The sequence below is a fragment of the Ornithorhynchus anatinus genome, chromosome 2 (genome assembly GCF_004115215.2).
Source record: "Ornithorhynchus anatinus isolate Pmale09 chromosome 2, mOrnAna1.pri.v4, whole genome shotgun sequence".
Lineage (NCBI taxonomy): Eukaryota > Metazoa > Chordata > Mammalia > Monotremata > Ornithorhynchidae > Ornithorhynchus > Ornithorhynchus anatinus.
The window spans coordinates 137,430,485-137,502,176 of NC_041729.1; the positions used below are offsets into that span (position 1 = coordinate 137,430,485).

A 71,692-nucleotide genomic window follows, 5' to 3' on the forward strand; every position below is an offset into this window, starting at 1 on the left:
ATTGGCTGGGGACTGGGAGCAGGGTCCTGATTCTGGGGAGAGCATTTAGATTATAGCTACAAGGATCTAGGCTCGGCTAGGGACACATCTGATCTATCCCTCCTTTCTTTTCACAGATTCTGCCCAGCTCCAGAATCCGGGGGTGACTGTCTTGTGCCCAAAGTCCAGGGAGCCTAGGTCTGTTCAGTCTCTCTATAATTCCTGCAACACGGGAGCGGGGCACAAGTATCCCCCAAGGAAATCCTCTCTCCAATACAGTAGGGAGGGGTAACTTTCAGGGCACATGGTCACTTGTGATGAAAGATCAAGGATGGCACCAAACACCTCTACCCTAACACGCTAATAATAATAACAATAGTAATAATGGTATTTGTTAAATGCTTACTATGTGCCAGGCACTGTACTAAGCGCTGGAGTAGATATGGGGAAATCAGGTTGGACACAGTCCCTGTCCCACGTGGGGCTCACAGTCTCAATCCCCATTTTACAGATAAGCTAACTGAGGCACAGAGAAGTAAAGTGACTTGGCCAAGGTCACACAGAAGCTGTGGTGGAGCCAGGATTAAAATTCATGACCTCCTGATTCTCAGGTCCATGCTCTATCCACTATACCATGCTGCTTCTCCATGCTCTCTTCTTCCCACTCTCCTCAACTCCCTCACTCGATCCAGCTCCCCCAACCACCCCTACCACAGTCACTTTACTCACTGTGATCTGGGAATGTGACTGTTTATTATTATATTGTACTCTTTCAAGCACTTAGTACAGTGAGCTGCACAAGTTAGGGCTCAATAAATACGATTGACTGACACCAATTGGAGCCTTTCACCACCATCCTTTGGTCTCCTAAGACCACTCATATAGCTCCCACACAACTCACCTCTTCCCTTGGTGACAGCCACTGCTGGGCTTCAAAAAGCCACTGCAGTTTCAGGGAGGGAGTGTGTACAAAGAGGTGGGTGCACAATGGGCTAGAGTTTGGGACCAAATTTCTTCTTGGGAGACAGGCCCAGGCCAAACACAGTGTTGATCTGGTCCTGCTTCATACTGTACTGAGCTCTCCAAGGTCTAACACCCTTGGGCTGCCTCTCACTGCCCCTAGATGAACTTCAGTGTGCAGGGAGCTCACAATGGCCTAGCTCAGGAGCAGAGGAAACTGCATGACATTTCCACCCCTGTTCTTGGTGTAAATGATCTGCTCCCACAATGCTTCTGTGCTTCTGAGGTTTCCCCAAGGGGAAGTGGAGGCGGCCTGCTCAGAATTCTGCCTTTTTTGCTGAATCCTGTGTTCACACTCATGGAGCTATGACATTTTCCCTGTCCTCCCCTCCCTGGGTTGCTGTATGGGGGCACAGTCAGTGTCTGTGGCTATTTGCCGGTGGGTATCTCTGCCCAGCACTCTGGGGTTTGTCCTGAGGTCCATATTGATGTGGCTTACAGGGCTCTGTGACAGTCATGAGTTTGGGTTTCTCACATGAGATTTTGCAAGCCAAGGAGCCTTAAAACAGATAGCCATGATCAGGGTGGGTCAGAGTGCTGGGCTAATATGCTCTGAGGCCAAGCAGACTCTGTGAGGAGAAGCCTTTTGCCCTGTGAACTCCAGGACTGACAGAACCATTCTCCTGACATCAGTGATTGCTCTGATCTCCAGCCCCTGGGCCTCTCCCCTCTTAAAGGAAGGTTGTCCAGGAACAATGATCACATGATTTCCAGACTGAACTGCTTTTTTGGTGGAGGAGTGGCCACAGGAGGACCAGTGGGCAATGAGGGGGTGATGGGAATGAGGCAGGGGGCAGGGAGGGGGATGCAGGGGACATAAAAAGGAGGTCACACTCTCTGGGGAGTTCCCTTTCTGAGTGACAGGTTCCACCTGAGGCAGTTAAAAAGAGACACGAGAGAAGTTGAGTCGATATACCAGTCCCCAGAAAGAATCTCTCTGGTGTACCAGAGTCTTCTCCCTAGAGCCTCTCTGAGTTGCCCTCCCCACTCACTGGGTGATCCCAGTTCTTGGTCTGCAGATGTGCCTGACCAGTCTGTGACTTGGAGGCCCCTTGGGCACAACCCAGCTTGGAGCCCTCCTCTGGGGCAGACTGGCCCTGAACTTCCACGAGGCTCTCAGATTGGAGAGATGGGCCTCTGGGCTTCAGTCTCTATTCAAGGAGTTTCCAGGCAGTAGTTGTGGTCTGAGGGAGGGAAGGTCCAAAACAGAACTCCTTATCTTCCTACCCAAACCCTCTCCTCCCACTGACTTTCCCATTATATAGATAACACCACCATGCTTCCTGTCTCACAAGCCCGTAAAGATCCCTCTCATTCAAACCACGTATTCATTCTATCACTAAATCCTGTCAGTTCAACCCTCATGAAATTGCTAAAATCTCCTTTCTCAGCATTCAAACTAATGCCACGTTAATCCAAGCACTTATCCTATTCCACCTTGATTACTGTATCAGAGTCCTTGCTGAATTCCCTTCCTCCTGTCTCTCCTCGCTCCAGTCCATACTTCACTCTGTTGCCAGATCATTCTTCTACAAAAATGTTCAGTCTGTGTTTTCCAGCTCCTCAAGAACCTCCAGTGGTTGCCCATCTGCCTCTACATCAAACTAACTCCTTACCATCAGCTTTAAAGTACTCAATCACGTTGCCCACTCCTACCTCACCTCGCTGCTTTTCTACTACAACCCAGCCTACACATTTTGCTCCTCTGATGTTCCTTTAATACTTGCTGTAACTCCATTTCATCTATCTTACTGTGGACCTCTCACCTATGTCCCACCTATGGCTTGAAACATCCTCCCTCTTCATATACAACAGACATATTCTCCCCACCTTCATAGCCTGCTGAAGACACATCTCCAAGAGGCCTTCCCTGAGTAAGCCCTCATTTCCTCTTTTCCCATTCCCTTTTGCGTCTCCTTGATTTGCTCCCTTTATCTACCCCCTCCCCTACTAAGCCCCTCAACACTTATGTAAGTACCAGTAATTTTTTTATTTATATTAATGGCTGTTTCCTCCTCTAGGCTGTAAGCTTGTTTCAGGCAAGGAATGTGTCTACCAAATATTTTGTATTGTACTCCCAAGCACTTAGTACAGTGTCCTGCACATAGTATGCACTTAATAAATATGATTGATTGATTAATTGTTCAAGGGAAGGAGTCAAGGAGGGAAGGAAGAATGAAATAAAAGAAGAGGGGAAGGAGAGAAAGAAAATGAGAGAAGTGAGAAGGAGAAAAAAGAGGTGGATGGGGTGTTTGAAGCTGGATGGAACCACCACAACCTCAGCATGAAGGTGGCGGTTGGATGGAATTTTTGCACCCATGGGAGGCCCTTGACTGTAAATGTCACTGTGACCCTGTAGATAAAACATAGTGGAAAGCCCCATTTGAAAATTAATCTCACCCACTATTACCACCTTGTGGGATTCTATAATCAAGCAACAGTTTACAATTTGAAACAAACAAAACCACTTCCTTCCTGCTCTTACTACTCCTCTTTCTCCTTTTACTTTTGGATACTTCCTTTGAGGGAATGGGAAATCAGAGAATGGGAATAAAAGGGGTCTTCAAGGTTGCAAATAGATAAAAATAGTACATTATTTTTTAAATTTCCTCTTTTATTTTTCTAAATCATTTTCAAATCCATTATGTCATTTTAGCCTCACAACATTCTGTGAGGTAGGGTGAGGAAGGTTTTTTTTATCTTTTCACAAATTATTTCAAGTAACTTGTCCAAAGTCACAAGCTGATCAGTGGCACAGCTGGGATTGGAACCCAGATCATCTAATTTCTAGGCCCAGGCTCTTTTCACTAGGCCACACCGGTATTTGAAACACAATAATCGCCATAGCCAAGGAAGAAGATGGAGTTGTGGTGTAGCTTTCTGGATGGCAGTAGGAAATGACAGGATGGAGATAAAGGGCCCTCTGAAGGCTTCCAGTCTGCAGAGAAGCTGCTCCCAGTTACTTAAAGGGAAAGTGACCTTGGTAGGGGGTGTCTGTAGAACTGGATGGAGTGAGGATAGAGTGGAAAAAGTGAGAGGGGAAGAAGAGAGGGTGATATTGTGGTGTGGGGGTGGAGGTGTTCAGTTTAGCCCTTTATTTCCCATCTCAAGTGACCATGTGGCTTGAAAACCACCCACCTCCCTGACACATTGGTGAGAAGACCCTTGTGGGGGGTGTTGTGCCAGCCTTCCCTGCTGCAGAAAGTATAAAGACATAGCACAACCCTGGGCTCCCTGGACTTTGGGCATGGGGCAATCATCCTCCACTCCCCAGAACCTACAGCCCTTGCTATGGGAAGAGAAGGATGAATGGCATGTGTCCTCAGCCACACCTAGATCCTTGGAGCTACGACCTGAACCTTCACCTGGACTCATTACTCTGCTCCCCATCCCCAGATGCTAGAGGCACAAGTGGCTCCACAGGGTGAAACTCATGACATTTTCCAGGTTGTGTCTCAGAATAGAATCTCAGGACAAGGGATCTGGTTCTGGCCTGAACCACAAGCCTTGATTCCCCAGTCCCTCCCCCGGCACAAAACGTCCCTGCATGTGTCGATGAAACTTCTCCCAAGCCCCCCGAACCCAAATAATAACTGCCAAGGAAATGAGTCAGCAACAGATCTTTGTTCCAGACAAAGGGGAGGGAAATGATTCAGAGTCAGTGGAAACAAAAGATGGCAGGTGGTGTTGTCCCAGACAGGAAGCTCCAACAGCCTAGAAGAAAAATAAGCCAGGTTAATCAAGCTTCTGAAGATCGAGGGTCCACCTCCTGCCTCCAGCTCTGGGCCCAGGACTATCAGGGACATGGCTCACTGATACTCTACATCTTCCCAGAATCTTCACCTCCACTGGCTCATTGAGCCAGCATACTCGTGTGCCGTGGGGGAGCCAGTTTGGACGGTTGGATGCTTTATGCTTCCCCTGTCTGTAGGGGTCTCAGATAAGAGGGGTCTACACTTACCTCAGCGGCAAGAGGCCTGGACTGTCAGAAGAAGGTTGAGTGCGACGCTTTTCACGAGCAGGACTCTGAGAGCCAGAATGACAATGGACAGCGTGTTGCCCCACTCACGGTCTCCTGTGGAAGGCAGAGTGGCAGCAGGCTTCGCCAAAGTGCTGGGCTCCTGCTCCATTGGTGATCTCTAGGGAGGTTAGGGACTTTCTGTCTGCTTACTGAGAGAGTTCAGACCCCTGTTCTGTTCTGAACCAAATTAAAGCCTCCAGATCCATACATCTGAGTTGGAGTCTAGTGCAGCCTCTCCAACCTCTGAGCACTTGACTAAGCCTTTCCATGTAGTCTAAACAGCCCCCAACCCCTCCCTGTCCACCCCCTTTATGATAGGGCAGCTTCAGGCCTCCTGCTCCCTGCAAGCTGTTTCTCAGGGAGAAGAAAGTAGAGTGGAAGATGATGGGTAGCAGCATGGCATAATGGATAGAGCATGGGCCTGGAAATCAGAAGATCATGGGTTCTAATCCTGGTTCTGCCACTTGCCTGCTGTGGCATTGAGCAAGTCACTTCACTTCTCTGGGCCTCAGTTTCCTCACCTGTAAAATGGGGATTGAGGCAGTGAGACCCACTTGGGATGGGGACTGTGTCTAACCCCATTTGTTTGTGTACACCCCAGCACTTAGTACAGTGTTTGGCACATAGTAAGTGCTTAACAAATATCTTTATTATTATTATTATGTGTTAAGAAGACTTTGGTCAAGAGCAATTACAAGGACAGTGATTTTTACAACCAAGTTCCATAATAATGATGGTATTTGTTAAGTGCTTTCTGTGTGCAAAGCACTGTTCTAAGCGCTGGGGAGGATACAAGGTGATCAGGTTGTCCCACGTGGGGTTCACAGCCTTAATCCCCATTTTACAGATGGGGTAACTGAGGCACAGAGAAGTGAAGTGACTGGCCCAAAGTCACACAGCTGACAAGTGGCAGAGCCGGGATTTGAACCCATGACCTCTGATTCCCAAGCCCAGGCTCTTTCCACTGAGCCGTACTTCTTCTCTGCATATCCAGACCTATGAGGAAGGAAGATTCCCATCCTAGACATAGGGGGGTTATGTTGACTGACCAACAGGCTGAGCAATAGAAAATCCCAGAAAACCTTTTCCTAAAGCAATACTCAATGACTGGCCCAGGTCAAAGGCGATTTGGAGGAATGGAATCCACAAATGATAACTTGCATTAGCTATCACATAGTTGCTCTGGTTAATCAGAGATAGGTCCCATCAGACAAAAGAAGTGGAAGTTAGCCATTGGAGAGAAAGTGGGAGTGGTGGTGCTGCCAACTGCAGCCATGGATGGTGCAGAAAGGGAAATTTACAGAAGGGAAGTGTAAACCATGAAATATCGGATGTGGCCAGTCAAGGCTTGGTCTAGGGCTGGGGAATTTAGCGGGATTTATTTCTATATTGTTAACATGACCAAGAACTCCTTCTACTCAAATGCAGTATGTACATTAATTTTAAAGCTGACTATATTCTATTCAATGTAGTTTTACAGACAATTCCCAGTTGCATGGAAAATACTGCAAAACCTTCCCACCAGAGAAATATTAAATATATGTCACTGAGGATTGAATAATAAAAAAATTGTTGTAATAAAAGTAGGAGAGACTTCAGTTGGACAGAGAAGAAAACTTTCAGGCTGTCAAGGTGATAAAATCTAGAAACAGGTGACCAGAGAGGAGAGGGAGTCTCTATCTGTGAAGGTCTTCAAAGAAAAGAACAGACACTGATTTTTGCCCTTCAGTTACAGCTCACCTGTGAAGCTCTGTTCTGAACAGGTGAGGACAGATTCTTTAGGATTTTCTGAACCGGGATGTGCTGAAACAAGAAAAGTATCATCAGCTTCCAAGTATTTTCAGCATGAGACCATCTTTTAGCTCAAAGCTGTTTCCTGCAGGGAATACTGCCTCTGGATCATCAGACCCCCTGACTTATATGGATCCCTGAGACATTGGCCCAGATCCACTCCCGGGGAAACTCTGAGAAAGGGGTACATGAACATTTTTTGACCTGCCAATTTATGATCCCCTCAAAAAGCCCCAGAAGGGAAGGCCGTTAGTAAAGACTGGGGCTACGGCTGGAGGGTGGGGAGGGAGCATCTAATTGCATTTCTTTTTTTTTTGTTTTTTTCTGAATCAAGACATGAAATCAGTTTAGTATGATGTACACATTGATTTTTAAGCTGGCTATAGTCTAATCAGGGTATCTGGGAGTTTTGAGGAAAAAATGACACAGCCAGGATTATGGAGGTATGATTGCAGAATATAAATAGGGAGAGGAGACTGGACAACTCTTTCTGCTCCTGCAACAGCAGCCCTCTAGAACTGAGATGTCCTGGCTGTTCTGCTGTTGACCCACTTTTTTGAAGATGGAGATTTATTCATTCATTCAGTTGTATTTATTGAGCAGTACTGTGTTTAAAGAAACTGTACTAAGGACTTGGGAGAATACAATGTATCAACAGACACATTCCCTACACACAATGAACTCACAATCTAGAGGGGGAGACTGACATTAATAACCATAAATATATAAATAAATAATTTACATATATATACATATGTACTGTGGAGATGGGAGGAAGGATGAATGAATGGAGCAAGTCAGGGCAACTCAGAAGGGAGTAGGAGAAGAGATGAAGAGGGCTTAGTCAGGGAAGGCTTCTTGGAGAAGAAGACTGGATCTAATTTGATCCAGTCTAATGGTGGGGGCAGTGATTTCATGGTGAGGGAAGCAGGTACCAATGGAGAAGACATCTGAATGCAAGCTCCCATTATGGTAATTACATGTCTTCAAGAAGGGAGGAGTTGAGAGAGACCAGAACAGAACAAAGAAAAAAGGCAAAGGAATAAAAAACTTCCTCATGAAATTACAGAAGACACTAAATCTGGTGGGTTTTGAATGCTTAGAAAGGCAGTGAAGGAGGTAAAATACACTTAGACTAATTGGATCAAGTGTTATAAATTGAAGTACTGAAAGGCGCACATAGGCACAAAAGATGAACATGACAAGTAGAGGCTGGGGTGGGGCTGGGGGGGCATAACTACTGCCAATCAATCAGTGGTATCTATTGGGGACTTACTGAATGCAGAGCACTATACTAAACACTTGGAAGAGTACAATGTAATAGAGTTTTTAGAACTGTTCCCTGCCCACAGGGAGTTTACAGTCTAGTAAATGAATTATGAATACATACATTTATGTATATATATATATACATATATATATGGATATGTTTTGGGTGGCTGAGGGTGAGATGAATATAAAGTGCTTAAAGGGTACAGATCAAAGCACATAGGCAATGCAGAAAAGAGAGGGAATAGGGGAATAGTGGCTTAGTGGGAGAATGTCTCTTGAAGGAGATGTGATTTTAATAAGGCTTTGAAGGAAGGCTTCAAAGGCTGTGATCAAGGAGTCATGGTGGAAGCTAAGGTGATGTATATACAACAACAATATAGAGGTCCCTTTAAAAAGGCAGCAGAGCATCTAGAGGAGTTGAGCCAAGATTTTTCCATTATGCTCTGCCTTGGTCAGACCCTTGTTAGCACATTGGATGTTGTTTTGTTCATTTTGTAAAGAATGTGAAGAAACTAGAAAAGTCAGAAGAAGAGTGACAGTTAATACTGAAAAGAGTGGAAAATAGGTGCTGTAGGGAAAGATGAGAGGAATTGGAGGTGCTTAGGTCAGAGAGGACTAAGGGGTGATGCCTATGGAAGGATTTTACCGGGTGGAAGTTGGCCGGTTGGTTATTCTTCATGTATTGAAAACGTTAAACCTTAAAAAAACTGTTTGAAAAGAAAGTGGGAGAGATTTTGGTTACAGTGGGTTACAGGTTGTCGAAGGAATAAAATCCAGAAGCAGATGACCAGGGAAGAGATGAAAATATTTGAGGAAAAACCCTCAGTTATAATTCACCTGTAGAACTTCTTTCTTGGTCAGCAGGGTCAGACTGCCTGGACTTTTCTGCACTGGGTTGTGCTGCAACAAGAAAATTATCATCAGATTCCTGATGATCTTGGATTTTCTGCTGGAAGTACTGTCTCTGGGCCCTCAGACCTCTTGACCTTCTGATCAATGAGGCACTGCTGATCCACTACCCAAGAGCCTCTGGGAGAGGAGATGGGGCACCCCAGGGGTATCGGAGACAATAGGAAGAAGAGAAGGAGGAGAGGGAGCTCTCAGGAATCAACATCTCCTCCAGCATTGCCTCGCTCAGGAGATCATGTGACAGACTGTCAGTAGGGGCTCAGCATCAGAACCAGACACTGTGGACCCCCTGAGCCTCCCTAGGTCCCACACCCCAGCCCTCCATCCCCGATCCCCACCTGGGGCTTTGTCCTGCTTTTCAGTCACATTCATCTGCACAGAGCTGTGCCGCACAAAGCAGGTCACCGTATCTTCCTCGCTGAACTGTCCGATCCCGACAGCACTGTAGGTTCCCTGAGCGGTGAGGGCCGTGGCCTGGATAGGCTCTGTGAGTGGCGGGTGGGGCGCAGACAGAGTCAGCTTCAGCTCCTTGGGGTAGAAATCCTTCACCAGGCAAGCGGCGAAACTCTGGTTCCTCAGGACCAAGACTGTGGGCTGGGATTCAGCTCGAACTCCTGAAACACGCCCAGCTTGTGGAGGCTTCCAGAGGAAGCAGATTCCATCCTACTCCCTGCCCATCCCCAGCCCGGTCCTGACCCTTGGCCCCACCCAACTCTCCCTCCCCAACTAAGAGAAGCAGCATGGCCTAGTGGATTGAGCACAGGCCTGGTAGTCAGAAGATCCTGGGTTCTAATCCCAGTCTAGCCCCTTGTCTGCTCTGTGACCTTGGGCAAGTCTATTCATCTCTCTGTGCCTAGTTCCCTCATCTGTAAAACAGGATTAAGATTGTGAGCTCTATGTGGGAGAGGTACTGTGTATAACCTGATTAGCTTGTATATACCCCAGAGTTTAGTGTCTGGCACATAGTAAATACCATAGTTATTATTGCTAATCCCAAGACCTAAACCTGGGGCCAGTTAGGGACTGAACCTTCTGCCATCCATAGGCCAGATTCAAGGCCAGATGGCTCTGAATGGTTTCCAGGATGAGAGAGGAATCTTCCCTCATGTCTCCCTGCTGCCTAAATCCCTCCACCCCCAGAAGCTCATCTCAGGAGCTGCTGGGTGAGGTTTCCCTCAGATGTGGCAAACCACAGGGTAACGGCGCAAATGGAACATCACCACAGCTTCTTATCTGCCCTATCTCATGCTTGCACAAGCCCCTATCTCATAATTCCACAAGCCCTACTGGACAAGCTCCCCTGTTTCTCCCATATCACCATTTATTTACCCCTATAAACTGTAACCTTGTTGTGGGCAAGGAATGTGTCTGTTTATTCTAATATTGTACTCTAAGTGCTTATTTAAGTGTTCTGCACACAGTAAGTGCTCAATTAATACAATTGAATGAGTGAATGAATTGATTTCTTTATCTCTTCATTTATGACTTCGCCTGACACTCCATGTAAGACCTTGGAACATGCTCAGTATTTTCAGGAAGGAAACCACAGAGTTAGGAGCTGTGGATTGTAAGTTCCTCAAGGGTGTGGGTAAGGGCTGTGTATACTACTTCAGGTGCATATTCTCAGACCGTGCATATTCTCAAACCCCTAAAGGACAGCATTTTGCACACAGTAGGAGCTTGATTCAAGGATTGTTAGAATGGGATATCAAACCACAGTTCTAGCAAAACCAAATGCATCCTCTGGTAGGATAACAGCCCAGACTCACAGGCCCAGGACCTGACCAAAATCAGCATGAAGCAGTGTGGCATAGTGGAAAGAACACGGGCTTGGGAGTCAGATATCGTGGGTTCTAATCCCAGGCTCTGCCACTTAGCAGCTGTGTAACTTTGGGCAAGTCATTTCACTTCTCTGGGCTTTACTTCTCAGATCCTCATCTGTAAAATGGGGATTAAGACTGTGAGCCTCATGTGGGACAACCTGATGAACTTGTATCTACTCCAGCGCTTTGAACAGTGCTTGGTGCATGGTAAGTGCTTAACAAATACCATCAGTATTATTATTATTACAATGCCACAGCTCTAACTTGGGCCTTTAGGGTAGACCAGAAGCAGTTAATAGATGAGACCTGAAGTTCCTTGTGGGCAGGGAATTTGTTTACCAACTCTTTTGTACTATACTCTACCCAGCACTTAGCACAGTGCCATATACACAATAAGCACTCAATAAATTCCACTGATTGATTGAGGGATTGACCGTGTCTGTTTTAAGTCTAGGTGCCCTCGAAATGAAATGAAGACCAAATAACTGGCTGGATAGTGCCTGTCCTCTCACTGATATGCTACCAAATGGCTTTTCTATCACCAAAAGACTTTTCTACCTTGAAGAAACAATATTCATGTGTCACTTACTTGGTTCCACTGTAACTTCTGTTCCACTGCCGAAAGCTAGCTTTGCAACATTGTCTTTCCCCTGTCCCAGTGATATGTGACTTAACAAAAACCCTACCCCAGCCTGTGCTCTGAGGCTGCCTGAGACAGGCACCTGAGGTGAAAGACAGGATACTGGAGGAGATTTTCCTGCAGGGCTCAATCAGCCAATCAATGGTATTTATTGAGTATTTACTTTGTGTATAGTACTACACGAAGTACTTGGGTTGCTAGACCTATTCCCCGGCTACCTGCCCAGAGGAACTTACAGTCTAGAGTGGGAAACAGGCATTATTAGAAATAAATAAATGAGTAAATTGTGGCTATGTACAGAAGTGTTATGGAGCTGAAGGTGGGTGTGAATATCAAGTGTCTCCCCCTTTTAGACTGTGAGCCCCTAGTTGCACAGGGATTGTCTTTATCTGTTGCCGAATTGTACGTTACCAGTGCTTAGTACAGTGCTCTGCACACAGTAAGTGCTCAATAAATACGATTGAATGAATGAATGAATGAATGAATGAATGAAGTGCTTAAAGGGTATAGATACAAGTGCATAGATTATGAAGAAGGGAGCGGGAATCAGGGTAAAGAGGACTTAATGTGGGAAGGCCTCCTGGAGATGTGATCGTAATAATATTTTGAAGTTGGGGAGAGTGGTGGTCTGGTGTATTTGGAAGAGGAGGGAGTTTCCAGGCCAGAAGGAGGGTGTGGGAAAGTGGTCAGTGGCAAGATAGATGAGCTCATGGCACAGTGAACAAGCTGGCACTAGAGGAATGAAGCGTGAGGGCTGGGTTTTAGTAGGACATCAGTGAAGTAGGATAGGAAGTTCTTTAGAGAGGATGGTAAGGAATTTCTGTTTAATGTGGAGGTGGATGGGCAACCACCGCAGGTTCTTGAGGAATAGGAATAGGTCTGAATGATTTTGAGAAAAATTAAATGGAAGGAGGTTCTAGGGCAGAGGGAGGAAAAGAGCATGGAACCAGTAGCAAGACAGATGAGATTGATGTACAATAAATAGGTAGGCATTAGAAATATACCGACTGAGTTGTAAATAACAGTTGGTCCCCAATAATATTTAACAATAGCTTCTATTTACAATTTATTATCCTTCTGTTACTTTCCAAATCTATGAGATATGATGCCTGAACTTTCTCTAGTACCTTAAAAGGAAAGACGATTGCCAAGACAAAGCAAACACCCAGACCTTATCTTTTGCATATACATAGCACACAGAAAGACAAACATTCATCTGCTTCTAGCCCCATTAGGCAAGCAGAGACAGCATTCAGGGCTTTCATTTGTTTTAACCCTCAACATTGTGGAAATTTTATATTTAAAAACCATTTGAAGATCAATGTAACCAGCAAAGATGAACAAAGAAACCCCATTTCTAATGCATTTAATTTGTAATGCTCCCCAGTTAAATCTCTCTTTTGTGTGCAGCTGCCCCCTTATTGCAGTATCTTTAAGATTCATGGCTGACAAAGTTTCTTAGCCTAATTCTGTTCCACTTAACTCTTAATAGGCGTTATGAGATCTGGGGTTTCTTCCCCGCTAGAATTCGTGTAACCCAGTAGGTCTCCCAGTGTCTAACAGAGATTTCTTAGAAGCAGCATGGCTTAATGGAAAGAGCACCGGCTTGGGAGTCATAGGTCATGGGTTCTAATCCTGACTCCACCACTTGTCAGCTGTGTGACTTTGGGCAAATCACTTCACTTCTCTGTGCCTCAGTTACCTCATCTGTAAAATGGGGATTAAGACTGTGAGCTGAGCCCCATGTAAAGTAACTATATATGTTCCTTTCTTTATAATTTTGGATAAATTGGAAAATGGAAATTTGGTGTAAAGAAATGTTTTGAGTAAAGATAATACTAATGATCAGAAGAGAAAATTTGGAATGATAATTGAATCTGGATTTTTCATGAATGGAAATTAAAGGAGAATGATGATGACGGTATTTGTTAAGCACTTACTAGGTGCCAAGCACTGCTCTAAACACTGGGGTAGATACTAGGTTATCAGGTTGTCCCACTTGAGGCTCACAGTCTTAATCCCCATTTTACAGATGAGGTAACTAAGGCATACAGAAGTGAAGGGACTTGCCCAAAGTCACACAGCTGACAAGTGGCAGAGTTGGGATTAGAACCCATGACCTCTGACTCCCAAGCCCATGTTCTTTCCACTAAGCCAAGCTGCTTCTCTTCCATTTACTTGTGAGACTTAGCCATGGGGAAATCACCTGTGACAAAACAAATTCCAAAAAGCCAGTAGTAGAATCTCAGTGATCTGTCCTTTCTCTGAAGAGGGGTCTCTAGCTTCCAACAACAAATCTAATCTCTCAGTACAACTATTGCGATTCACTAAATCAGTGGGCATTTTTACATTTGAAAGTTACCTTTTTCCCCGTAATTTCTCAAAAAAAAGATGTATGGGTTGGGAATTCCCTCTATCCCAGTCTGACAGCGGGTGCCTTTCTTTTGGGCATCAGGGTTTGTGGATTTTTTTTTTAGAGGCATTATATATTCAACTATTTATGTGCTACTACTGTTAGGTTTGCATAGGTGAATGCTTGCTCTTTTGCAATCCTGGGATGTATTTTAATAAATAATGCTGGCATTTGTTAAGCACTTACTATGTGCCAAGCACTGTTCTAAGTGCTGGGGGGTGGAACAAGGTAATCAGGTTGTCCCATGTGGGGTTCACAGTCTTAATCCCCATTTGACAGATGAGGTATCTGAGGCACAGAGAAATGAAGTGACTTGCCCAAAGTCACACAGCTGATAAGTGGTGGAGCCGGGATTAGAACCCAAGACCTCTGACTCCCAAGCCCATGCTCTTTGCACTAAGTCAAGCTGCTTCTCTAGATACTATGACCAGTTAATTTGGAGAGGTAAAGTGTGTTGGTCGAACACCAAAAAAGAGGCAAATGGCCGCCCTGACACTAACTTTAGAACTCCCCAAAGAGTTACCTCTCTCCTCTCCTCTAGGGACCACTTGCTCAGTGTGCCTCAATCTCATCTTTCTTGCTGCTGACTCCTTTTTCACATCCTCCTTCTGGCCTGGAATTCCCTCCCCTTGCATATACACAAAACCACCACTCTCCTCACCTTCAAAGCCTTATTAAGGTCATATCTCCTCCAAGAAACCTTCCCCGATTAAGCTCCTTTTCCCCCCTTCCTCTCCCTTCTGTGTTGTCTATGCACTTCAACCTGTACCCTCTAAGCATTTGGTGTTCACACCACCCTCAGATCCACAGCACTTATGTACATAGCTCTAACTTATTTATATTAATGTCTGTGTCCCTCTATAGATTGTGAGCTCGTTGTGGGCAGGAAACATGTCTACCAATTTTATTATATTGTACTCTCCCAAGTTCTTAGTAGAGTGTGCTGCACAAAATATGCACTCAATAAATACCATTGATTTATTGATCCTCCATTCCCCTGCCCAAAGACTCACCTCAGTGGTAAGGCCTCAAAGAAGGTAGCATTTTTTTTCTTTGTTCTAAGTGCTGGGATAGATACAAGATAATCAGGTTGGACAAAGTGCACAGTGAGCAAGTGGTCCCTAGAGGAGAGGAGAGAGGTAACTCTTTGGGGAGTACTAAAGTTAGTGTCAGGGCGGCCATTTGCCTCTTTTTTGGTGTTCGACCAACACGCTTTACCTCTCCAAATTAACTGGTCATAGTATCTAGAGAAGCAGCGTGACTTAGTGCAAAGAGCATGGGCTTGGGAGTCAGAGTGTAACTAAGAGGGATTTATTAGATGAGGTAACTGAGCACAGAGAAGTTAAGTACCTTGCCCAAGGTCATGCAGCAGACTAGTAGCAGAGCCAGGATTAGAACCCAGTCCTCTAACTCCCAAGCCCATGTTCTTCACCCTAGGCCATGCTGTTACCCTTGTTTGGGGGGCTTATATAATTACTAAAAACACCTGGCAATTTTCTGCCATTTCAGGATTTCTCTTTGTGGGTGAGTCTGCATCAGACATCTGTACCACCTCACAGAGAAGCCCACTCGATCCAGGTAATGACTCTTTCTGAACTGTATTCCCAGGCTTGCTTATCATAGATCTCTGGTAAACCTCGAGAGTTTTCAATCAGGATTGAAAAGACCTAAGCTGGTGGTCTTCTGGCCTACTACTACTACCTCTTTGAAGCTTTGCCGTCTGCCAGTCCTCATTCATTCATTCAGTAGTATTTATTGAGCACTTACTATGTGCAGAGCACTGAACTAAGCGCTTGGAATGTACAATTTGGCAACATATAGAGACAATCCCTGCCCATTGACGGGCTTACAGTCTAATCAGGGGAGACAGACAGACAAAAACAATAGCAATAAATAGAATCAAGGGGATGTACATCTCATTAACAAAATAAATAGGGTAATAAAAATATAGACAAATGAGCAGACGAGCACAGTGCTGAAGGGAGGGGAAGGGAGGGGGAGGAGCAGAGGGAAAGAGGGGGAAAAGGGGGCTTAGCTGAGGGGAGGTGAAGGGGGGGTCAGAGAGGCAGCAGAGGGAGCAGAGGGAAGAGGGGAAGCTCAGTCTGGGAAGGCCTCTTGGAGGAGGTGAGCTCTCAGTAGGGTTTTGAAGAGGGGAAGAGAATTAGTTTGGTGAAGGTGAGGAGGGAGGGCATTCCAGGACAGTGGGAGGACGTGGCCCAGGGGTCGATGGCAGGATGGGCATGAACGGGGGACAGTGAGGAGGTGGGTGGCAGAGGAGCAGAGTCTACAGGGTGGGTAGTAGAAAGAGAAGGGAGGAGAGGTAGGAGAGGGCAAGGTGATGGAGAGCCTTGAAGCTTAGAGTGACAAGTTTTTGTTTTGTGCAGAGGTTGATAGGCAACCACTGGAGGTTTTTAAGAAGGGGAGTGACAGGCCCAGAGCATTTCTGCAGGAAGATGAGCCGGGCAGCGGAATGAAGAAGAGACTGGGGGGGGGCAGTGGTGGTGCAGGAGGAAGGGAGATCAGAGAAAAGGCTGACACAATAATCCAGCCGGGATATTATGAGAGCCTGTACCAGTAAGATAGCCATTTGGGTGGAGAGGAAAGGGCGGATCTTGGCGATATTATAAAGGTGAGACCAGCAGGTCTTAGTGACGGATTGGATGTGTGGAGTGAATGAGACAGTTGAGTCAAAGATGACACCAAGGTTGCTGGCTTGAGAGACGGAAAGGATGGTTGTGCCATCCACAGTGATAAGGAAGTCTGGAAGAGGACAGGGCTTGGGAGGGAAGATAAGGAACTCAGTTTTGGACATGTTGAGTTTCAGGTTGCAGGAAGACATCCAGGTAGAGACATCCTGGAGGCAGGAGGAGATACGAGCCTCAAGGGAGGGGGAGAGGACGGGGCAGAGATGTAGATTTGTGTGTCATCTGCATAGAGATAAAAGTTGAAGCCGTGAGAGCGAATGAGTTCACTGAGGGAGTGAGTGTATATGGAGAACAAAAGAGGGCCAAGAACTATTCCTTGAGGAACCCCAACAGTTAGAGGATGGGAAGGGCAGGAGGAGCTTGCGAAGGAGACCGAGAATGAACCGCCAGAGAGATAAGAGGAGAACCAGGAGAGGACGGAGTCAGTGAAGCCAAGGTGAGATAAGGTGTGGAGGAGAAGGGGATGGTCTACAGTGTCAAAGGCAGCTGAGAGGTCAAGGAGTTTTAGGATAGAGTAGGAGCCATTGGATTTGGCAAGAAGGAGGTCATGGGTGACCTTTGAGAGAGCAGTCTCGGTAGAGTGAAGGAAACGGAAGCCAGATTGGAGGGCGTCCAGGAGAGAATTGGAGTTAAGGAATTCTAGGCAGCTAGTGTAGATAGCTCGTTCTAGAAGCTTGGAAAGGAAGGGTAGTAGAGAGATAGGGCAATAACTGGAAGGGGAAGTGGGGTCGAGAGAGGGTTTTTTTTAGGATGGGGGAGACATAGACATGTTTGAAGGCAGAGGGGAAGAAGCCATTGGAGAGTGAGTGGTTAAAGATAGAAGTTAAGTAATAATAATAATGTTGGTATTTGTTAAGCACTTACTATGTGCAGAGCACTGTTCTAAGCGCTGGGGTAGACATAGGGGAATCAGGTTGTCCCACGTGGGGCTCACAGTCTTAATCCCCATTTTGCAGATGAGGTAACTGAGGCACAGAGAAGTTAAGTGACTCGCCCACAGTCACACAGCTGACAAGTGGCAGAGCCGGCATTCGAACTCATGACCTCTGACTCCAAAGCCCGTGCTCTTTCCATAAGGAGGGGAGGAGGGAAGGGGCGATGGTTTTTATAAGGTGAGCAGGAATGGGGTCCGAAGCACAGGTGGAGGGGGTGGCACTTGCAAGGAGGGAGGAAATCTCCTCTGAGGATACTGCAGGGAAAGATGGGAAAGTAGGGGAGAAGGTGGCGGGGGGGGGGGCCAGAAGGGAGAGGGGTGACTTTGGGAAGCTCGGACCTGATTGTGTTCATTTTCGTGATGAAGTAGGTGGCCAGATCGTTGGGGGTGAGGGAGGGGGAGGGGGAGGAACAGGGGGCCTGAGGAGAGAATTAAAGGTCTGGAAATATTGGCGGAGGTAATGGGCGTGGGCGTCAATGAGGGAAGAAAAGAAGTTTTGCCTGGTGGACAGCGTCCCTGGTCCCCTGCCAAAATCCCTGTTCCTATTCTCAAGGGTAAAATTCAGCATCTATACCCCCAAGAGTGAAATTTCTTCCCAGAACACTGAGACTTGGGTTGGAATGATGATGGGGAAGTGTTCCTGTTATTTATTTTCAAAAAGCTGAGAAATGACAATTCTGAGAACCAGCACTCTCTTTGGCCAGAGATAACTCCTTCTGGAACTTCTATTCTACTGACAGACTGGCAAAAGAGTACTTGAGACAAAGAAGAAATAGGAGCAGAATTATTGCGAGGCAACCTAAGGCAAAAGTGCTGCCAGAACGGAGAATATGATTGTGGAAATTCTGAGTCCCTTCTGGGAGTGTGGGGTTTGGCTTGTTTGGATGGGAGCCCTTTCTTGTCTAGTGCTAGGTGAACCTATGGAATCCTGGGTTTCTGCCTTCTGCCTCTTGTCCTACTTGCTGTTTACCCCATTCAGGCTTCTGCTTCCTCAAACTATCCCAAGAGAAGGCTAGCATTGGTCTCCCAAGTACAGAAGGACAGAGCAAGTATGTTTATTCTGAGTCAGTGCAGTTGGTCCAGCCTGTGAAACACAATTGAAATAATACAATGCTAATGCGGGCTTTGACATTTTAAAAGCAAATTCAACCCATCAATTGCATTTATTGAGCACTTACTCTGACTAAGTGCTTGGGACAGTATCATATAGCACATAGACATGTTCCATACCCACAGTGAGCTTACAGCCTCGAGGAGGAGACAGGTATTAATATAAATGAATTACAGATATATAAATATGTTACGGATATGTTTTTACCAGGAGTGGATGTTGAGAGCCCAGCATGTGCGTTGTCCACAGAAGCATTCTAAATGTTTTAGACATGGTGCTCTAGTTTTCTGAGCAGCTGCTGTGCAGATGCCTGTCTGAGCTCAAGGGCAGAGATTCCTATTTGGGAAGAGAGGTGTCCATCACTGTCTGGCCTGCCATTTACAACTCGGGCATGTCCCTGCTTCTCTGGATGGATTCAATATCTCATGCTGACTCTTGAGAGGGACAGAGTTCCCCGGGTGTCTCCTTTCTTTATCCCGTAGATCCTTGGCCCTTTTGTATATTTGTCAGTCAGTCAGTCATCTTTGTATATTTGTCAGGGACTTTCACAGCACAGACTCTCATTCTCTCTGTGGTCTACCTACTGTCATTGAGAAGTGGGAAGGGGAAATGGAATGGAAAGAGGGAAGAAAGGTATCTCTAGGTAGACTTCAGGGTGTTGTATATGTACATGTGAAGTACTCACACAAAGAGAAGCAACATGGCATAGTAGGTAGAACACATGCCTGGGAGTCAGAAGGTCAGGTCTTGGGTTCTAATTCCACCTCTGCCAAACTTCTCTGTGACTCAGTTACCTTACCTGTAAAAATGGGGATTAAGACTGTGAGCCTCACGTGGGATAACCTAATTGCCCTGTATCTCCCCCAGCAGTTGGAACAGTGCTCTGCACATAGTAGGCGCTTAACCAACTGCCAACATTAATATTATTATTATTATTATTATTCCTCTGTGCTTCAGTTACCTCATTTGTAAAATGGGGATTGAGATTGTGAGCCCCATGTGGGACAGGGACTGTGTCCAACACGATTTGCTCGTATCTACCCCAGCACTTATTATGGTGCCTGGCACATAATAAGCGCTTAACAACTACCATAATTGTTATTATTATTAACCTTCTCAATGTGTTTAAATCTCACCTATTTCACTGCCAACCCCTATCTTCTGGCCTGGAACGCCCTCCCTCCTCACTTTCTGGCAGACAATTACACACCCCCCTTCAAAGTCTTACTGAGGGCACATCTCCAAAAGGCCTTCCCAGACTAAGCCCCACCTTCCTCTTCTTCCACTCCCTTCTGCATGGTCCTGACTTGCTCCCTTTGCTCTTCCCCCTTCCCAGCCCCACAACACTTATGTACATATCTGTAATTTATGTATTTGTACTGATGTCTGTCTCCCTCCTGCTAGACTGTAAGCTTGTTGTAGGCAGGGAATGCATCTATTTGTAGTTAAACTGTACTCTCCCAAGCGATTAGTACAGTTCTCCACACACACAGTAAGCGCTCAATAAATATGATTGAATGAATGATTGAATGACCTGGGAGCAGAGATTACAATCTTTAGCAGTTTGCTTTGAGTCCTTGATGATACTTCCCTGCTGGGTCTCCAGTGCCACCAGACCCAGGCAGAGCTCCGCCCTTCAGTTGTTGTTGCTGAGGAGACTGGTTTCCTCTGTGGCTTTGTGCCACAGCAGCCCAAGGCTCAGCTCTGCCAGGGTCAAATGGGAGCAGAGAGTGGTTTGTGTGGGGGCTCCCAATCCCTTTCCCTCACTGTGAGTCTCACACAGTAATACCGGCCACTATCTCCGGCTTGCAGACTGTTCAGCAACAGGTACAGCAGGCCTTCGTCATTTTTTCTAGAGATGGAGAAGCGGCCCTTGACTGCTTTTGCAAACTGCGAGTTTTTCCCAGAGGGGTCAATGTGGGAGACCCATTCCGGCTCCTTCCCAGGAGCCTGACGATACCAGCCCATGTGGTAGTCCTGGAAGGTGAATCCAGAGGCTGCGCAGGAGAGATGGAGAGACTCCCCGGCCAGTGTCACAGCTCCTCCGGACTCCACCAGAGACTCGGCCCCTGTCAGAAGGAAACAGGGAAGACAGAGGTATTACAGAGCTGCTTGGAGAGTGGCCAAGCATTGCACATTCTGGAATCTGAGTGGACCATTCTCCTAGCCCAAGACACTTTGGATAATGTCAGGAATACCTTGGGTACCTGATCCAAAGGAGCCCCTGACCATGTAAGCCCATCCCTCTGGATCACAGACTGGGTCTGCTCCTGAGCAATGCATAACCCAGGGCTGCAACCTTATACCCGGAGGAGAAAACCAATGACACAGAGAGGGGTTTACTGGGAGAGCCACGCCATGAGCTGCCAGGACTGGGTCACCAGAAGGGAACTGGGTTACCACAACTGGCTAAGGAATCTGGGCAGAGGAATAGAAGAGGGAGGAAGGCAAGAGGGAGGAGAGACCTGAGGGGACCAGAAAAGGGAACAGAAAAGGGCCTGGAGAAGGGGGAGAGGCTTTTGGATCTAGGAGGAAAAGGAAGAAATCAGGATTACTGAGTGTAGAGGGAGGCTGAGGGGGCAGAATCCCGGCTCCACCAAATCTAGGAGTTTGGAAACGGGCTGTTTCTCCATCCCTGCTAAAGTAACAGACTGACCCTTCAGAGGAAAGGACAGAGAAGGCTCGGGGGACCTTTCTGATAAGGAAGATTTTCAGGCCATCGGGTGAGTGGCTGAAAGATTCTCCTCTGGGGTTTTTAAGGAGAAATTATTTTCTGTCTGGGGTGGCTAGATGGTGTTCTGCTGGGAGACAGATGGCCCCTCCAGATGACCCTTCAGAGGTTATTAACTAGCACCCACCCCCTAAGAATCCCAAGGAGTTGGAAGGGTTAAAAACAAAACCAAACAGAAGGGGTTAGAACCTCACTACTGCCCCATCCCTTACCTCTCTGGTCCGACCGCGACCGGTTCCCTTCCCTGCCAACAAGAACCCCACACAGGCATGTGGGACCCTTATATCTCTCCTCAGCAGGCACATCTCTCCTAAGATGGTCACTGGCTCCTGAAACCACAGCTACCTTTGATCAACTTAATCCCCAACCTGCTTTCTGAAAGAACAAATAATGCAATCTCCACCAACCGATCAGGTTTTTACCAGTTTTCTTTCTGCCTGTGATGGAACAATGTACGAAATTGGTTACTTACATGGTTTTACTGTGACTGTTGTCCCTGGTCCGTAGTAATCATCACAGTGACACATAACATAACCAAAACCTCCCAGTCTCCCCACATTCCTCTCTTTGAAGCTTGGTCAGTGATAGACAAAAAGAACCTTTTCAAATATTATTTTCCCTGAGGTTCTGGTTTGGCTATCAACATGTTTGGCAAAGGTATTTCTTTTATTTTGTGTTTATACCCTTTCCGATGTGGCTCAGTATTGTGGGTTTTTTGGTTTTTTTGGTGTCTTTATTTGCCTATACAAATTGGACCAGTGATAAAAAAGACCAGTCTGCAGAAAACAGAGAGAATATTTGAAAGAAAGAGAAAAAAAGGGAGAAGGATTTATTCATTCATTAATTCATTCAATTATATTTATTGAGCACTTACTGTGGGCAGAGCACTTTACTAAGCACTTGGGAGAGTACAGTGCAACAACAAACAGACACATTCCCTGCCCACAATGAGCTTATAGTCTACAGGTGGGGAGACAGACATTAATATAAATACATAAATTACAGATATGTACCTAAGTCCTGTGGGGCTGGGAGAGGGAATGGACAGAGAGAGCAAGTCAGGGCAATGCAGAAAGAAGTTGAAGAGGAAAGGGAGACTTAGGGAAGGCCTTTTGGAGGAGATGTGCCTTCAATAAGACTTTGAAGAGGGGGAGAGTAATTGTCTGTCAGATTTGTGGAGAGAGAATGTTCCAGCCAGAAGCAGGGCATGAACAAGTAGCAGGTGGCAAGATAGATGAGATCGAGGCACAGTGAGAAGGTTAGCATTAGAAAAGTTAAGCATGCAAGATCAAGGGTTCTGAGGATCAGAGAAGAGAAGAGATTCAGGAACTCAGGGAAGAGGTGGAAAGAAACTCCTTACCATCAGCTTTAAAGCACTCGATCACCTTGCCCTCTCCTATTACCCAAATAGCTACCCTATATTGAGTTGGAATTGAGAATTGAAAGCAAGGAGACTGAAGAAAGTTTATAGGGATGTTGAAAACTGGGAGTCAATTGCCACATTCGTTCATTCATTCATTCAATTCATTAGGGTTTACTGTTTGCTTACTGTGTGCAGAGCACTATACTAAGCTCTTGGGAGAGTAGAACTTAACAGTAAACAGACACTTTTCCTGTACACAATGAGTTTACAGTCTAGAGGCAGAGTCATCATAAATACAAATAAAAAAATTACACAAATGCTGGTCAGGGGGTGAGGAATAAAGGGAGAAAGTCAGAGTGAAGCAGAAGGGAGTGGGAGAAGAGGAAAGGAGGGGTTAGTTAGGGAAGGCATCTTGGAGGAGATGCGCCTTCAATAAGGCTTGGAAGGAGAGGAGAGTCATTGTCAGATTTGAGGAGGGAGGGTTTTCTAGGCCAGAGGCAGGTTGTGAGCGAGGGGTCAGAGGTGAGATAGATTTATTGAGGCACAGTAAGAAGGTTAGCATTAGAGGAGCAAAGTGTGCCGGCTGGGTTGTAGTAGGAGAGGAATGAGGAGAGGTAAGAGGGGGCAAATGATTAGGTGCTTTGAAGCTATTAGTGAGGAGTTTTTGTTTGATGCGGCGGTGGAAGGGCAATGACTGGAGTTTTTTGAGGAGTGGGGAAACATGTCCTGATCATTTTTTAGAAAAATGATCCGGGCAGCAGAATAAAGTATGGACTGGAGTGGGAAGAGACAGAAGGCTGGGAGATCAGCAAGGAGGCTGATAAAGTAATCAAGGAGGGAAAGGATAAGTGACTGTATTAACATGTTAGCAGTTTAGATGGAGAGGAAAAGGTTAAATTTAATGATGCTGTGTGAAGGTGGAATCAACAGGATTTAGTGATGTATTGAATAATTGGGTTGAATGAGAGACAGAAGAGTCAAGGATAACACCAAGGTTACGAGATTGTGAGACAGGAAAGATGGTGGTGTTGCCTTCAGTTATGGGAAAGTCAGGGGAAGGACAGGATTTGTGTGAAGGCAAAGAGTTCTGTTTTGAATATGTTACCATGAGTTGACAGGAGGACATCCAAGTAGAGATGCTTTGGAGGGCAGAAGGAAATGAGAGTCTGCAGAGAGATGAGTGCTGGAGATGTAGGTTTGGGTATCATCCATACAGAGGTGGTAATTGAAACCATGGGAGTGATACAGTTACAGATGCAGATAAACCAGCATGGTACATCATAATTGAGAAAGGAGCAGTATTTTTAGAGCAAAAACTTGAAAAGGATTGTAAAGCAAGGAGGTAAAAATGAGAAGGTTTAAGGTGCTGCAAACAACAAAGCTGACAGCAAGGAAGAACCTATGTTTGTGCACAATGTAGTCAGAACTATGAGTTCTGCATTGTATTTTTCAGACACACACGAACCCATAGGTGAATTATTTCAACTGTCATAACTTCTTCTTAGAGTGTATATGGCTGAATAGGCCAATGTGGGACCCATAGGCCTGACCACATTGGGCATCTAAAAAGGTTATCCCTCATTATATTGTCAAACTTAATGTTTTCAGTGTCTGGAACTGTTCACCCATTTTCCTCCTTGTTTCTCTTTCCTTACATAGCTTTTGCCCAGAAAGAGCCATTCTTTTCCTATTAGCAGTACACCATGCTGGTGTATCTTCAGTAGTTGACTTCCATTTATCACCTGGGATGCAGAATTTCCTAAGGTCTCAATTTACCTTGTTGTGTCTTTTTTGCTTTTGGTTTCCCAATTTCATCCCACCATACAGTAGTTGTTTGGGTAACTTCACATCCAGCATAGGTGTGTTACGATGGGCAGAGTTTTAGTGCTAGGAGACTAACTTTTTCTCAGAACTCTATTGTTTGTGACCTTGTCTTGCTGGTTGATATTGAACTTGTCCCATAAGTGGTATTGATAGAACTGCTCAAGGAGCTGGACACAGTATCTCTGAGGGGTCCAGAACTCCCAGCCTTACACAAGGTTGGCCAACGCTACCATCACACAGACTTTTAACTTTGTTTTGAGCTCAATCCCATACTGTCAGTCTCCCAAAAGATGTGCTGGCCTCCTTGACTGACTTCCTTGTCTATCAATATGTTGTGGGTTGGAGTTCTACCTCAGCAGGAAGATTCAATCCCAGCTTATAGGTGTCTGTGGCCAATAAGGATTTTTGGTTGTGAATTACCAATATGAATTTTTGTTCACATAACCAAATTTCTCAAGTACAAAGGACAGCAACATTCATGCATAGGGGTATATTTATGTGTGTATGTATGTTGGCACTTAATACGATGGTCTGCACACAGTAAGTGCTCAATAAATATGATTGAATGAATGTATGTGTATGTATGTAGCTAAAACCATGTAAATCATTAGTCCCCCAATGAGAGTGATTAAGGACTGAGAAGACTATAGAAGCAGAATGGCTTAGTGGAAAGGGCACAGGTTTGGGAGTCAGAGGACATGGGTTCTAATCCTGGCTCTGCCACTTGTCTGTTATGTGACCTTGGGCAAGCCACTTGACTTCTCTGTTCTTCGGTTAACTCATCTGTAAAATGGGGTTTAAGACTGTGAGCACCACATGGGACAATCTGATTTCACTGTATCAACTCCAGCAACTAGAATAGTGCTTGGCACATAGTAAACTCTTAAATACCATAATTATCATTATTATTATAGGAACTAGAAAAGAAGTTTAAGGGGCATCTATGTGCTCAGGTTTTGGTTTCCTATGGAGACCAATGCCTTCTATCTAATAATCTTTATTTCTATTTCAATCTTTCTGATTCTATCTTTCCTTCTCTAGAGCTTCCAGTCTTCTCTACTTCTCTTTCTTTCCTGTCACCATCTCTTATTTCTCTTTGCAACTCTTTCTCTGGTCTCTCTGAGTTTCGCTGTCTTTGTTTCTAAGTGTCCATACATCTGAATCTGAATATCAATCTGTTTTGATCACTATTTTTCTTTACCTCTGTTTTTCTTGGAACCTTACTGTTTGTCTGACTCCATATTCCTGATTCTCTGGCTCTTTTTCTCTCTATTTCTGTTTTTAACAAGTTTTCTCTCTCTCTCTCCCCCTCTCACCACAATATTAGGGAACTCCCTTCCCTTCCATCTTCTGGGAAAATGGATGGGGTCCTGGGAGGCAACTACGTTACACCTGTCCTACTGCAGTTTGGGGAGTGGGGTGGGTAGAGCCCAGCACAATGGTAGTTTAACTTGGCTGTTGCACTGGAGTCCTCTGCTACAGTAAAAGTGTGGTACACCCTTTCACACCTGTTGTTGTTACACAGGGCCCTGCCAAGGAGGTTTCACCGTGGCTCCATATTTCACAGTGATACACAGCTAACACTAAGTCTCCACCCCTCCCTCAATGCACTACTGATGGTATGACATAGTTTCATGTTACATCTCCCTGAATGGTCAGAAAGGGGATGGGCTACAGGTAAAGATGCTCTGAAAGTTGCCCATGGATGTCAATTTCCTTCATCAAACAAATCCTCAGAATCAACTCAAATCTGTGTGAATCATGGGCAGCAGTTCCCAAGTCAAGACATTCATCCTCAGTCACACCCATGTCATGTCTCCCCAGCAGAACTGGTAATGGTAGCCTGCTGAGGCTCAGAGGTAGTCTTTTCTGAGGAACAGATGTCTTTCACTCTAAATTCTCTTCCCCCTGAGTTCCCCCTTCTTCCTCCTCTTTGTAATTTTTTGTGTGTCGGTTTGCCCTCACAGTTAGTGGAAAGAGCCCAGGCTTGGGAGTCAGAGAACGTGGGTTCTAATCCCAGCTCTGCCATTTGTCAGCTGTGTGATCTTGGGCAAGTCACTTAACTTCTCTGTGCCTCAGTTATCTCATCTGTAAAATGAGGATTAAGTGTGAGCCCCATGTGAGACAACCTAATTACCTTGTAACAACTCCATTCATTCATTCATTCAATAGTATTTATTGAGCGCTTACTATGTGCAGAGCACTGTACTAAGCACTTGGAATGAACAAGTCGGCAACAGATAGAGACAGTCCCTGCCGTTTGACGGGCTTACAGTCTAATCGGGGGAGACGGACAGACAAGAACAATGGCAATAAATAGAGTCAAGGGGAAGAACATCTCGTAAAAACAATGGCAACTAAATAGAATCAAGGCAATGTACAATTAATTAACAAAATAAATAGGGTAATGGAAATATATACAGTTGAGCGGACAAGTACAGTGCTGAGGGGATGGGATGTGCCAAACACTCTACTAAGCAGTGGATACAAGATAATAAGGTCAGGCACAGTCCCTGTCACACAGGGCATTAAAGGGTAAACAGAAGGGAGAACAGCTAATTAATCCCTATTTTACAGATGAGGAAACTGAGGCTCAGAGAATTGAAGTGACTTGCCCAAAGTCACACAGCAGGCAAGAGGCAGAGCCAGCATGAGAACCCAGGTCCTCTGACTTCCGGGCCCAAGAGTGTTCCAGGCAAAGGGGAGATGGCTGAGGCTCCTCATGGGGTTCATTCATTCATTCAATAGTATTTATTGAGCGCTTACTATGTGCAGAGCACTGTACTAAGCGCTTGGGATGAACAAGTCGGCAACAGATAGAGACAGTCCCTGCCGTTTGACGGGCTTACAGTCTAATCGGGGGAGACGGACAGACAAGAACAATGGCACTAAACAGCGTCAAGGGGAAGAACATCTCGTAAAAACAATGGCAACTAAATAGAATCGAGGCGATGTACAATTCATTAACAAAATAAATAGGGTAACGAAAATATATACAGTTGAGCGGACGAGTACAGTGCTGTGGGGATGGGAAGGGAGAGGTGGAGGAGCAGAGGGAAAAGGGGAAAATGAGGCTTTAGCTGCGGAGAGGTAAAGGGGGGATGGCAGAGGGAGTAGAGGGGGAAGAGGAGCTCAGTCTGGGAAGGCCTCTTGGAGGAGGTGATTTTTAAGTAAGGTTTTGAAGAGGGAAAGAGAATCAGTTTGGCGGAGGTGAGGAGGGAGGGCGTTCCGGGACCACGGGAGGACGTGACCCAGGGGTCGACGGCGGGATAGGCGAGACCGAGGGACGGCGAGGAGGTGGGTGGCAGAGGAGCGGAGCGTGCGGGGTGGGCGGTAGAAAGAGAGAAGGGAGGAGAGGTAGGAAGGGGCAAGGTGATGGAGAGCCTTGAAGCCTAGAGTGAGGAGTTTTTGTTTGGAGCGGAGGTCGATAGGCAACCACTGGAGTTGTTTAAGAAGGGGAGTGACCTGCCCAGATCGTTTCTGCAGGAAGATGAGCCGGGCAGCGGAGTGAAGAATAGACCGGAGCGGGGCGAGAGAGGAGGAAGGGAGGTCAGAGAGAAGGCTGACACAGTAGTCTAGCCGGGATATAACGAGAGCCCGTAATAGTAAGGTAGCCGTTTGGGTGGAGAGGAAAGGGCGGATCTTGGCGATGTTGTAGAGGCGAAACCGGCAGGTCTTGGTAACGGATAGGATGTGTGGGGTGAACGAGAGGGACGAGTCAAAGATGACACCGAGATTGCGGGCCTGCGGGACGGGAAGGATGGTCATGCCATCCACGGTGATGGAGAAGTCTGGGAGCGGACCGGGCTTGGGAGGGAAGATGAGGAGCTCAGTCTTGCTCATGTTGAGTTTTAGGTGGCGGGCCGACATCCAGGTGGAGACGTCCCGGAGGCAGGAGGAGATGCGAGCCTGAAGGGAGGGGGAGAGGACAGGGCGGAGATGTAGATCTGCGTGTCATCTGCGTAGAGATGGTAGTCGAAGCCGTGAGAGCGGATGAGTTCACCGAGGGAGTGAGTGTAAATGGAGAACAGAAGAGGGCCAAGAACTGACCCTTGAGGAACTCCAACAGTTAAAGGATGGGAGGGGGAGGAGGCTCCAGCGCAGGAGACCGAGAATGATAGGCCAGAGAGGTAAGAGGAGAACCAGGAGAGGACAGAGTCCGTGAAGCCAAGGTGAGATAAGGTATGGAGGAGGAGGGGATGGTCAACAGTGTCAAAGGCAGCAGAGAGGTCAAGGAGGATCAGAATGGAGTAGGAGCCATTGGATTTGGCAAGAAGGAGGTCATGGGTGACCTTAGAGAGAGCAGTCTCGGTAGAGTGGAGGGGACGGAAGCCAGATTGGAGGGGGTCTAGGAGAGAATGGGAGTTAAGGAATTCTAGGCATTGATTGTAGACGACTCGTTCTAAGATTTTGGAAAGGAAGGGTAGTAGGGAGATAGGACGATAACTGGAGGGGGAAGTGGGGTCAAGAGCGGGTTTTTTTAGGATGGGGGAGACGTGGGCATGTCAGCTCCTGGGTGGGTGGGTTGGGTCGAAGACAGAGCCAGAGGCGGAGATGAGGTAGGAGAAGACCTGAAGGATTGCTACCTGGGACCTTCTGACCCCACCAGGAGGTAAATCACTTTGAGAGAGCCCAGAGGGTGTCAGGATGTTCCAAGGAGTCAGTCCCCCTTCCATCCTTGGGAAAGTCGGGTACCATTTTTAGCTTTATGGAAGTGAGGGTGGGGGGATGCTGCCATCCTGGACAATTGTAATTGCAGAGGGTTGAGCCGAGGAAGGTGGGTGCTTCTCCTGAGGCAGTGCTTGGCACATAGTAAGCGCTTAACATATACCATAATAATCATTATCATTATTATCCCCTCATCTTATGATGGACAATGGAGCTCCACAGCTCTGCCATCTCACACCTTGACCTTGGTCTTCCCCAGGGATTCTAGCCCCTGGCCTTTCCTGCAGCAGTCAGAAAGTCAGAGGTTCAGTGTAATAATGCTATGATTTTATTTAGTGAGTCTATTTCTAAAGCATTTTCTACTTACTTAGATCATTTTTGTCCCTGCAACAAACCTAAGAGGTAAAGAAAGGCACATATCATTCTTCCCATTTTACAAATGGGGAAATTGAGGAAGTGTGTGTCCCAATGGATATAGCATGGGCCTGGGGGTTGTAAGATCCTAGATTCTAATTGTGCCACTTGTCTGCTGTGCACTCTTGGGCAACTCTTCACTTCTCTGTGCCCCAGTTACATCATCTGTAAAATGGGGATGAAGACTGTGAGCCCCATGTGGGACATAGACTGTGTCCAATCTGGTTAGCTTATGTCTTCTACAGAGAAGCAGCGTGGCTCAGAGAAGCAGCATGGCTCAGTGGAAAGAGCACGGGCTTTGGAGTCAGGGCTCATGAGTTCGAATCCCAGCTCTGCCACTTGTCGGCTGTGTGACTGTGGGCAAGTCACTTAACTTCTCTGTGCCTCAGTTCCCTCATCTGTAAAATGGGGATTAAGACTGTGAGCCCCACGTGGGACAACCTGATTCCCCTATGTCTACCCCAGCGCTTAGAACAGTGCTCGGCACATAGTAAGCGCTTAACAAATACCAACATTATTATTATTATTATCTACTCCAGCACTTAGTAAAATGCCTGGCACATAGTAAGTGCTTAACAAATACCATAAAAAACAGAAATAAAAAAGAACGGGACATGGAGAGGTTGTATGGATGGTCCTGGCATTGATCTCAGGCCTTTGTCTCCCAGAGTTCCATGAGAATCAGCACAATCTAGTGGGAAGATCACAGGCATGGGAGTCAGAGGACCTGGGTTCTAATCCTGACTCTGCCACTTAGGCAATCACTCTGTGTTGAGCACTGTACTGAGAGCTGGGAGTAGATGCAAGAATTAAAGATGAATCCTAAATTCACCCCTCACCACAAACCATGAACAGCTGCATTTGCGGTGAAAAGCATAGGAAACTCCAGGGTTTGGAACCATTAAACCTTTGCTTGCCTGAGTTTCAGAGTTTCAGGGGCTTGGGGCACAGGGTGAGGCAGTGGAGACTCAAACAATCAAAGCTAGAGAGAAGAAGAGAAACATCCCCAACCAGCAAAGCCAGACTCAGATTAAGGGAAGAGAGGAGATAAGAGGAAGACCAACCAAAGTGTAAATGGATTTTGCTACCACTCCCAGAGAAATATGGCATAGAAGATAGAGATAACAGTCTGCTCCATGCCAGCCACCTTTAATCTTTCTCCCTCCCAGGAGTACATGGCTGCTGAAGAGTTTTAATACATTCAGCCCATTCCTGGTTTCTCTTCCATCATTCCTAGTAATATGGAAATCCTCAAGAACTTCTAACTTCTCCACTAGATCTGCCATCTTGAATCCATGTAGTCCAGAGGGTGGGTGGGGGAGGTGCACAGTCGAACCAAGGTTTTGGGGAAATAATAATGTTAATAATGTTGTTATTTGTTAAGCACTTACTATGTGCAGAGCAATGTTTTAAGCGCTGGGGTAGATACAGGGTAACCAGGTTGTTCCATGTAAGGCTCACAGTTAATCCCCATTTTACAGATGAGGTAACTGAGGCACAGAGAAGTTAAGTGACTTGCCCACAGTCACACAGCTGTCAAGTGGCAGAGTCAGGATTCGAACCCATGACCTCTGCCTCCCAAGCCCGGGCTCTTTCCACTGAGCAACACTGCTTCTCCAAACATGGGGCACTAGGGTCAATTCCAGGCAGAAATGAGGGAGTGGGGTGGTTGGAGTTTTCCTGAGGTGACAGTGACTCCCAGTCATTGCTGTGTGGTTGTATTCTTAGGACAGTGTTGGGGAGCACATCTTAGCACATCATTGTTGGGATGTGGATGTGTTTGTGAGAAGGGTGTGATGGTTCTGAGTCCTTGGATTGAGCCTTGCAATGAAGCTGGATGCCGGGACGAGTGATGAGGTGGGAGCTAGGGAGAGTGGCGAGCATGGGACTAGGCTCCCGCACTACATTAGTGCATCATAGAGGCAGCAGCTCTACAAAGTGAAGTCCTCAGGGTGTGCTGTCAATAAGGGGGGACCTGGAGCTGGATGGAGTGAGGGCAACGGCTCAACATGGAAGCAGCTCAGAGCTCCTTCTCTGTCCCACAGAGCTCACTCTGGGCTATGGAAATGAAGGGAGGTGAGGAGAGAAACGAGGGAGCCAGAAAGATTGTTATGTCAGCCTGGGGGCATCCCACAGGAGTACCAGTTCCATGTCTGGGACTCCAAGGCACCTAGGGTCGGGGAGGCCCGGGGAAATGGAGTGCTGGCATTGGTTCCGTGGTTGAAGCAGTGTGGCTTAGTGGCAAGAGCATGGGCTTGGGAGTCAGAGGATGTTGGTTCTAATCTTGCCTCTGCCACTTTGCTGTGTGACCTCGGTCAAGTCACTTCACTTCTCTGTGCCTTAGCTACCTCATCTGTAAAGTGGGGATTAAAACTGTGAGCCCCACATGGGACAGGTTGGTGACCTTATATCTACCCCAGTGCTTAGAACAGTGTTTGGCACATAGTCATTATTATTATTAAATGGCTCAGAATTCTTCTGTATGGATGAGCTCACCTTAGGCAATGGGGATGAAATGAGGAGAAGAGAAGGAGTGAAGATTATTGCAGCAGCCTGAGGGTGTCTTGTGGTAGGAGAGGCTCCACATGTGGGACCCCAGGGTGTCCGGGGATGAGATAGGGACTGGGGTCCATACCTTATCTCACCTTGGCTTCACGGACTACGTCCTCTCCTGGTTCTCCTCTTACCTCTCTGGCCGATCATTCTCGGTCTCCTTCGCTGGCGCCTCCTTCCCCTCCTATCCTTTAACTGTTGGAGTTCCTCAAGGGTCAGTTCTTGGCCCTCTTCTGTTCTCCATTTACACTCACTCCCTCGGTGAATTCATTCGCTCTCACTGCTTTGACTACCATCTCTACGCAGATGACACGCAGATCTACATCTCCGCCCCTGTCCTCTCCCCCTCCCTTCAGGCTCGCATCTCCTCCTGCCTCCGGGACGTCTCCACCTGGATGTCGGCCCGCCACCTAAAACTCAACATGAGCAAGACTGAGCTCCTCATCTTCCCTCCCAAACCCGGTCCGCTCCCAGACTTCTCTATCACCGTGGATGGCACGACCATCCTTCCCGTCTCTCAGGCCCGCAATCTCGGTGTCATCCTTGACTCATCTCTCTCGTTCATCCCACACATCCTATCCGTTACCAAGACCTGCCGGTTTCACCTTTACAATATCGCCAAGATCCGCCCTTTCCTCTCCACCCAAACGACTACCTTACCGCTACGGGCTCTCGTTATATCCCGGCTAGACTAATAATAATAATAACAATAATGTTGGTATTTGTTAAGCGCTTACTATGTGCCAAGCACTGTTCTAAGCGCTGGGGTAGACATAGGGGAATCAGGTTGTCCCACGTGGGGCTCACAGTCTTAATCCCCATTTTACAGATGAGGGAACTGAGGCACAGAGAAGTTAAGTGACTTGCCCACAGTCACACAGCCGACAAGTGGCAGAGCTGGGACTCGAACTCATGAGCCCTGACTCCAAAGCCCGTGCTCTTTCCACTGAGCCACGCTGCTTCTCTGACTACTGTGTCAGCCTTCTCTCTGACCTCCCTTCCTCCTCCCTCGCCCCACTCCAGTCTATTCTTCACTCCGCTGCCCGGCTCATCTTCCTGCAGAAACGATCTGGGCATGTCACTCCCCTTCTTAAACAACTCCAGTGGTTGCCTATCAACCTCCACTCCAAACAAAAACTCCTCACTCTAGGCTTCAAGGCTCTACATCACCTTGCCCCTTCCTACCTCTCCTCCCTTCTCTCTTTCTACCGCCCAACCCCGCAAGCTCCACTCCTCTGCCGCCCACCTCCTCACCGTCCCTCGGTCTCGCCTATCCCGCTGTCGACCCCTGGGCCATGTCCTCCCGCGGTCCTGGAATGCCCTCCCTCCTCATCTCCGCCAAACTGATTCTCTTCCCCTCTTCAAAACCCTACTTAACCTCCAAGAGGCCTTCCCAGACTGAGCTCCTCTTCTCCCTCTACTCCCTCTACCACCCCCCTTTCCCCTCTCTGCAGCTAAACCCTCTTTTCCCCCTTTCCCTCTGTTCCTCCCCCCTCTCTTCCCATCCCCTCAGCACTGTACTCGTCCGCTCAACTGTATATATTTCCATTACCCTATTTATTTTGTTAATGAAATGTACATCGCCTTGATTCTATTTAGTTGCCATTGTTTTTATGAGATGTTCTTCCCCTTGACTTTATTTATTGCCATTATTCTTGTCTGTCTGTCTCCCCCGATTAGACCGTAAGCCCGTCAGACAGCAGGGACTGTCTCTATCTGTTGCCGACTTGTTCATTCCAAGCGCTTAGTACAGTGCTCTGCACATAGTAAGCGCTCAATAAATACTATACTATTGAGTCAGCTCCATGGTGGAAAGGGCTAGGGGCTACTTCCTTAGGCTTGAGCCCGAGGAAGGCAAGAGGTAAAAATTTAATTCTTTATTAATGCATATTCCCTGTTAATATATATGGAGATCTCAATGAAGTAAAAGAATATAGCTGCATAGAATAATTCACATGGAATGAGTGAAATGAATTGGGCCAATTAAACTGAATAGGAATGAACTGAATCTCTCGATGCTGCTGGAACTATTGTTTTCTCCTTTTTTATAGTATTTGTTAAATATTTACTAAGTATCAAACACTGTTCTAAGTGCTGTGATAAGTACAAGTTAATTAGGTTGGACATAGCCCCTGTTCCACATGGGGCTCACAGTCTAAGTAGGAGGGAATACAGGAATTTCCTATTTTACAGTTGAAGAAACTGAGGGCCAGAGGAGTTAAATATCTTGTCCAAGGTCACACAGCAAACATTTGGCAGTCAGGATTAGCACCCCCATCCTTCTGACTCCCTTCCCCATGATCTGTCCACTAAGCCACACTGCTTCCCTTTCTTTTATTTCAGTCTACTCCCTCCAACCTATCTGTAATGCAAGACAGGGACAAAGAAAAGGGAAAGGATGGGAAAGTAGGTGGAGGAATTTTAAAATACTGTAGTTTACCTGTAAATCAATAGGCTTTCTTAGAGTATGATGCTTACTAAATGTGATGGTAACAACTGGATTTTGACAAATGAGGTTACTCAATACAAAAGTGACACCTAGTAGAAATTGCCCACTTGTAGCTGAACATAGAGTAGTTCTTTGCACCCTCAGTGGTGTCCTAACCCTAATGTGTATTTTCACTTTGCATTATAGATGGAACATTGGTAGGAATTTAGGAAAATTTCTTTCAGCAATTGACTGGTTTGGAAACACACAATGGAATCAATTTTTAGAGAATCAGGTCTGAGTAAGCATGTAAGTTTGAACATGGGGTAAGTAATACAGAATGAATTATTCTTAAAGTGGGATTTTACAAGAAGGCACCGCCCACACTAGAGGAAGAATGGGTCCTCTTTAAAGGAGGTGCTTTAGACTGGGATGTTCACTGTTGATTGCTTGTGTGGCTGAAAAGACCAATGTGTGTCCCCCCGTCCTGACCACACTGTGCACACACAAAGGCTATCTTTTATTGTACCATTGGGTGTGTTGGCAGGAGTGATGCTGTTTCCACATTAGCTTATGTTTTTCTAGGAGATTCAGCTCAAGAAAGCCACTCTTTCATGACTGCGTGTCTCTATGCTGTTCTGTTGCCATCCTGTTAGAGCTAATGAGTTCTCCAAGGTAGTGGGTGTAACTGAAAAATAAAAGGGGACCCAGAACTGAGCCTTGAGAAATGCCCATTGTCAGATGGTGAGAGGTAGAGGAGGAGCCTGTAAAAGAAACTGAGAAGGAGTGGACAGAGAAATAGGAGAACCAGACAGGACAATGACAGTGAAGCCCTAGTTGGATAATATTTAGGGGAAAGGGGGTGATCTGTTGTGTTAAAGGTAGAAGGATGGAGTAGAGACCATAAAATTTGGCAAGAAGAAGGTCACTGGTGATTTAAAGAGGGCAGTTTCCAAGGAGAGAAAGGAGGCAAAACCACATTGGAGGGAATCACGGAGAGAATTTGAGGAGTGGAAGTGGAGACAGAAGCAAGGAGTTTAGAGAGGAATGGTAGGAGGGAGATGGGACAATAACTGGAGGGAGTCATAGGGAAAAGGGAGGGCTTCTTTAGGGCAGGGTTTACATGACTATGTTTGAAATTAGTAGGGGAGAAGCCATTGGAGAGTGAATGGTTGAAGATGGTGGTTAGGGAAGGAAGAAAGGGTGTGTGTGTTTAATTAGTTATGAAGACATGGTGGAGGGGGTAGAGTTTGAGAGATGTGAGATATCTCCTCCTGGGTTAGTTGACAGACTCAAAAAGGGCACAGGAGGAGGGAGGCCCTGGAGAAGAGCAGGCAAGATTTTAGGGAATTCATACCTAATGATTTCAATTTATTGATAAAGAATATGTCTAAATTATTAGTAATGAGATAAGGAACTGGGGGATAGAACATTTGAGGAGGAGGTTAAATGTTTGGAATGGCTTGTGGGGTCAGTGGGAATGAAAGTCACCTAGAGTCATGAGAAGCAGTCTAGCCTAGTGGAAAGAGTGTCAGAGGACCTAGGTTCTCATCCCAACTCCACCGCTTGTCTGCCTTGTGATCTTAGGCAAGTTGCATCACTTCCTGTGCCTCAGTTCCCTCATTGTTAAATGAGGATTAATACTGTAAATTTCACATGGGATAGGGATTGCGCCCAACCTCATTATCTTGTATATTTACCCCTTAGGTGCTTAGAACTTGGCACCTAACAAATGCCATAAAAAATTAAGATGGAGAAGTATTGTTGACAGTTGGAGGAGAGGGCAAAGTCAAAGCAAATGAGGATAAATTGAGATCAATGAGGTGAACCAGGTGACTGGATTTTTGCCAGCAGTGCTCACTGTTTGAGCACAGGAGCAGAGGAAATGTACCTTGGAGGTCATCCAGAGTTGTGGGTTAGTGATGTGAGATTGGTGGAAGAGTAAGATTGTGAGGGAGTTGTAAAGTTCAATAGGGAAGGCAGTGTTGAGAGTGTCAGTTTGTGTATTAAGATAATGTAGTATGGTATGGAGATCAAATGGGACATGGTAACTTTAGGTTTTTGGAGGGATTCAAAAGAAGTCTCTGGGAAGGAACACGATGAATTTATGCACTGTGAGTATTTGGGAGAGAAAGCAGGTAAGGAGGTTGTGGTCTGACAAAGGAATTTCAGAGTTGAAGAGGGACTACAGTGACTAGAGCTGATGAGATGAAATGTGTGCCCAAGTTCATTCATTCATTCAATTGTACTTATTGAGTGCTTACTATGTGCAGAACACTGTACTAAGCACTTGAAATGTGTGGGTGGGGTGGGTGGGGAATGAGGCCAATTCAGTTGAGGAGTGAGAGGAAATGATCAGTGGAAAGGCCATCAGAGAGAAGCAGAGAAGCAGCGTGGCTCAGTGGAGAGAGCACGGGCTTGGGAGTCAGAGGTCATGAGTTCGAACCCCAGTTCTGCCACTTATCAGCTGTGTGACTGTGGGCAAGTCACTTAACTTCTCTGTGCCTCAGTTACCTCATCTGTAAAATGGGGATTAAGACTGTGAGCCCCACGTGGGACAACCTGATTCCCCTGTGTCTACCCCAGCGCTTAGAACAGTGCTCTGCACATAGTAAGCGCTTAACAAATACCAACATTATTATCAGAGACATTGAAGTCCCCAAGAAGCAATGCAGGATGACATAAAGGAGAAGGAATGTGGGAGAGGCATCAAATGGTTCAGAAAGTTGGAGGAGAGGTCTTGGGGGATGGTGATAATTGGAGAAGAGGCCTAGGGAGGGGGAGATGACTGTGACTAGTAACTGGAGTGGGCGGTAGAGGTGGATGAGATGAGCTTCAGAGGAAGGAAAAGAGAAGGATGGGAAGGGAAAGAGATGAAAGAACCTCTGTTCTTCTTGGAATCTTAGTTCTGATCTGACTCTATTACTGATTCTCTGCCTCTTGTTCTCTCTACTTCTGTGTTTAACAGGCTTTCTTTCTTTCTCTGTGTCTTTCTATCCCTCTGTCTCTCTATTTCTCTCACTTTCTCAACCCACTATGTTAGGGAACTCCCTTCTCTTCCATCTTCTGGGAAAGCGGATGAGGTCCAGGGAGGTCGCTATAACCCCCCAGTCCAGCTGCAGTTTGGGGAGAGAGATGGGTAAAGCCTGGCAAAATGGTATCTTGACTAAGCTGTAGCCCTAGAGTTCTCTGCTATAGTGGAAGCATACTGAACCCTCTCTCACCTGCTAGTTTTTGCACAGGGCCCTGCCAAGGAGGTTTCACTGTGGTCCCAGTTATCACAGTGATACACAGCAAACACTAAACCTCCCTACCCTCCTGGATTGAGGCACTCAAGGTATCTGGGGTCATATGACACCTCACTGAGAGGGCAGATGGGGGATGGGTTCAGGTAAAAATGCTCTGAAAATTGCCATTGGGTATCAGTTTCCTTCATTAAACAGACCCTGAGAATTGACACAAATCTGTGTGAATCATGGGCAGTAGTTTCCAGGACAAGACATTTCTTTACCAGTTCATTCTCAGTCACTTCCAAGCTGGGCCTACCCAGCAGAAATGGTGATGGCAGCCTACTAAGGCTCAGGGGTGGTCTGGTCTGATGAATAGACTTCTTTCATTCTAAATTATGTTCTCACTGAATTCAAACCCTCAGCTTCTGATGGGCTTGACTGTGGTCTAACCCTGAGATTCTAGCCCTTGGCCTTCCCTGAAACAGTCAGAAAATCAGAGCATCAGTATAGTAATACTATGATTTTATTTAGTGATTCTATTTCCAAAGCCCTTGCCAATTACTTCAGTCATTTTTGGCCCTTACAACAGTCCTAGGAGGAAGAGAAAAGCAGGCAGCATTAATCCCATATTGCACACAGGGAAACTGAGAAACCGTGAGTCCTAATGGTTGGAGCATGGGCCTGGGAGTCAGAAGGACCTGGGTTCTAATCCCAGGTCTGCCAACTGTCTGCTGTGTGACCTTGGACAAATCACTTCACTGCTCTGTGCCTCAGTTACCTCATCTGTAAAATGGGGATTAAGACTGTGAGCCCCATGTACGACATAGACTGTGTCCAACCTGACTAGCTTGTCTACCCCAGCATTTAGTACAATGCCTGGAATATAGTAAGTGCTTAACAGATGCCATTAAAAAAACAACTGAGACATGGAAAGGTTATGTGACCCACCCAGAAGTCAAGCCCAGGATTTCATTTTATCCCAGAAATCCTTGGGAAACAACATGACCAGTGGAAAGAACACAAACCTGAGAGTCAGAGGACTGAGTCCTAATCCTGGCTTTCCCACTTGTCTGCTGGATATCCTACTGCAAGTCACTTAATTTCTCAGTGCTTCAGTTTCCTCATCTGTTCTCTCTCCTTCTTAGACTGTGAGCCCCATCTGCAACAGGGTATATGTCCAACCTGATTATCTAGTACATAGTCTAGCACTTAAAACAGACCACAGAATGTGCTTAACAAATACTACAATTAACAGCCTACCTCCTTTGTTAGTTGCCTGAGGAAATATCATTGGACCGATGTACTTCTATAGGTGATATTATTTTTTTATACAGTCATTTATTGCTATTACTTATGGTGCTCCTGTTTTATGCAGAGATCTATTTGTAATTGTCTTTTATATTCAAAGAAGACACTGATGATAAAGTTGAACAATGATTGACAGTGCGCCTGAAAAAGTTAATGTGGGATCCCATGTCCTGCCCATATTAAACACACAAAAAAGGATTGTCCCTTTCTGTGTTGTTGGGTGTAATGTTTGCAGTGCCTGTGGCTGTTTCCTCTTTTACTTCTTGTCTTCCTCTCCTTTCAGAGTTATTATTTAAAGAGAACCACTCTCTTCTTGATGGCAGTGTGCCATGCAGGTCTGCCCTTGCAATTTACTCCAAGTTTTCATCTTGGGTTTGATATTGTCTGGGACTTTATTTTACCGTGACCTTAAAACATTTCCTCTGCTTTCCCTGTTTTCAGGTTCCAATTTAAATTTTCCATTTGTGTATCCTGCTGCTGCTCATTCTTCTCTGCGCCCAGAGTACCTATGGTGAGGTGGACATACCTTAAATGCTAGGAGACTGACAGCATTCCAGAGGTTCAATGTTCATGATATTATTTTGCCATTTGATATTGTGTATAGTCTGTAAATGACACTGATAGAAATGCTCAAGAAGTGGTGCCTGGTTGGGGTCAGGTCTTACAGCCATAGAGAAGATTAGACAATACTAATAATAATAATAATGTTGGTATTTGTTAAGCACTTACTATGTGCCGAGCACTGTTCTAAGCGCTGGGGTAGACATAGGGGAATCAGGTTGTCCCGCGTGGGGCTCACAGTCTTAATCCCCATTTTACAGATGAGGGAACTGAGGCACAGAGAAGTTAAGTGACTTGCCCACAGTCACACAGCCGACAAGTGGCAGAGCTGGGATTCGAACTCATGAGCCCTGACTCCAAAGCCCGTGCTCTTTCCACTGAGCCATGCTGCTTCTCGTTGTACTACAACTCTGTTGACCTCTAGTTTGCTCCAGAACCTGATGCCAAATATCTGCCCTACTCTGATAATCTCTGAAGAGATGTTCAGGATTTATTGATTCTATTTTCTATTTATCTATCACTGCATCATTGGTCAGTGTGCTACCAGATAGCAGAATTGTCACAGTTCTTACCTCTGTGTTGCCTATATAAACTTTGATTGTGTGTGGCTTCTCTGGTGCAGGCTGATCCATGACCTCTGTTGTCAGTTCATAGATACTAGGTGATTCGTCAAAGTGATTTACAATTGTAAAACTTTCTTGGATGTGGATTCTTAGCTGTAGAGTCATTCTTGAATGACTGTTTCCAAGACTTTGGATGATGCTTGAAGTCTATTGAATTGGAAGAGTTTCACAGATATGTTAAAACGTATTCTAACATCTATATCTTCTTAGCGCATCCTCCACATGGCTGCATAGAACAGGTGTAACAAAACCAGAACCACTAGGCATCCCTACCTTTCTCCCCTGACGATGAAGAATGTCTCAGACACGGCTCTTTCAGCTTTGATCAGGACAGCTATACCATTATGAAGACATACCATTAGAATCTTGATGAACTCTGCAAGACAGCCAAATTTGTTTAGTAGTTTTCAGAGAACAGATGTACTGATCGTAACAAATGTTTTGGAAAGATCTATGAAAACCAATAAGAGGTCCTGCAGTTAGTTGTTCCCTGCACTGTTCCTGTATCTGATGCACAGCAAATGAAATGTCCGCTATGCCATGCTATGGTCTGAAGCTACATTGGAAGTCTGAGAGCAACCAGTCGACAATATTTTTTAGCAGCCAATAAGAAAGTTTTCTGGTATGGACCATGCCAGCAAGGGATGACAATGAAGTACCTCGATAGTTGCTGCAATCTGATCTTTAGCCTTTCTTCTTAAAGATGGCGTTCATTCATTCATTCATTCAATAGTATTTATCGAGCGCTTACTATGTGCAGAGCACTGTACTAAGCGCTTGGGATGAACAAGTCGGCAACAGATAGAGACAGTCCCTGCCGTTTGACGGGCTTACAGTCTAATCGGGGGAGACGGACAGACAAGAACAATGGCACTAAACAGCATCAAGGGGAAGAACATCTCGTAAAAACAATGGCAACTAAATAGAATCGAGGCGATGTACAATTCATTAACAAAATAAATAGGGTAACGAAAATATATACAATTGAGTGGACAAGTACAGTGCTGTGGGGATGGGAAGGGAGAGGTGGAAGAGCAGAGGGAAAAGGGGAAAATGAGGTTTTAGCTGCGGAGAGGTAAAGGGGGGATGGCAGAGGGAGTAGAGGGGGAAGAGGAGCTCAGTCTGGGAACGCCTCTTGGAGGAGGTGATTTTTAAGTAAGGTTTTGAAGAGGGAAAGAGAATCAGTTTGGCGGAGGTGAGGAGGGAGGGCGTTCCAGGACCGCGGGAGGACGTGACCCAGGGGTCGACGGCGGGATAGGCGAGACCGAGGGACGGCGAGGAGGTGGGCGGCAGAGGAGCGGAGCGTGCGGGGTGGGCGGTAGAAAGAGAGAAGGGAGGAGAGGTAGGAAGGGGCAAGGTGATGGAGAGCCTTGAAGCCTAGAGTGAGGAGTTTTTGTTTGGAGCGGAGGTCGATAGGCAACCACTGGAGTTGTTTAAGAAGGGGAGTGACATGCCCAGATCGTTTCTGCAGGAAGATGAGCCGGGCAGCGGAGTGAAGAATAGACCGGAGCGGGGTGAGAGAGGAGGAAGGGAGGTCAGAGAGAAGGCTGACACAGTAGTTTAGCCGGGATATAACGAGAGCCCGTAATAGTAAGGTAGCCGTTTGGGTGGAGAGGAAAGGGCGGATCTTGGCGATATTGTAGAGGTGAAACCGGCAGGTCTTGGTAACGGATAGGATGTGTGGGGTGAACGAGAGGGACGAGTCAATGATGACACCGAGATTGCGGGCCTGCGGGACGGGAAGGATGGTCGTGCCATCCACGGTGATAGAGAAGTCTGGGAGCGGACCGGGCTTGGGAGGGAAGATGAGGAGCTCAGTCTTGCTCATGTTGAGTTTTAGGTGGCGGGCCGACATCCAGGTGGAGACGTCCCGGAGGCAGGAGGAGATGCGAGCCCGAAGGGAGGGGGAGAGGACAGGGGCGGAGATGTAGATCTGCGTGTCATCTGCGTAGAGATGGTAGTCAAAGCCGTGAGAGCGGATGAGTTCACCGAGGGAGTGAGTGTAAATGGAGAACAGAAGAGGGCCAAGAACTGACCCTTGAGGAACTCCAACAGTTAAAGGATGGGAGGGGGAGGAGGCTCCAGCGTAGGAGACCGAGAATGATCGGCCAGAGAGGTAAGAGGAGAACCAGGAGAGGACAGAGTCCGTGAAGCCAAGGTGAGATAAGGTATGGAGGAGGAGGGGATGGTCGACAGTGTCAAAGGCAGCAGAGAGGTCAAGGAGGATCAGAATGGAGTAGGAGCCATTGGATTTGGCAAGAAGGAGGTCATGGGTGACCTTAGAGAGAGCAGTCTCGGTAGAGTGGAGGGGACGGAAGCCAGATTGGAGGGGGTCTAGGAGAGAATGGGAGTTAAGGAATTCTAGGCATCGATTGTAGACGACTTGTTGATGGTGGCATCTCTGAGATCTTGTGACATTTCTTCAGTAGTCCATAGAACTACACCAGGCACTTGGGAATTTACAAATAACATGCAAATTGCACATGGCCCCTGTCCACAAGGCACTTACAATCTAAGAAGGTAGAAAAAAATGGAGATTAAAAAAAATTTACCCTGCCCCCTGCTCTCCCATTCCCAGAGTGTAAGAAAAATTTCCCCATAGTCTCAGTATCTAGGAATATTGTGTCCCTGCTCCCTCTGCCCTCCTGAAGAGGAGGAGGGGCTTGGGGCCATGACTGTGACAATTTCCTTAGAGAGACCACTGAAGGAAGGAGAGAAAATGCTGGCCTCATTATTTAGGTGGTTAGCCCTATAATTTTTTTTTCTTTATGGAATTTGTTAGGTGATTACTATGTGCTGAGAACTATCCTAAGACCTGGGGTAGATACAAGAATTAAAGATGAATCCTAAATTCACCCATTACCACAAACTAGATACAACTGCATCTGTGGTGAGTAAGCAAGGGAAACCCTAGGGCTTGGAACTATTAACCCTTTGCTTACCTGAGTTTCTGAGTGCTGGGGGGACTTGGGGCACAGGGTCTATCCAGTGGAGATTCAAGCAACCAGAACTAGGGAGGAGGAGAGAAAGAACCCCAAGCTCTCCATCGGATTTGGTGGCTTCCCACTGGAGGTTGAGTAGGAGATCAGCACCCTCGGTCTCTGCTGATATGAATTCTTCACTCTTTGTCATGTCTCCAACTTTCTCGCTGATGTGCAAACTCTGCAAGAACTTGTTGTTACCTTTGCCCTCCTCCTCAGGCTTGGGCTCTGTGGCAGAGAGGTGAGGCCAAGGTTGCTTCTACGGTAGAGCCCCATCCTTGGAGGCTCTGCTGCCATGGCAGTTTTTTCCCCACTGCCTTCTCTCCCTCCCCTCTAAACTGTGATCTGAGTTCTGCCAAGTAGGGAGGGAGATCCAGGCTGCTTTGTCATTCCCACAGTCCCAGGGTGAGCCCCATAGCATTGAGTGGCCACTGCCTCCTCCCCTTGACTCCTTTCACCTGTGGTACAACCCAAGGGCCTGAACCGCCCCCACCCCGTGAAGCATCTCCACCATGTTCAGGTGCCTTCATGTCTGGAACACAGCCCACTGTATCTCCTGGAGCTGATGCCACTGCAGAACACCTCCAACCCCCACCCTATCGAAGTGTGGGATTGACTCTAGCACCCTGCATTTCCCCTATGCCTCAGTATTTTGGAGGTGGAACTTACCACCTCCTGACCATGTGGGTTCAAGATGGAGGATCGAGCCATGTGGTGGAGATCAACGAACCAAAGGAGGAGGAATTAAGAGTGATGAATAGGTACCATTGGAGAGCGAGGGGTGCCGACTTCCTGCTCAACTTCTGACGAGAAGTCGCAGAACACAAATGTACACAGGGACTAATGATTGCTCCCATGGCAGGGAAGGCCAAAGGGAGCTGACGTTGCCAGCTAGGGGAGGATTATGCAAATGTGTGGATGTGTTTAAAGTCCACCCATGTAAGTGGCTTGGGCTCAATTTCCAATCTGGCTGTCACTTGCCGAGACTTCCTGGGAAGAAGTAGGATTAAAGGTGTCTGACTTGAAGTGAGCTATTGTCTCTGTGTTCTCTATGCTACATCTCTCTGGGAGTGGTAGTAATTCTTGATGACCGCAAAGCCAATTTCTTGATCTCCACCATGTGACTAGATCCTCCATTTGGAGCCATGTGGCCTGGAGGTGGGGGCAGAGCAGTGCACACCCAATACCAAGATTTTGGGGAAACAAGGGGCTCTAGGGTGAATTCCAGGCTGCAATGAGGGGATTGGGGTGACTGGAGGTTTCCTGTGCTCACAGCAACTCAAGGCATTTATGGGAGATGCATTCCTGGATTGGGTTGGTGACACATCTTGGCACCTCACTGTTGGTGTGTGTGTTGTGTGTGTGTTTGTGTGTGAAGGGCATGATGGTCACTCTCATTGCAGTGGTACTCCTTGGAGCCAGCAGCCCCATTAGTGAGGTCCTCAGGGGGTGAGTCCTCAGGGGGTGCTATAGACAAGAGGGGACCTGGGTGTGGGGAAGGGATTGGCTCAATGTGGAAGCCGCTCAGAGCTCCTTCTCTGGGCCTCACACCTTGGGCTACCGAGATGAAGGGAGGTGAGGGGAGAAGAGAGGGAGACAGGAGGATTGCTGCATCTGTCTGGGAGCATCCCGTGGGAGTAAAAGCTCCATCTGTATCACCTGGAGTGAGGAGGAACAGGATGGGGCAGGGGAGGTTTTGGCATTAGCTCTATGGTTGAAATGGCTTGGAACTCCTCTGGATGGTGGAGCTCACTTTGGGTAATGGGGATGAATGGGGTGGAGAGAGACCAGAAGGAAATGGGGAGAGATCAGAAAGAGTGAGGAAGATTATCACGGCAGCCTGGAGGTGTTTTGTGGCAGCAGAGGCTCCATGAGGGGACCCCAGGGCACCCAGGGTTGGGGTAAAGACTGGGATTAGCTCCATGGTGGAAGTGGTTTGGCAATCACTTCTCTACCAAAGAGTTTGAGCTTGAGGAAGGCAATGGGTAACAAATTTCATTATTAATTACATGAAACACATCCTCTCTGTCAGTATATATAGGGATCTCATTGAAGTTGAAGGAAATAGTCAGAATAACTGACATTGAGTGAGAGAAAGAAACCAGACAGATTAACTAAATAGGAATGAATTGAATCCCTTTCTCTACGACTTTGAGCGAAAGGAATGTGTCTGTTATATTGTTACATAGTACTCTCCTAAGTGCTTAGTACACTACTCTGCACACAATAAGAGGTCAATGGATATGACTGATTAATTGATTGACTTTCTTGATGCTGCTGCAATTGATGCTTCTTTTTTCTTTTAATCTCCTCCCTTCACCCTACCTGCAATTCATTCATTTCATTCATTCAGTAGTATTTATTGAGTGCTTACTATGTGCAGAGCACTGTACTAAGCACTTGGAATGGACAATTCGGCAACAGATAGAGACAATCCCTGCCCAATGAAGGGTTCACAGTCTAAACGGGGAGACAGACAGCAAAGCAAAACAGAACAAAACAAACACAAGACAACATCATCAAGATGAATAGAATCAAGGGGATGTGCACCTCATTAAGAAAATAAATAGGGTAATAAATAATATATACAAATGAACACAGTGCTGAGGGGAGGGGAACAGGAAGAAGCAGAAGGTCGGGGGAGGGGAAAGGAGGGGGAGCAGAGGGAAAGGGGAGCTCAGTCTGGGAAGACCTCTTGGAGGAGGCGAGCTCTCAGTAGGGCTTTGAGGAGGGGAAGAGAGTTAGTTTGGCTGTTGCAAGATACAGACCAAGGATAGGGAAAGGATGAGAAAGGAGGTGGAGGGATTTTAAAATAGTAGCATTTGCCTGGAAATTGATAGGCTTTCATAGAAAGTGTGTGGTGATTGCTATATGTGTTAACTGAATTTTGATGATTGAGGTTACTTGGAACAGAAGTGACATCTAGTGGAAGTTGATAACTTGTAGCAGAACATAGAGTGCTCCTTTGCACACTCGCTTCTACCCTAACCCTAGCATGTGTTTTTTCTTACACATTTTAGCTGGAAGACTCCTGGGAATTTAGGAAATTTTCTACCAGCCATCCAGCTGGTTTGGAGGGCCATAGTGGTATCAATCTTTAGAGAAGCAGCGCATAAGCACCGCTGTAGGTGAATGATAGCCTGTGAGTTATTCTTAATGTGGATTTTACAAGGCAGCTCCCACATTTGAGGAAGAGTGGGTGCTCTTTGAAGGAGATGATTTAGATAGTGAAATTCACTTATGAGTGCTTGTAAAGCTGAAAAGGTCAATGTGTGTCCCCCTTCCTGAAGACACTGAGTACATTTTTGTCATGCGGTTGGCTTAATTCTCAGCACTGTTGCAGCATGGCTCGGTGGAAAGAGCCCGGGCTTGGGAGTCAGAGGTCATGAGTTCGATTCCCGGCTCTGCCACTTGTCAGCTGTGTGACTGTGGACAAGTCACTTAAATTCTCTGTGCCTCAGTTACCTCATCTGTAAAATGGGGATTAAAACTGTGAGCCTCAAGTGGGACAACTTAATCACTTTGTATCCCCCAGCGCTTAGAACAGTGCTTTGCACATAGTAAGCACTTAACAAATACCACCATTTTTTTTTTCTACATTGGCTTACATTCTTCTAGGAGGTTCATAAAGAGCCTCTCCTTTCTTGATTGCACAGTGCTGTGCCATTCCATCGCCACCTTGTTAGCTGTTACTTTTTAACAATGATGTCACCCTGTCAGAAGCTTTATTTTATGACATCCTAAAAATGTTTCCTCTATCCCCTTTGCTTTAGTGACCTCCTTGCTGTCAATCTCATCTCACCTACAGCAGCTGTTTGGGTAGGCCTCGGTCATTAGGCTGCTCACCTATGCCACCCAGGGAAGCAATGTTGGACTGTGTAGAGTTTCGATGTCCGAAGGCTTACATTGTCCCAGGACTTCACTCTGTATGACTCTGTATTGCTTTCAAGAATCTGTAGGCTTTAGATTGTAGGCTTATGGTGGGCAGGGAATGTGTCTGTTATATTGATGTGTTGTACTCTCCCAAGTGCTTAGTACAGTGCCCTGCACACTTGATTGATTGATTCATTGATTGATTGAGAAGAGTGGACAGTTATAGACCTGGGTAGGACTTCATTTTTATTTGAAACTTGAAGCCTCACTGTTGCCACATGAACATGCTGGCCAGCTTGATTTGATTTTCTGCTTCCATGTCTATCATTGCTTCTTTGCCCATGGTTTGGTCTGGGTAATAGAATTTTATGATGACATTCATGTTTCCACTGAAGACCTTTATTTGGCTAAAGGATTTTCCTGGAGCAGGTTGATACGTTACTTGGATTTTCTTCAAAAATATTCTCTGTCTAAAGAGGCTACCTAACATAATACAGTATACAGTTACTTGCAAGATTATTTTGAAATTACTTTGACCTAGCCAACTCCTTTATTGTAACTATGAAATAGGCAGGCATGAACTTATGAAAGTCCCCCTGTCACTTCCTCCCCCACTCCAATCTACAGCCACCTTCTCACCTTTCTCTTTCTTCCCAACCTTTCCTCAAGAGGAGGCCTCCCTACTCTGTCAATTCACCTCTTCTGATCCTACCCCCTCTCACCTCTCCAAAACAATTGGTCCCATCTCTCCTCTCCTCCCTCACTGCTAATGCCAACCTTTCACTCTCTGATGTCTGCTTGTGTTTTGCCTTCAACCCTGCTCACTTCTCCCCCATACTTAAAGAGCTCTCTCTTCTCTTCACAGCCCTCTCCAGCTATCACCTTAACTCTTTGCTTGCATTCCTATCCAAACTTCTGGAAGGGGTCATGTACTCCCACTACCTATGTTTTCTCTTACTGATGCTCTGCATTCAGATTTAGATTGCACTTTCTAAAGTCAATCAATTAATCAATCAATTATTAGTATTTACCGAGCACTTATTGGATGCAGAGCATTTTATACTCAGCACTTGTGAGAGTTCAGTATAACAAAATTAGTAGAAGCATTCCCTTCCCATAAGGAGCTTACAGTCTAGAGGGAGAGACAGACATTAATATAAATAAAATAAAGTGTTGTGGGGCTGGGATGGAGGGTGAGTGAAAGGAGCGAGTCAGATTGGTGCAGAGAGGGAGGGAGAAGAGGAAAGAAGGGCTTAGGCAGGGAAGGAGACTTGAAGGAGATGTGCCCTCATTAAGGCTTTGAAGTGGGGGAGAGTAATTGTTTGTCGGAATTGAGGAGGGAGGACGTTCCAGGCCAGAGGCAGGATGTGGGTGTGAGATCAGCAGTGAGATAGATGAGACTGAGGTGCAGTAAGAAGGTTAGCATTAGAGGGGCGGAGTGAGTGGGTGGATTGTGGGTTCTTCCCCACTGCTTTCAAATATGCCCATGTCTTCCCTAACCTAAAAAACCCTCCTTTGACCCCACAGCTCCCTCCAGTTATTGTCCCTTCTCCCTCCTTCCATCCTTGTCCAAACTCCTTGAGCAAGTTGTCTACACCTGCTGTCTCAAGTTCCTATCCTCCAATTCTCTCCTTGCTTCCCTCCAATTGGTTTCCATCCCCTTTTCTCCACGGAAACCACCCACTCAAAAATCCTTCTTGCCAAATCAAACGGCCTCTTAGCTCCCTTCAACGCTGTCGACTAACCCCTTCTCCAGGAAACATTATCCAACTTCGTTTTCACTGACACTGTCCTCTCTAGTTTCTCCTATTATTCATTCATTCAATCATATTTATTGAGCGTTTACTGTGTGCAGAGCACTGTACTAGGCTCTTGGAATGTACAATTTGGCAACAGATAGAGATAATCCCTGCCCAACAACGGGCTCACAGTCTAAAAGGGGGAGATAGACAGCAAAACAAAACACGTAGTCAGGCCTCAGTACCATCAAAATAGATAAATAGAATCATAGATATATGCACATCATTAATAAAATAGAGTAATAAATAATATATTCAAATATACACAAGTGCTATGGGGAGGGAAAGGGGATATCTCCCTGGCCACTCATTCTTAGTCCCTTTCATGGGCTACCCCTCTGCTTCCCATTCCCTCACTGTAAGGGTCCCTCAAGATTCAGTTCTGGGTCCCCTTCTGCTCTCCAAATACACCCACTCCCTTGGAGAACTCATTCGACCACATTGCTTCAACTTCCACCTCTATGCAGATGATCCCCAGATCTACGCCTGCAGCCCTGATGTCTCTCCCTCCCTGCAGTCTCGCATTTTCTTCTGCCTTCAAGACATCTCTACCTAGATGCCACCCCATCACCTTAAACTTAATATATCTAAAAGAGAACTTCTTATCCTCCCACCCAAACCTGGTCCTCTCCCTGACTTTCCCATCTCAGTAGACATCACCACCACCCTTCCTGTCTCACAAACCCATAACATTGTCATTATCCTTGATTCCTGTGTCTTATTCAACCCACATAATCAATCCATCACAAATTCCTGTTGGTTCCACCTTCATAACATCACTAAAATCCACCCTTTCTTCTCCATCCAAACTGCTACCACATTAATACAATCACTAATCCTATCCCACCTTGATTACTGTATCAGCCTCCTTGCTGACCTTCCAGCCTCCTGTCTCCCCACTCCAGTCCATACTTTACTCTGCTGCCCAGGTCATTTTTTTACAATAACATTCAGGACAAGTTTCTCCACTCCTCAAGAAATTCCAGTGGCTGCCCATCCATTTCGCAAGTCACTTCCCTTCTCTGTGCCTCAGTTACCACATCTGTAAAATGCGTGGCTTAGTGGAAAGAGCCCGGGCCTTGGAGTCAGAGGTCGTGGGTTCCAATCCCGGCTCTGCCACTTGTCAGCTCTGTGACTGTGGGCAAGTCACTTAACTTCTCTGTGCCTCAGTTACCTCATCTGTAAAATGGGGATTAACTGTGAGCCTCACGTGGGACAACCTAATTACCCTGTATCTACCGCGGCGCTTAGAACAGTGCTCGGCACATTGTAAGCGCTTAACAAATACCAACATTATTATTCATAAAATGGGGATTGAGACTGTGAGACCCATGTGGGACAGCCTGATTACCTTATATCTACCCCAGCACTTAGAACAGTGCCTGGTACATAGTAAGTGCTTAACAAATACCATCATCATCATCACCTCTTCTTCAAAAAAAACTCCTCACCATTGGCTTTAAAGCACTCAATCACCTTGCCCCCTTCTATCTCACCTCGCTATCCTTTTACTACAACCCATCCTTCACACTTGGCTCTTCTAGTGCTAACCTTCTCACTGTACCTTGATCTCATTCATCTCACCACTGACCTCTCACCCATGTCTTGCCTTTATCCTGGATGCCCTCCCTCCTCAAATCCAACAGGCAATTACTCTCTCCCCTTTCAAAGCCTTATTGAAGGCACATCATCTCCAAGAGGTCTTCCCTGACTAAGCCCTCCTTTCTTCTTCCCCCACTCCACTCCATTTTGGGAGAAGCAGCATGGCTCAGTTGATAGAGCCCGGGCTTGGGAGTCAGAGGTTGTGGGTTTTAATCCTGGCTCTGCCACTTGTCTGCTGTGTGACCTTGGACAAGTCACTTAACTTCTCTGTGCCTCAGTTACCTCATCTGTAAAAATGGGGATTTAAAAAAATGTGAGCCCCACATGGGACAATCTGATTACCCTGTACCAACCCCAGCACTTAGAACAGTGCTCAGCACATAGTAAGCGCTTAACAAATATCATAATTATTATTCTGTGTCATCCTGACTTGCTCCCTTTATTCATCTCCCTCTCCCAGCTCCACAGCATTTATGTACATATCTGTAATTCATTTATATTAATGTCTTTTTCCCCTTATAGACTCGCTGTGGGCAGGAAATTATGTCTGTTTATTGTTATACTGTACTCTCCCAAGTGCTAAGTACAGCGCTCTACACGTAGTAAGCACTTAATAAATATGACTGAATGAATGAATGAATGAATGAATGAATGAATAATGAAAGGGGAGTATGGCAGTGAGGTAGGAGGTAACAAGGTGACTGAGTGCTTTAAACCAATGGTGGGGGCACTTGGACCCTAGTGAGGCTCCATTGGGCCCTAAAGCCCACCAATTTTCCATTCTTTTACTGCAGATTGGGGACTTCTGCTCACTGTTCCCCAGGTTCCTTACACCCCTAATGGTGCCACCACCTTTTGTCTGAAACCCATGGGTCTCCCTGAGGGCATAAAAGTCATTGGTGACATACCAAATATCGCCTCCCAGGGTGGGATGCAAGAATCAAACAAAGAAAGCACTCCCAACACCCATTCCATGGTTTCCCAGCTCTATGGCTCTCCCCAATTTTCAGAACTTCTCCTCGAAACCAACCACAGGCAGACACCAAAATCTCAGATCTCAACAATGCTTAATGGTTTCTTAATTCAGTTACCCTCCTCTCAGGATCATACCTGGAGAGTTTCCAATATTCTACCACTCTCAGCTATGAGAGGGAGACACAAACAGAGTCATAACCATTCTATTCCTAGCTTGGGCAGCGATTAGCAAGTGGAAGGCAATCTGCTACAAGTCAAAACTCACCTGTCCTGGGCAGCAGCGGCATGGGAGAGAGTCAAAGGTGAGACCCACGCTTACTGCATCAAAGAAGACAAACCACTTCCATATTTTTACTAAGAAAACTATATGGATACACTAACAGAATGTTTGCAGATAGAGGCGGGGTGTTCTGGGAGAGATATGTCCATGGAGTCGCTATGGATCAGAGATGACTCGATTGCCAAAGACTAAATTCAGTAACAATGAAACAGTATTTATGAATACATGTACAAAGAGTTGTCCTTTGAAGGTTAAGAAGGACGACCCTCCCTCCTCACCTCCGCCAAACTGATTCTCTTTCCCTCTTCAAAACCTTACTTAAAAATCACCTCCTCCTAGAGGCGTTCCCAGACTGAGCTCCTCTTCCCCCTCTACTCCCTCTGCCATCCCCCCTTTACCTCTCCGCAGCTAAAGCCTCATTTTCCCCTTTTCCCTCTGCTCCTCCACCTCTCCCTTCCCATCCCCACAGCACTGTACTCGTCCGCTCAACTGTATATATTTTCGTTACCCTATTTATTTTGTTAATGAATTGTACATCGCCTTGATTCTATTTATTTGCCATTGTTTTTACGAGATGTTCTTCCCCTTGTCTCTGTTTAGTGCCATTGTTCTTGTCTGTCCGTCTCCCCCGATTAGACTGTAAGCCCGTCAAACGGCAGGGACTGTCTCTATCTGTTGCCGACTTGTTCATCCCAAGCGCTTAGTACAGTGCTCTGCACATAGTAAGCGCTCAATAAATACTATTGAATGAATGAATGACTGAGGTGAAGTTCACCAGTGGGGCACATTGGCTGAAAAGGCCAATATGGGGACTCACCACCCAACCATATCAGGCAGAACCAAAGACTGCCTCATTGTTAAGAACAGTACCTGGCACGTAGTAAGTGCTTAACAAATACCATCAGTTTTTCCTTTTTGGGGGTATTGATGGGCCTCCTTTTTGAAGCATATGGTACCATCTTCTCCAAGCCTTCTTATCTTGCAATCTAGATCCCAGCTGCCATACCACACTGGCAGACAGCTTACCTTATTGCACCCTTAAAATGTTTCCTTGGTTGCCCTGGTTTCTGGGTGCCCAGTTTCATCTCACCATCATCCAGAAGTTCTTTGGGAGTCCTGCTTCCCTCCAATCGACTCCCATGATCCAACCAATGTTGCTAAGTTGACGTAAGCATAGTTTCAATGCTGTCCCTCAGTCAGCTCTCTTCCTCCTACCTTTCCTTGCTGATCTCCTAGTACAACCCACTGTGCATACTTTGGTTCTCTAACACCACCCTACTCTTTGTACTTCTATCTGTCTCTGTCTCTTCTATTGAACTGCTGACCCCTTGCCCACTTACTCTCTCTGGCCTGGAATTCCATCTCCTATCTGACAGTTCACCACTCTCCCCACATTCAAAAGCCTCCAAAAGTCACATCTCCTCCAAGAGATCTTCCCCAGCTAAGCCCTCATTTCCACTACCCACCCACCCCACTGTTTCACCTATGCTATTGGCTATGCACCTTCTAAGTGCTTAGTACAGTGCTCTGCACACAGTAAGCACTCAATAAATACGATTGAATGAATGAATACATACCCTTCAAGCACTTTGATACTCTCCTCAACCCCAAAATATTAATTTACATATCTTCATACTCTACTGTTTTTCCTATATATAATTAATTCTAATGTCTCCCTTCCCCTATAACTCCTTGTGGCCACAGATCTTATCCACCAATTTCATTGTAATGTACTTTCCCAACTGCTTAGCAGAGTGCAATTCACACAAGATAAATACCATTAACTGATAGATTGACTGGGAGACTGTTTTCTAGGACTACATCATTTAACTACTCCATGGTCTAGTGGGAAGAGCATGGGTCTGGGAGTCAGAGGAACTGGGTTCTAATCCCACCTCCACCACTTGCCTGTGATATGACCTTGGTTTAGTCACTTGACTTTTCTAGGCCACAGTTTCCTCAACTGAAAAATGAGGATTCAATACTTGTTCTGTCTCTTATTTAGACTATGAGCCCTATGTGAAACAGGGAATGTGTCCAGTCTTATTGATTTGTATCTATCCCAGAACTTGGATCAGTACTTGATACATAAAGATTTCTTAACGAATACAAATTTAAAAATGTTCAGTCAGTGATATTCATTGAGCACCTACTGTGTGCAGAACAGTGTACTAAATGCTTGTGAGAGTACAATACAGCAGGTTGGAGAGGATCTCTGGGAATTCAGAGTCTAGTTCCCAGAGAATTCTGGAAAAATGAGGTCCCTGACACTGAAAGGGAGAAGAACGTGAGCCCCAGGATACCCTCGGAGGGTCCTGGAGAGAAAAGTAGTAGGACCAGATAAAAGTGATCTAAACTGGATTTGTCTTGGTTGTACCTTAACAAGAATATTAAATAATGTAAAGCTCTCAGATCTTGGGGCTTTCCTGCAGTGGGGCCTGGGGGGAAAGCTCTAAGTGTCAGGGAAAAACATGCCTTGGGGTTCAGTGAGTGGGAGTGGTTTTCCACGAGCTTCCCAGAGCCAATTCTGGAGTGGGATGGCAGGCTAGTCTGACCTCTATGTATCTAGGAAGACACCCGGATTTCAACCACAGAGTGTTGGCAGCACCTGACATTTTCAATCAGTCAATCATATTTATTGAGCGCTTTCTGTAGGGCCCTGAATTCAACACTTGAGAGAGTACAACACAACAACAAAACAGACAAATACCCTGCCCACAATGAGCTTACAGTCTGTCAGTCTCTCTTTCCACTAGGGAGGGAGCCCTCTTCCCATCTATCCTCCAGAGAGAATGGTTGAGGTAGTGGGGTGAGGTCCTAGGGTCCTCGATTCTATTGTGGTTTGGGGAGAAGGAAAGCAGAGCCTGGGGCACAGAGCCTGAACTAAGGTTCAGGGACTTGGGGTACCCCAAAACCTGCAATACAAAACCAAGCAATCTGCCAGTCTTTAGGATCCAGTAGAAGTTGACTGGGTCCTGGGCACTCCTAAAGTGACTATAGGGGCCTCTTTTGGCAGAGATTTGAAGCTGAAAACCCCTGTTAATGTCATAGGGCTTAGTCGTGGAAGGCCTCTTGGAGGAGATATGATTTAGGCTTTGCAGGTGGGAAAAATGGTGGTCTGTCATATATAAATGGGGAGGGAGTTCTGGCCAGTGGAAGGATATGGTCAGTGGTTTGGTGGTAAGTTACACAAGACTGAGGTATAGTAGGTGTTAGAGGAGAGAAGTGTGTGAGCTAGGTTGTAGTAGGGAATCAGGGAGGTAAGGTAGGAGGAGGGGAGCTGATTGATGGAATTTGTATGATCTTTATTTAGTTCTTACCATGTGCAGAGCATGGATCTATGCATACCCCAATCACCCTACTGGCCCTATCAGCTGGCAGGATCCTTGGTTAAGTGGGCCTTCAGATTAATTCATTCCAGGCATTGCTTCTGCTTTTATGCTCTCTTTCCTTGTCTCATTCTGTCTTCCTTTCCATGTTTCTGGATCTCTTTAATTTTGTCACTTTGTCTTTTTTTCTCTGACTTTCCTTAGTCTAACCCTCTCTGTGTCTCTGTTTCAGGGTCCTTCTATTTCTCTTTATCTCATTTCTTTGCCACTGAAGTTATTTCTCTTTACTCAGTTCCTCTGTATCTTTCCCTCTCTTGCCCTCTCCTGTCTATTTCTCTCCAGTTACAGTCTATCACATTATGCCTTCTCTCTACCTCTATCTCTCTTTGATTCTATCTCTTCTTGTCTCCTGGATATGTCTGTCTCTCAGTCTCACCTCTGAATCTGTGTCTCTACCTGTCTCACTCAATATGTTTCTCTGCATCTGTCCTTTGAATCTGAGTCTGTCTCTTGATTCCTGGTTTTGCTTCCCTTTCTCTCTTTGTCTTTGCATATCTCAAACACTCTGTCTCATTCTTTCTCTCTCTCTCTCTCTCTCATACCTTTATGTGAGGCCCTCTTCCCTTCCATCCTCCAGGGAAATAGTTGGGATCCTGGATGGGGTACTGAGATCCTCAATTCTGTTGTGTTTGGACAGCAAAATAGGCAAAGCCTGACACAGTTGTGGCTTGACTTGGCTGTCGCACTGGAGTCCTCCAGTAATGATAATGGTATTTCTTAAGCACTTACTATGTGCCAGGCACTTTACTAAGTGCTGGAGGCAGAATATAAGCAAATCAGATTGGACACAGTCCCTGTCCCATATGGGGCTCACTGTCTCAATCTCCATTTTACAGATGAGGCAACTGAGGCACAGAAAAGTGAAATGACTTGCCCGAGGTCACATAACAGACAAGTGGTGGAGCAGAATTAGAACCCATGAACCTTCTGACTCCCAGGCCCATGCTCCATTCACTAGGCCAGCCTGTTACACCCTCTCACACCTGTTGGGTTTTGCCCAGGGCCCAGCAAAGGAAATTTCACTGTGGTTCCACTCCCACCACAGTGATACACGACCAACACTAAATTCCCTTCCTAGAATGTAGTGCTCTTGGTATCTCATGCTCTATGGTCACATGATATCTCCCTGATGGGTCAGATGGGGGATGGGTGTTACCCAGGAAGACAGTGCTTTTCTGGGTGATACCAGCCAGATATTGAAATGTGGTACAGGTCATTCACTGTACTGATTGTGTTTGGGGGCAGAACCCTGGAATCCAGCTGGGAGCATGTCCACTGTGACCTGGAGGAAGGAGAGGAGCAGGGAATTTCAGCTTTCTTGAGGTGCAGGAGAGCAGTGATGGTACTGAGCTCTAACATTACTAGGTCCAAGATGTGGGTGGGAAAAAAAGCAGGCATTCGCACCACGTGGAGAGCTCAGGCTACTATATCTCTCACATCTCTTGTTCCTCTTCCTCAGAGATCAGACCACTAGTTCCAGTCCTCCTTCAAGCTCCTCCTCGAACACATGCCTTCTGACCATCATCAGTTTCCTCCTTTCCCTTCCACTCCCCAAAGCAATGGGAACTTTGTCTCCAATGCCCTGCACTCTGGAGTCCAGGGGCTGTTCAACCCCAGCGTCTTGGCTCCTTCCATTGTTCAAGCCCACGTAATGGCAGCTAACCCAGAGTGACTGGTCCCAAGATATCAATAAATCAATCAATTGTATTTATTGAGCACTGACTCTGTGCAGAGCACTCTACTAAACACTTGGGAGAGTTCAAGTCACCTAACCCTAACCCCTAATCCTAACCCTAACCCTAGCAGGCACTAGCAGACTTTAGCAGATACTTTCCCTGCCCATGACAAGCTCAAAGTCTAGAGGGGGATATAGACATTAATATGAACAAATAAGTAATTCATAGTACATAATTTAAAGATATGTACACAAGTGTTGTGGAGCTGGGGGTGGGGCAATTATCAAAAGTTTAAAGTCACAGATCGTTTATCTCACCAGGAGGAGCAAACACTGATTGGATGTTGGAACAGATCGATGGTCCAGCAACAAATAATAATAATAATGTTGGTATTTGTTAAGAACTCACTATGTGCAGAGCACTGTTCTAAGCACTGGGGTAGATACAGCGCTACCCCAGGGTAATCAGGTTGTCCCACGTGAGGCTCACAGTCTTCATCCCCATTTTACAGATGAGGGAACTGAGGCACAGAGAAGTGACTTGCTCACAGTCACACAGCTGACAGCGGCGGAGCTGGGATTCGAACCCATGATCTCTGACTCCCAAGCCCGTGCTTTTTCCACTGAGCCATGCTGCTTCTAACAAATGGAAGGCCAGGGAGGATTTACATCAGTGCAACTGTATGAGAGAAGGATTACATAAATAGCCTAAAGTTCTATACGGCCAGGTTTGCACACACTCTCAGCACCTTTACCAGCTGACATGCTCTGTAGCCCCAGGGAGGGAATGGAAATAAAGGTGGTTGGACAGGAATGAGCTGCCACTTGGGTGATTTCACCACTATACCTCTCCAAGGAATGGGAGCAATGGGACATCGATAAATGAGCTGGGAAAGTTGTCAATGGATGCCAGTATCCTTTGTCAAACTGATCCTGAGAATTAACACAAATCTGTGTGGCTCATGAACAAGTAATTCCCAATATGAACATTTCTCTTCATTCGTCCTCAGTCACACTTAAGCCACATCTCCCCAGCAAAACTGGTGATGGCAGCTGGCTGAGGTTTGGGGGCAGTCTGTTCTGAGGAGCAGACTTCTGTCACCTCAAGTTCTGCTCACACCCAAGGTCATCCCCTCAGTTTATAATGTGTCTCTACAGCTCTACCCACTCACCCCTTGACTTATGCCCATCCCTGGTTTTCCCCGTGATCGTCACTAGGGAGACAAAATGATACTATCAGGCTAGCAGGGGCCAGCCAACTCAATTCCCTTCCTGACATAAGAAGAGGTAAGTAAGTCATAGGGTAAAGTTTCGAAGCTTGCCCCTAACCTGACCCTGACTTGCCACCACAAACCGGAGACATCTGCCTTTGTGGTGAGTAAGCTTGCAAAATATTTGGGGTTCAAACCATTAATACTTTGCTTGCCAGAGTTTCAGAGAGTAGGGGTCTTGGGGCACAGATTGCAGATAAGGAAGCTGAAAGTTCCAGAGTTTGGGAGGAGCAGAGGGGGAGCCCCAGTCAGCAAGGACAGACTCAGATGATGGAGGTGAGAAATCAAGGAGACCAGCGGAAGCATAAAAGAATCTCATTCTTTATTAATTATATATAATACACAGAAAGATACAAAATGCATTTTCTGCTCATCTGAATGTTATAAAAGAAATAGAAAGGCTTCAAAACTGACAGTGAATGAATGTAAGGAGCCTGACAGATGAACCTGATAGGAATGAATTGACTCTCACTCTTTTGGGACTGGGATGGACATTTCTTCCATTATTGTCTTCAATAACATTTCCCTAAATTTTTCCTTTATTCCATTCCATTTTACAGTAACTCAAAGAACACACACACATGCACACACACACACTCATAACATATGCCTTCTATATTTAGTGTGTGTGTTCAGCAACATGTGTTCATTTATGAATATGTTTATAAATAGTTGTCTTCAGAACTTGAGTAAGATGGTACTGACAGGATTAATGGTGCTGATAGTGACGTTTATCTTTGAGGCATGTGTCGTTGCAAAAGCCAAAATTCTGAAGGGGGTAGTCAAGGCCACAAGGAATTGTTGTTCTCCAAATCCACAGCACCAGGATAAAGGGACACCTACTAGAATCTTAGGAGGTGTTTGTGGAATACAGTTCCATGGGTCACCACACTTAGTTGTGGGAAGAGAAAGCCAGGTGAGCACTCCTTGGTGTCCTTCTCTGAAGTGAAGTCTAACCAATCTGAAAGAAGGATTGGGGAGGAAGTAGAGGGGCATGTTCGGAAAAAGAAGGAGAACCTGGTTCAACTTGAGGCGAGAGGAAGTGCAGGACGTGAGGAAAACTCGTGATGTACCCCAGATGGACACAGGACACAGGGAGGGAACTGAGAGTATACCTAGAGGTTCTGAGACCAGTGGCTAGATTGACTCAAGAGGAGTGAGACTCCAATCCCTGAGAGGGAAGGAAGCATGAGCTTTCACTGTCACTGACAAGGAAGTACAGAAGGTCTTGGGAGAATGAGAGATTAAGAGAAAGGTAGTTTAATCCGGATTTGTTTTGGTTTTTACCTTATTAAGAATCTATTAATTATTGTAAAGATCCCATATCTTGGTGTCTGCGTATTGTTGGGGCTCAGGAAGAAGCTCCAGGTGCCAGGGAGATGCATGGCCTGGCGATCCATGAGTGGAATCCAGGAAGGGGATGATAGGCTAGTCCCCAATGATCTCTATGCCTTGGGGAGATGACTAATGATGACTGATGATCTAATGACTGAGTCAGCCATAGAGAATGGCAACAAGAGGGATGCAGGGCCTTTGGGAGCAGAGAGTAGGGGGCCTTACAAACTTGTGGTTAAAAAAATGAGAAATCTGGAGGGTTTTAGGATTCAACAGAGGCTGACCCAGGTCCAGCCATTCTTAAAGTTACTCTGTGGGATTTTCTGTTTGGGATATAGGAAGAAAAACTCCCGGTAATATCACAGTACTATGTTCAAAGCAAATGAAATAAAACACTTTTATCAGTGCAAGTTCTCAGCAAAACTTGTGTAGATCAAAAATATCAGAGGATCAAAATAAAATTGGATAAATTGAGGAAATTACCAATTCATAATGGTTTACTTAGATTGAAGGTTATGGTTCAGGACTCAAGGACATAGGGGATGTAGTACATTCCAAGCGCTTAGTACAGTGCTCTGCACTTAGTAAGTGCTCAATAAATATGATTGAATGAATGTAGTAGGGGGTGGAAGTAGTGTGGGGAGATGAGAGGTTAGTCAGGAAAGGCTTCCTGGAAATGTGGTTGTTGGTTTTTGAACTTCAGATGTGGTAAATAATACCTTGCTTATTCCCATTTGTATTATTAATTAAAGCGGGTACACAACAATGGTGCGAATTGTATAAAGTGTAGTAGATTAGATTATGGGCCTGTGTCTGGGTGCCCCTATCTATTCACCCTCCACCTGCTAATTATCACCTGCTAATAAATCTTGGCCTCTGATTAGATCCTGCAGAAGGGACCAGTCAATTATATGATGCAATCTGATGTAGATATGGAGGAGGGCATCCAGGCATATTTCCCGTGAGCCTCACAAACCTCCAAGAGCTTCACAATGCTGGGCCCCAGCTCTTCTGTTGGGGGTTGTCCCTGCAAACCTCACAGTGCTGTATCCTGGCTCCTAGGGGCAGTGTCCCAGTGAACCTCATCCTCCCTTATCCCCCCAGTTCCTTCAGGCCTCACAGCCTCCAGTGAAGCTCCCTCAGTCCTGCAGGCCTTCCTCACCCCTGCAAGTTTCATAACACTGTGTCCATACTCAGTTGGAGGTAGTTTCCGTGAACTTTGCGATGGTCTATCTCAGCTCTTAGGAGGAGAAAGGGAGTTGTCCCCACAAATCTCACACACCTCTGCAGGTCCCTCACAGCTTTACAATGCTGTGACCAGACTCAGTGGTTGCAGGGGAGGGGTAGAGTGTTGTTGCTATTGTTCCTCATATTTCCCTATGAGCCTCAAATACTCCACCCTTGCTTCTGGAGGTTGGAGGAGGGGGTTTTCCTTGTGAGCTTCAGAAGGTTGCATCCTGGATCCTCAGGGGAATGTCATGTCTGTCGCCATAACCCGCAGCCCCCAAGCCCTGTTCCTCTGGAGGACAGAGATAATGTACTAGTGGGGCTGTGGTTGTGTTATATTGCTACCACCATTCGTGGCTCAGTGGAATTAGCATGGTCATGGGTTCTAATCCTGGCTCTGCCACCTGTCAGCTTTGTGACTTTGGGCAAGTCACTTAGCTTCTCAGTGTCTCAGTTACCTCATCTGTAAAATGGGGATTAAGACTGTGAGCCTCAAGTGGGACAACCTGATTACCTTGTATCTACCCCAGCGCTTAGAACAGTGCTTGACACATAGTAAGTACTTAACAAATACCAACATTATTATTACTGTCTCTCCTCTGGATGGGGAGACACTCAGTGGCTGCCGGAAGAGCAGGAGTAGGAAATACAGAATGCCTCACTCTTCCTCAGCTCTGTCCCCTTGTTGCTAGGCTATTGACGAGGCCCCAATATAAGGTGGCTGCTATTAGGTCATCTTAATGATGATATTTGTTAAAGACTTACTATGTGTCAAGCACTGTTCTAAGCACTGAGGTAGATACAAAGTAATCAAGTTGGACACAGTCCCTGTCTCACATAAGACTCATAGTCTTAGTTTCCATTTTACAGATGAGGGAACTGAGGAACAGAGTAGTTAAGTGACTTGCCCAAGGTCACACAGCAGACAAGGGGCAGAGCTGGAATTAGAACCCAGGTCCTTCTGACTCCCAGGTCCCTGTCTATTCACAAGGCTGTTTTGCCTGATAAATGAGTTGCGGTTCAAAATGACACAAATCTTTCATGGAAACATTACATTGTGAACTCAATAAATAAAATTGATCGACTGATTGATTTAATCCTGATTTTGATTTTATTGGGTTTGGGAGTTTAGTTTTATAATGAACTTGCTGGACAGAAATTTCAATTGGATCCTGAATGAAATTCCTAATTTCATATCTTCCTTTCATCATCTCATATGCATCTCGTATTAGGTAACTGAGGCACAGAGAAGATAAGTGACTTGCCCAAGGTCACATAGCAGATGAGTGGAGGAGCCAGGATAAGAACCCACATTCTCTGACTCCCAAACCCAAGCTCTTTCTGTTAAGCCGCACTCCTCCTGTATAGGTTGTTGTTTATGGTTATACAGCAAAGCAGTTAAATATTCAATCCAAAGAGAAAAAGCCTTCCTTGGATTCTCACAGATGGGCAGGAGCTGGGGAGAGGTGCTGCAGTAATAATAATAATAATAATAATGTTGGTATTTGTTAAGCACTTACTACGTACAGAGGACTGTTCTAAGTGCTGGAGTAGAGACAAGGTTATCAGGTTGTCCCACGTGGGGCTCACAGTCTTCACCCCCATTTTACAGATAAGGTAACTGAGGCCCAGTGAAGTGATTTGCCCAAAGTCACCCAGCAAGTGGTGGAGGCGGGATTAGAACCCACGACCTTTGACTCCCAAGCCCGGGCTCTTTCCACTAAGCCATGCTGCTTCTCAGCTGCTTCTCAAGTCTCAAGTAGACTTGAGGGCATTAGCCCCCTGAGTGTCCTTCTCCTGTCCCCCTGCCTACCCTTGCAGTGTCTTGTAATGCAGCTACACTCAAGGGAGCTGAACTGCAGGGATCAATCAACCAATCAATCAGTGGTATTTACTGAGTGCAGTACAAAGCGCTGGGGAGGTTAAAATGTAACAGAATTGGTAGACACCATAGCTGTCCCTGACAAGTTTAGAGTGGCAGAGGGAGGAAGACAGAAACCAAAATAAATAAAGTATGGTTATGCACTTAAGTGCTGGGTGGGTCTGGGGTGTCCTAGCAGGAGATGGACCAGGGACTGTTGAGGAGCCATCCACTCTTCCTGTACCACGTCCTAGCTGCCACAATGATGCTGCTGGCTGCCTCTCATCCTCACAGGGAGTCACTATGGTGAATCATCCCACTGGTCACTGCATCCTGCCAGGATAGGAGGGTTCAAGAGTGCTGCAGGAGCCAGGACCAAAGACCTAGGTGCTGCAGGCATGCAGTGAAGCAGCTGCTTTTCTGAATGAGCTAATCCCACTACCCCTCATTCATTCATTCAATTATTTATTATAATTTAAAATTTATTTAAATAAATTTATAATTTATTTAAGTATTTATTAAGCACTTACTATGTGCAGAACACTGTACTAAGAGCTTGGAATGTACAATTCGGCAACAGATAGAGACAGTCCCTGCCCAACAATGGGCTCACTGTCTAAACGGGGGGAAAGATGACAAAACAAAACAAGTAGGAGACAATACCATCAAGATAAATAGAATCATAGATATATATACATCATTAGTTAAATAAAGAGTAATAAATAATATATACAAATAGGCACAATTCCTGTGGAGAGGGGAAGGGGGAAGAGCAGAGGGAGGTAGTCGGGGGAATGAGGAGGGACGGAGGGGCAGAGGGAAAAGGAGGGCTCAGTCTGGGAAGGTCTCCTGGAGGAGGTGAGCTCTCAGTAGGGCTTTGAAGAGGGGAAGAGAGTTAGTTACCCCATCTCCAGGGACATATTAACTGAAACTGAGGCTTGGAGGTGGATCATTATAATAATAATATTAAGCGCTGTTCTAAGTGTTGGGGTAGATAGAAGGAAATTAGGTTGTCCCACATGGGGCTTACAGTTTTAATTCCCATTTTACAGATGAGGCAACTGAGGCACAGAAAAGTGAAGTGATTTGCCCTAGGTCAACCAGCAGACATTTGGTGGAGGCGGGATTAGAACCCACACCCTCTGACTCCCAATCCCATGCACTTGTCATTAGGCCATGCTGCTTTTGAGACCCTCTCATATGGCCTGTAATGCAGATGATGTCACAGTGGCCCATCATTATGTTTTTTTCTTCACTCTCTGTGATGGTCTTGGATAAGTCACCCACTATCCCCACTCTGCAGAACTCCCCGCAGGAAAATGTTCTTTAACTTACATATAAAGTCACTTTCCTGGAGGACATAAGCTGGTCTGCAACTATTTACGAGGGAGGAATTGGGCATCCAAGGAAGGGCTAGAAGAGTGAGGAGAAACTGCAGACCTAGAAAAAAGGCATCCCTGCGAGACATCCAAAAGGAATGGATGTGGGAGCTGGTATTTACTGGGAAGGCTGAGGGTCAGCAGAGAGAGCTGCAGGGAAGGATGGGGGATAGTATGCCCCCAGAGAAGCGGCAATGGGAGCTGGAACAATTTAGGGTTAGGTTTGGGTTTATATGGAGAACAGGAGCAAGATAACGAAGTCTGCATATTCATTCTCGGACCTGGTTTGACATTCCTTTGTACAGTATTTTAGCCAAGTCCTTATTAATTACTGTTTAAAACCAAAGAGAGTGTCTGAGTAGTATTTGTGAGCTGACACTGCTAACTGGGAGAGACTCACTAAAGCAGGGTGGGAGGGGCATTTGGCAAAACCTCCCAATCACAGTAACCAGGCTGCAGGACATAATCCTGATTAGCGAACCCCAAATTGTTTCTATACTCCAAGAGTGTCCTTATCCCAAATATAAAAAGCTTTGCCTTCAGAACCCTGATATATTTGGACATGTGGACATCTGTGACCACTTCAATAGCTCCCAGAGTCATGTTACTACCTCCCAGACCCTTTTGCATTCCACTGGTGCCCAAAGCCTTCCCGTTTTCCCTTCCCAGGACCAGCAGATTGGGGATCTCTGCCTAGAGAAGTCTTTGTTCTCCTATTTCTGCCACAAATCCCTTTCCTAAACCCAAATATCTCCCAGAAGGCAAGGGGATCATTAAGGAATAACTTTCCCCCCATTCCGGGGCTAGCTACAGGAAGCTTACACAGAAAGGTCTTCCTCCCCCTCCCTCAGATTCCCAAATGCTTACTTTCCCAAATGCTTAGCTCAGGGCTCTGCACACAGTGAGTGGTGAATAAATTGAGTGATTGATTGATATCCTAACTCCCACCTGGGATGGTCTACAATCTATCTTTGTGTGTCTTTCCAAGCCAGTCCAATGTCCTGCTCTCCCAGGGACAAGGGTCTAACATGGATGCCTCAAAATGGCTTAGGTTCCCCACCACCAACTCCTTGGTCCCTTGACTTCCTTTCCAACTGTTCTTTCCAATTGGCTCAGTTACAGGATACTTCCACATATGGTATTAATTAAATCTCCCAAAGGAACGACCACAAAGGAATCCAGTACTAGGATTCTTCTTTCCTCTCCTGATTGAGGAAGCTAATAGGAGCAACTGCCACAACATCCAACTTTGAAAAATGACCAGTCCATCAACATTCACCCCCTACTCCTCATCTTTCCCCCACTCACCTTGCTTCTTTTAAACTTGAGTACTCAACCCTATGGCTTTAAACTTTCCTCAACTCTAACCTTCCGATCCTCTGCCTATAAACCCCAAACTTTGAACCTCTGCACTGAGCCAGTGCCTGGAAATTCCAGATCTTCCTATGACTCCTTGTTTGCTTGCTTTCATTTATTACTATTGCCACCCTGTCACTGTTGGTCTCCTCCCAGCCTTCCATGCCCAATAGTCCTGCCCCTCTCCTGCCCACTCCACCACATGGTTTTGAGGGAAGACCCTTGGGCCATAAAGACATAACAGACTGAAGAAGGGAAGTCAGTTAATCATTTTTATTGAGCACTTACTGTGTGCAAAGCACTTTACTAAGTGCTTGAGAGAGTACAACAGTATAACAAGATGCATTCCCTGCCCACAGTGAGCTCACAGTCTAGAGGGGGAGACAGACATTAATATAAATAAATAAATTACAAGGATGTACATAAGTGCTGTGGGGCTGAACAAAGGGGATGAACAAAGGGAACAAGGCAGGGCAGTGAAGAAAGGAGTGGGGGATGAGTGGGCAAGTGTTAAATAAATGTGGGAGGGGCAGGTTTGGAGTCCTGAGGTCAAGGAACAGAACAGTAGCAGGGTCTGGGGAGCTATGGGCCACGGGGTAAAGGAGAGGGTGGGGTCTGGGAAGAGGAGGTGGAGGAGAGAGGGAGCAGAGGGTTGGGTGAGTAGTGCAAAACACATTTCATTAGCTTACCTGGAGACAGGTAGCTGAAGAGAGACATTTCTGTTGTGCTGGCCAGAGAAAGCTAGACACTACTTGCCCTCACATGCTGCTGTTTAGCAACAGTGATGGCAGCCACAGGAGCTTCCTAGCACTTGATACAGAAGGGGCCCAAGGAGTTTATTTCTGGGCTGTCACCCACTTCTCCTCACTGTGCTGGTTGAACAGATGTACCAAGCTATGTCCTCCACTCTCAGACTGTCCATCTGCAGGTACAGCCGACTGTTGGTGTTGTCCCTGGAGATGGTGAATCATCCCTTCACTGCATCTGCATAACTTTTGTCAGTCCCATCTCCACTACTGATGCTGGCGACAAACTCACGGGACTTTCCTGGAGCCTGACGATACCAGCTCATAGTATAGCCTCCAAAGTCGAACCCCGAGGCCTGGCACGAGAGATGCAGAGATTCCCCCGAGTATTTCATGCCTCCTCCAGACTCCAACAGCCGCACCTCACCCTTGCATCCTGGAGAGGAAAGCACAAACGTTAGCCATCACCAAAGTATCGAGTGCCAGTCGGAGCAGTCATAGCCTCACAGATAACCCCACCTTACAGATATCCCCAGTTCGTGGAGTTAAAACATACCCATGAGAACTGAGAGCAGCCACAGGAGCTGGAGCTGGACCTGGACCCACATGTTGCAGCTGGGTCGGGGAGAGGACTGTGAGGGGTGAGGAGGCCTGTCGACAAATCAGAGTTCAGGAGGAAGTCAAGGCAGTAATATTTGGAGGCGGAGGACAGGAGAGGGGAGGTGGAATGGGAGCCAATAAGCCATCAGCTCACCTCTTCCTGTGGTTCTTGCCTGATCTGGCTCTGGACCTCCCTCTCTCTGCCCTTCACCCCAGCTTGAGGTTAAAATTGCGCTCATGCCAACTCATGCCAACTGGAGAGAGGTAGCTACACTGTGCAGAGGCCTTTGAGAGTCTGAACCAGGAAGAGCAGCCTCTCAACCCCAAAGACTCATGGAAAAGGGATAAACTCAGGGCCAGGACTTTGTACCAAGGGCCAGGACTCTGGTTTGGCCTGAGCTTCTTCCTGGGTTCCCCAGATGCAGAGATCAGGTCTCCTCTCTTCCTCCCCTGCACCTTCTGCCCAGGATAACCATGTAGTAATAGTAGTATGGTAGTAGTCATACTTTTTAAAGTGTTTTCTGTGTGCAAATCCCTATATTTCACAATGAAAAATGAATACATAGATGAGCTATAGACATCATCTCTAGCTCCCAAAGATCTCACAATCTAAGAATGAAGAGAAGAGGGGACAGACATTTAAGGAAAGGCAAACAAAAATACAAAAGACATAAACTACAATTAACGCAAAAGGAGTGACAGGATTTCAGGCTCCTTATGGTTTACAGGCCCCTAGTCCAGGAAGTTTCTGCTGCTGCCACAGTGGTGACCTTTCCAATGTTCTAGAAGTTGAGAAGGCCTCATGGTGCCTCTGGTCTGAAGCAGGGGTCGAGGGGAGGTCCGGGGACATGGGGGAAGGGCAGTGCCTTCCTGCATGGTTGGTGCCCAGGGTGAGGAGGGAGGGGATTGATGGAGAGCTCACACCGGGCCCCTAGGCATGTCCTCCACAGACCCCAGATTGGTGACCAGTCCTCAACCAAACCTGGAGAAAGCTGAGCCTTCTCCAAAGGCAAGGCCAGAACTCCTACAAGAGATGGAAGTGGGGAAGGAGGAATGGGAAGGAACAAAACTCGGCCCTAAGCTAATTAATTAACTGTGGCATTTGTTGAGCACTTACTTTATACCAGGCACTGTATTAAGCACTGCGGTAGATAGAAGATAACTGAGTTGGACACAGTCCCTGTCCCCTATGGACCTCACAGTATTAATTCACATTTTAAATAATAACAGTGGTATTCATTAAGTGCTTACTATGTGCCAGACACTGTACTAAACACTGGGATGGATACCAGCAAATTGAGTCTGACAAGGTTCACTGTGGGGCTCACTGTCTCAATCCCCATTTTACAGATGAGGTAACTGAGGCCCAGAGAAGAGAAGTGACTTGCCCATGGTCACACACCAGACAAGTGGTGAGGATAGGATTAGAACCCAGCTCCTCTGACTCCCAGGCTGTGCTCTTTCCACTAGGATACACTGCTTCCAAGCTATAGTTGAACAGTTTGCAGAAGCAGCTGTAGCCAGGTGCTGGAGTTTTGCCATTGCCCATAGCTGCCCAGGGAGTAGGAATACAGAATTTAACATTGAGTTGTTAATGCTATGCAAAACAGGAAATCACACTGAGGGAGGTACAGAAAGGGGGAGGGGGAGTTGTTATTTTCACCCTCATAATTAGCTTCTTTCTCATCAAAATCACCATTCATCAACCTCAGTATTTGTTAAGCACTCATTTGTACATTGAACAAAGACTTTGAACGATGATTGTAGTCTTAAGCGTTTATTATTTTCCAAGAACTGTACTAAGGGCTGGGGGAGATACAATCTTACCAAGGCAGATCCAGTTCTTGCCCAACATGGCAGTCACAGTATAAGAGGGAAGGAAAATGGGTATTTCATCTTCATTTTACAGATGAGGAAACTGGAGCACAGAGAAGTTAAGTTACCTGCCCACGGTCACTCAGCAGGCAAGTGGTGGAACTGGGATTAAAACACAGGTCTTTTGACTCCCAGGCCCATACTTTTTCCTCTAGACCACACTATTTCTTTTGGAAAACTTACAGTTTATTGGGAGAGATCAGATAATATAAATTAAAAAATAAAACAAGAACTTGCTGAGAGATTGAAAATGTGGTGAAAATAGAAGGAAGAAGCTGGAGACAAAATGGCTAGGAGGCTGAGTCTGTTGTCTAGTTTTGCCATAATGGTGGTTTGCTTCACTGTAGTGTCTGAAAGAGTGAAGAGTTATAGGGGGACCCATGAACTGTTACACAAGAGGTAGAACTTGGTGTCAGTTTAGATAGGTATGACGGAAGGAGGGAACGGGAGATGAACTCATGAGGATGAGCACAGGGGCCAGGGAGATCAGTAGCTCTGATGAGGTAAGGAAAGTCAGGTAGGGAGGAAGGAAAGAAAATAAAGCTGATTACTTGAGGTTCCCCCTTCTACATCTCTGGAAAAACTGGCAACTAGTCCTGTAAGACAGTGTGGGGGGAAGTGCGATAAGACCCAGTTCTGGACTATAGCTACTGTATTTTGGGATAGGTCCAAGAACCAGAACACCAAGGCAGGCCTTAAGCAGGATTCCAAAGGCCGCTCCAAACTCTAGGTTAACTAAAGACCAGTGGTTCCCAATGCTCTGCTGGGTTCCAAAGGGAGAACCAAGGTTGTGAAAAGCCCCACTTGGTCAAAGGTGGATGTTTTCAACTTCAGCAGCAAGTGTCAGGTCTTCCAAGCAGCAGCCCAAGACCAGCAGGAAATACTCCCCAGATCTGGAATCCTGATCAGTTGTCCCTTGGGGAAGGTGAGTTAGGAGAAATTAGGCAATCTAATACCTTCTTCAACACCCCAGCTTGATGTTTACCTAAGCCTCCTACAGCTGCTGAGGTGGCTCTCATCCTAATAAAGAGAAGGAGGATGAAGTCAGAGAAAACAGATCTTGGATGGGGGTGTTAATTCTCCTGACCAACTCTGAGAGTTGTCTAGGGGTATGATTTGTTCTACTCCCTTCCCAGATTTGCAGCTCAGCTGGCCAGTCTCTGGCTACCAGAGCCATCCTCTGTTCCCTTCATTAAAGGTGGAAACATCTGCTGTCTTCCAGGCTCAGCCTTCCACTATCTTCCATGGGCTTTCAGGAATCATGTCTCATGACCCTGCAGGAAACTTGTCTGATTTCTTCTATAACCTCAGATACAGAAAATTCCATCCTGCTGCAATAAAATGTAATACACCTAGTGCATTCTCATACCAGCACCTTACAGAGATCCTATGTTTTAAAATTGTTTCTTTCTCTATTCTAGTCTGAATTTTCCACCTTCCTTCCCAGAGAGTCACCTACATTCACTAACTGATTCCAGTTTGGTTAACTGAAAACAGTCTAGAGACAAGGTTTGATTTTCCAAAGCAGTTTGGATTCCTATCACATCATTAGAGTACAGTGCCCTGACCTCTGGGGCTTATACTGCCCAATATCATACATGTGCTACATGATTCCTATATTTATATTCATTCATTCATTCAATCAATAGTATTTATTGAGTGCTTGCTATGTGCAGACCACTGTACTAAGTGTTTGGAATAATGACCATACTTTCCTCTCTCTCTTCTTGGCCTCTCTCTCTCTCTCTCAATCACCTCCCCCTCCCACCACACACACACACACAAACACACACACACACAAACACACACACACACCCTCCCCCCCGCAGACAAGGAAATATACAGTATCAAGTCATTTTGTCTGGGTATTCTCTGTTTCTATTTTGATTATCTGTGAATACTCCAATTTCAGCATGAGAAGCATCATCGCCTACTAGAAGGAGCTTGGGCCTGGGAATCAGAGGTCCTGGATTCTAAACCAGCCTATCTTCTGTGTGATCTTGGAAAGGCCATTTAATTTCCCTGTAAATCCACTGTTCTCATCTGTAATATGAGGATCCAACACCTGTTCTCTCTCCTCCTTAGACTGTGAGTCACACTTTGGGACAAGGACTGTACATAACTTGATTACCTTGAATCTACCCCAGTGCAGAGTGCTTGGCACAAAATAAACACTTAACAAATATCACAGCTATTATTGTTAGCTGCTTTATGGTGAGCTGAAATGGGGACAATGTAAACAGGAAGCTCATAAGAACTGTTTTAAAACCCAATAAGGTGAAACCTCAGAGGATGTGGCCGAGCTCTCAGAGAGCTGGGTAGATGGAGATTGCAGACCGGCCAGTTTATTGCACCACAGTTAGAAATGGGGAGTCTCTCAGAGCAGAGTCTACAAGAAGATTGTCATCTCAAGAGGCAGAAATGAAAATGCCACCAGGCACAATGTTTACACCCACAAGATGAGGATAGGGAGCTCCATCCTATATCAACATTTCACACACACATACATACACACACACACACACACATGCTGAGAAAATCTCCCCATCCATCATCAAATCTCTGACCTCCCTAAGGACATCTTAACGTGATTCTCAGTCAGAAGAGTAACAACTCTGAAAGTGAATCAATAACTGTTTCCCAGTAGCTTCCAGGAAGCTAGAAATAGCTCATCCAATCAATCAATCAAAGGTAAAATGACCTGAAGAAAGAAGACATCCTCTACGATAAACTGGAGACTCGGTGACTAGGAAAATGGAGAACTCTAACATCAAAGTTGCCAGTGAAGAAACCTTCACCCTTCCCTGGTGGAATGCCAAGCATTTGTTGAGTAAAGGAATTTGCTTTCTGAGCTTCCCAGAAGCAGGGAGTTATTTCCTCCTCTACACACTAAAGTGGCAAATCTGGCTGCTCCTGATCCCTTTGGCCAGTGGCCTGGGGGAAAAAGTGTGGAGGCTGAACCCACCCACTGCCATCTATGGGGAGTTTAGAGCTCCCAATTCCCCTTTACAGATGGGTCTGGAAGCTTCTGGACATAGTCTGTTAACAATAAACTCAATCCAAAGGGGTGTATGAGGACCCTTAAATAAATAAATAAAATAAATAAATGTTGGTATTTAAGCGCTTACTATGTGCCGAGCACTGTTC

At 46.1% G+C, this 71,692-nt stretch overlaps 1 protein-coding gene, 1 long non-coding RNA gene and 1 pseudogene across 2 annotated transcripts in view; 1 reads left to right on the forward strand and 2 right to left on the reverse strand.

Moving 5' to 3' along the window:
• LOC114809026 overlaps positions 1 to 311 on the forward strand; it is a 17,835-nt gene extending 17,524 nt beyond the window's left edge. Inside the window, exon 4 of the long non-coding RNA XR_003756780.1 lies at positions 1 to 311. This exon is cut by the window's left edge and continues 274 nt beyond it. This is a non-coding gene — a long non-coding RNA (uncharacterized LOC114809026).
• Positions 312 to 4,604: 4,293 nt separating this feature from the next.
• Positions 4,605 to 47,557, reverse strand: LOC103166634 (Ig heavy chain Mem5). The gene is made up of 10 exons (XM_039914617.1): positions 47,445 to 47,557; positions 21,772 to 21,786; positions 21,562 to 21,593; positions 20,386 to 20,687; positions 11,405 to 11,537; positions 9,331 to 9,606; positions 8,921 to 8,983; positions 6,761 to 6,823; positions 4,961 to 5,074; positions 4,605 to 4,713 (listed from the first exon to the last, which is right to left on the reverse strand). Exons 1-9 carry the CDS (start codon positions 47,555 to 47,557, stop codon positions 4,962 to 4,964), a joined length of 1,110 nt encoding a protein of 369 aa, XP_039770551.1. The 3' UTR covers positions 4,605 to 4,713; position 4,961.
• An 18,191-nt stretch (positions 47,558 to 65,748) lies between these two features.
• Positions 65,749 to 66,854, reverse strand: LOC100682174 (annotated as a pseudogene).
• Positions 66,855 to 71,692: the final 4,838 nt, after the last annotated feature.

Bases quoted from the DNA above. Each gene is read 5' to 3' on its own strand.
- LOC103166634 (XM_039914617.1), bottom strand. From the start codon at position 47,557: ATGAATGTCATCATAAAATTCTATTACCCAGACCAAACCATGGGCAAA. The intron at 9,607-11,404 runs GTAAGTGACACA...GGCGTGTTTCAG, and splicing joins AGAAGTTACAGTGGAACCAA to GAGTTCGAGCTGAATCCCAG. The intron at 6,824-8,920 runs GTGAATTATAAC...TTCTTGTTTCAG, and splicing joins CCAAGAAAGAAGTTCTACAG to CACATCCCGGTTCAGAAAAT.